We start from the raw sequence: 64,824 nt of genomic DNA on the forward strand, positions 1-64,824 counted from the left end.
GGAAAAGGAAACAATTTTGTAAAAATCAAATTAAGAAAGCTCTAGGGAGTCACTGTCACCTTAATAATTTTATATAGTTTTCTCTATTACTTATGACCTATGCATGTATATTTCGAAGGTTAGGTTTTCCTAATACATACCTACTTGGACCCCCAATATAAAGTGTATTTCAAACATGCAATTCATCTGTGGTAATCAGATCAAATCTAAACATGCATGACTCATTAAGTTTTGTGAAACTTTTTGAAAAATCATGTAACCCTTAAGACGTGGTATTCATCTTAAGTAAACTTGCACATATTATTAATCACAAGAAGTCTTCGTCAATTTCAAGGACCCCTACCAAAATTGCATCAAATTACATTTCTAAATATCCTAATGGTCGCGAATCATCAAGACACTTAGTATAAACTGGTGATTAATAATTTGAAAACCTAAATGCATATAATCATAAGAAAATTAAAAAGAAACTACATATTCTTGCTAAGGCTCGTGGCCTTACCCTAGCAAAAAGGGAATTAGTTACACATATTCATAATAAAAGTCACAAAATTCTTCATTGAAATAATAAAAGATTGAAAACACCTTGAATGTAAAAGTTTGAAAATCTCTACGCTTTTCCTCTCTCATAATCGCACGGAGAAGAAGAAGAAATAGTTAGGGCCGCCCAAGCTTATTTAATCTACTAAATAAAATCCTCCTAATAAAAGGTCTTCCAATCAAACTAGAAAACCAACCAAACTAGAATAAAATAGGAAACATAACCCGAAACTAAATAGTTAAGTTCGCCTAAAATCTGCACAGCCATGTTTTGGACCCATATCTACTCCAAAATCAACCCAAAATAATTAGTTTTAAACCTTGGAATATTCTAAACCCTTCTCTAGAATACCACGAACCCATCAGAGATCATCTTGGGCTTCAAAACTCGCAATTAAACCCAGAAATGTCACTTTCCAGTACCGCACACTGCTTCTTTATTCCATTGCCAGAAAATAACCGTTTGGTAGAAAAATCCAAAATTTTGACACGAACACGCAGAGACACACGAACAACCTCCAATTTGAATCACTCAAAAATTCATTTGTTTGATCACGTTTTGCTCCAGAGAAAGTTAAATATCCTATCTTGAAAATATAAAGTAAAATATCAAAAATATACCAATATAATTACCAAAACATACTACGAATAGAGTAAAATATATAGTATGAAATTGACTCATCAATATGTTAAACAAATTCTCATAAGATGAGTAAATGAATTTATACACATGTAAAACAACCGTAATCGAGGGATGTAACTCGCAAATCGTCCCTTATCGGTCATTTTACTCGTTTAGCTAAAAAAATATTAGGAACACGAAGAGCAAGACCAAACTTCATGTAAGAGCAATCTCCAATGGGCTCCCTAAACAAGCTCCTCGGTTAAATTAAAACAGAAAAGTTATCAGACCAAACATAAGGTTTAAGCATTAAAGAGGGTGGGGCATAATATGTATAAATATATTGCTACAAATTCCATCCATTCTCAAACAACACTACATAATAACATCAAAATGTGATTCCTCATTAACCTTTCATTTGACTGTAAAACTTCAACAACGTAAAACCCAAAAAAACTAGAAGACGAGCTTCAACAAGATTGTTACAGTGATCACCGACGAACACGTAATTGCTACCTTCTTATGTCAAAAATGGGAGCATGTTGTTACCAATGCAGCTAAACTAACCTATACATGAATATTTGGTCACATGGCAGCAACAGAAAAATTTACCACCAGAATATTTCTCAACTAGCACAACTATTGTTTCTACCTAAGCTGTGTCTTTGACAGATTTTATCATCTGCCCTACCTTCATATGTCGGAAACCCCACTGAGTTCGAGAAATTCCATAGGCTCGACAGATGGCGGAAAACAGGAAATTTAGAGGCAACTAGTCACTTGATTGGAGGCCGGCGAAAAGCATTTTCAATGTCTCGTAAGTCATGAAGACAATGCCTACACTGGGAACGACCTTGTAATATTCTGGCATTATCCCTCTATACAAGCCCCGCAGGCCTTCAGTCCGCGTTATATGGCTTAAAGTCCCAAGTAAGCCCGTATTATAGATGCGGGCTAGACCACCAGCACCCTCCAACTGCAGCCTTCGCCTTACAAGATCCAGAGGGAATGTAGCTGAAACAAGAGCAAAAGATAAATCATTCAGAAGAATAAATCTGAAATCTTATTGCTAGATTCTAGAAAACTAATTGGAAAGTCCTAACATAATTTTCCAGCTATCCACGTCAGAAATTTATATAGGTATTGAAGACATCGTACATGGAGTATTGTTCATAAACCACAATGGTATATAAAAATTCGGTACGGAATGTACTGATGCAAATAAATTCTCCACGGTCCATCATGCCATAATACTTCTAATGTAGTGTTTCATCTAATTGTGCTCCAAAATGGCGGTCACAGATCACTAACCTGTTGATGAGGCAATGCCTGAAAGACTGCCGCAAGCAAGACTGACCACGACAGTCGAATCATTCGGTCTGATGTCAAAAGAAGTAAAAACTAAAATATTACAACTCAATAAATAGAGGGACAATAAACCTGACTCAAGAAATTCAGCCTCAAATCAACCAAATGTGCAGTATTTACCTTTGGGACTGCCAAAAAGATCTCAAAGCCTCATAAACAGAGAAGCTTATTGCTATACTGGGTCCCACACCCTGTACCACAACAAAAGGACAAATAGAATTTATTGTCAACGGAATGAAGAAGTGAGCCATAAAAGATGAATAAATGAGAAAATATGGATAATAAAGCATACCAACAGCGTCGCTCCAAGTCCTTTATACAATCCCCAAAAACCTTCTTCTCTGCAAATTGTATGAAATGCATGTCCAATACCTCTGTAGTATGGTGCATTTCTCTACAAAATTAGAATACATTAATAAACTCAAACTGAAAAAACAGAAAAGGGAATGAAAGTTATAAATCAACATTATAATGAGAATCGGGTTTTTTTTTCTTAGTTTTTAAATCTTAACCCACAAAATAATATCTTAGCATTACCTGGGCTGCAAGACGTGTCCTCACAAGATCCAGTGGATATGTGGCTGAGGCAGCGGTTAACCCTGCCATCCCACCACCGAGAAAGTGCACACACATGTCAGTACTTGCATTACCCCTAAAATTTTCACCACCAAGTGAATGCAGCAACTGCAATATAAAAAGAGGTCAGATGAAACCGTAGAAAACTGCAAGTATAAAATTGATTTGTACTTAACAAGCTTAGAATTTAGTCAAGGTATGTGTTAACTCACGGTCTTGTAGCGTTCATAAGCATAGAAGCTGATGGCAGAATACGGAAGACGATGAGCAATGGTAACGAGATTGCCTCTCCAAAATGCTTTAAACCCTTCTTCATTGATAATACGTGAAGCCTCATGCCATATGCTAGCCTTACTCAATGCTGCAATGTCAGAGTGCATTCCTTGCACCTAATCGAAGAAAATGATGGAATAGTCAACTAACAACCTTCAAACAGGAACATCACTAGCACCGCTCAAGAGAAAAGTTCAATGAAAAGAAATCCCATACTCACACATAATGATATGTAGCAGTCCATCCTGTCCTATGTTTGGATGAGGGCTTTATATTTCCAAGGAACTTTATGCTCAATTGTCAAAAAATTGCACTACAAACTACTGAAATACTAAAAATGCAATACAAAGTTAGCCTCTCAAGGTGTCATTTGAAATTTCTCTCCAATGTATTGCATCTAGTGACTTTCAAGTCCCTCTCTAGTTTGTAGTGCTTCCCTAACAAATTTAGCCTTAGTCCCATGAACAAAGTCCCTCGTCCAAGTGTGCCATTAGGTAATTCATCTTTCTAAACCAAGGATGATTGCCAGCCTTAACTATAAATAGCTACAGAGTAATGAAATGAAATCAGCTTCCCACCACTAACATCATCGCAAAACATAAACCCACGAGCAATTGAATTATATGGAAACTTCTCTGCTCTTAACCATTTTCAGAAACCCCAGATTCCAACACAACTTGCACGGTTCTACTCCACACAAAATCACCAAAACAAAACTTTCGTTTTCTAGCAATGTTTATCTTAAGTTAAGCATGTCATTTCCACAAAGAAATACTCTCAAAACTTTGTCAATTTCCAATTGTATAGGAACATTTTTGAACTAACACCAATCTAACAAAAGCAATTAAACATCTTCAGGCTTCAACACACGGTGCCCTGTATTTTCTTTCACCATAATCTCAACCCTCCACATTTCTTACAGGAAACTAAAACCAACAATTCAAAAAAATAAACCCTCTATTTCATAACCTCCATTAGCAAAACAGAGGCCCAACTTGTAACACTTAAAAATCCCATTTATCAAACATCAATAATGCTTGAAAACACAAACCCAAAAAAACCCAATATCACAAAACTATAATAATACCACCAAACAATTCATTGAAATTAATAAGAACAGAACCTGAAAGAGGATGGTGAGGCGAGCAAGAGGTGCAGTGCAGGTTTTTCCAAAAGCACCGGCGATACCGCCGGCTAAGAGCTGGTTCACCGTCCCTATCTGGGACTGCTGATTCAGAGACTGCTTCGCCTGGCTCTGCTGCTGCAAGAATTTCCTGGCGCCCCCATCCACCACGCCTCCCTGCGCTAAATTGGAAGCTCTCTGCTTTCCTTCCACCACCACCCCAACTCGAGCTTCCATATCCAAAACTGTCTCTCTATCGTTCTCTTTCTGCCTCTCGAAAGCTTCAATCTTTTCCCAGTCTGCGAAACTGGGTCGGCCGAACTTGGCTGATCTCACATGGGTTTTGGCGGTTTGAAGAGAATCTTATAGAATCCGTGGAATTGGGTGAAACTATGCAGTCACGGAGTTGGAAAAATCAGGGAAGGAGTCCAGAGAGAGACCCTTTTGAGAAAAGTGGAAACCCTAACTAGGGGTTTGCGGACTTTTGGTTTGTGTTTACATAATAAATAGGTTATGTGCGGATCCTTTAACGAGAGTATTCCCATTTAAAAAAAAATAAAGACATGTTCTTGATCGTTAGATTTGATTTTAAAGAAATTGTATGGTTAGATTATGTGACTTGTGATTTAATCATAACCACACAATTTTATTAAAGTCAATCCAACGTTCAAGAAGGTATCCCTAATTTTTTTTGAAACCATTCAAAATGCAAGAAGAGTATGTGAAATTACAACGTGTGGGAATAGAAATTGCAATGTGACCAACATTCAAGTTACTTCTAGAAAGCTGAAATTCTCCCTCATGATTCATATGACCAAAGGAAATAAAAAAAATAAAAAATCATGAACAAAGAATCAATAGTAAAAAAATTTGCGATTGAAGGGCTAGCTAAAAAGTATAAAAAATATATATTAAAAAAAAAATTATATTCACACAACTCAAATTAATTCTCTCATACTTTTTTAATTTTTTAATATTTTTCTATCAAGGGTTAGTGGTGTGTAGAAAATATTAAAAAATTAAAAAGATGTGGAAGAAGTAATTTGGGGTATGTGAATATAATATCTCTTAAAAAAATGGCTCTACGATAATCTTACGAGTAATGCTAAGGAAACTTAATTTGGAGACTAAATTTTGAAAACTAAATGACATAGAAGTTGATAATTGGTTTATTACTTAAACGTTAATAATCGTGCTCATTTTTATTTGTAACACATCATTTAGTTTGCAATTTTAGTCTCTAAATTTAGTCTTCCTATCGTTACTACAATCTTATAGGCAAAACTCGTCCAATTATTCTATTTTAATCAACCTTTAACATGACAAATACATATAAAAATAAACATACAAAAAAAATTTAATACACTGTAAAAGTTTTTGAAATTAATAAAATTTATGCATAAAATAATTTAAAAATTGAAACATGCAACGAGCTGCTTATGAAAAGAATTAAAAGTACAATTAAAGTAAGTAATTATTGTCGTGGTTAACCATAAATGGATAGATATGAAGTGTAAAATAGATTTGGTTATTTAGGAAATAGATAGTAATGGTTAATGAAGTAAATAAATGAAAAAGATGCATAGGTGGAAAGGAATTGAGCTCTTGCATGACGGACTAAGTTCAAACCTCGTTGATGACTAATCAAATATCTAACAAGATCTATCATTTGACAAAAAAAAAAAAAAATAGTGAAATGCATATAAAAATAAATAAAATATCGGTGTAATTGGTTTGTATTCACAAGAGCTATCTAGACTATATTGGCTCTGCCCTTGCAAAGAATGTCCCTCGCGAGTTTTTTTCTCGTATCATTTCCCCACTATTTGCTCTAAAATTTCCATTAACTTGACAAGTTTTCAATGTAAATCGAGCTCTTTCTTTGATTGAATCAAAGTCAAAGGTTTTCCTTCACATAAATTTTCAAGTTTTCAATGAGCTCTTTCCTTCAATGTGAATTTACCATTGTTGTCGGGCAACAGTACCAAATATGTCGGGCAAACTTTCAAATTATCCCCACATTTTTCTCAAAAAATTAAATTTCCTCTGGATTAAAGGGTTTGCCCGATGAAATATTGTAAAATTGGTTGAGTAAAAACACTTTTCCAACATTTTTTTCGCTAAAAGTTAAAACTACATGGACGTTTCTATGCATATTTGCCCAACAAACGGGTTAGTTTGATTGATAAGTATATTTGGTCAAAATACACGTGTCACAATTTTAAAACCTTTGCCCGACGAATGGGTTCGTTAGGCATCTATCTGAAATTTAAAATTAGGCCTAGAACCTTCTTCCTGTTGAAAAGTCTGGTGGGTATTGAATGCCCACACAGTATATTAGCAGAAGTCTTCTGCATGGGCATAAGTTTTCAATGCCCATGCAAAGTAAAAGTGGAATATGAATTGTATTGTCAGAGGACGTGTTATAAGTTTCAACATGCAGTTAATGCATCAGTTTGGAATTGCTCTATAAATAGAGCACTCCGCATGCTTTCAAGTTACAGAAAATATAAGAAGAAGAGAACGAGAGAAAAATATCAGTAACATCATCTATTCATATGTCTTTTATTTGTTATCCTCTTGTGCTATATTTTTAGTGTGACATTTAACATCTACCTTACACCTACCGTTAAAAATGTTATCTCTCTAACTTTGACCTATTTATAACACTTCCTTGCAATGTTGTTATTCTTTGCTCTCTCTTTCTATGTGCTCTCTCTCTGCTCTCTCTCTGCCCTCTCACCCTCACCCTTAATTTGCCCTCTCGCTCACTCGCCTTCTCGCAGACTCCCCTCTCTCTGTCATGTTCAACTTCCGAAATTACCAAAGGAAGGTTTGCTCATCTCCTTGATTTATATGAGTAACATGTGGAAAATCTTGGGTTTTGATGAAGGAAATTTATGAAATTTGTAGGAGATTTATGAAATTGGCAGGAAACATTTGTGAAAAATTGTAGGAAATTTCTGAAGTTTGTGAAATTTGTAAGAAATATTAGAAATTTGTAATTTTGTAATTTTTAAATGAAATTTATGAAATATTGTCATTTAACAATGTGATTTTGTATGAATTTTGAAATAATGTAATTTTGTAAATTAGTGTTAGCTTTATTGTGATTTTATTCAACGGATGTCATCGTGATTGTTCATAGTGGTCAGCGATTTGCCTCTGGTCATAATGACTTGGCGGCAGAGATGGCTGATATTCCATTGTCAGGAACCAGCAGTACCCAGGTGGCCACGGCCGAGTCAGCGATCAAGTTCACTCCATTAGCTTTATCGGTCCGGGAACCCAGATCTGGCAGACGTATTCACCAGTCGGAAACAGCCTGGAGCTGTGCCAACCCAGCACCCGTTGGTGAAATGGTGGAGGCTAATGCCAATTCGGCGACCATGCCCCCGACAGAGACAAAGAACTCTCAACTGAGGACATCAACGAACGGACCTGAAAGCCAATAGTCTATTGACGCAAAATAGGGGCCATCATCCGCACCTATGGGCACAAGCTGGGCCGGGCTAAAATTTGGAGGAACCTGACCCTACTCGTTATAAATTGTAACAGGACGGACCAGGTAGAGAGATTTTGAATTTTGAAACTAGACCTAACCCAGCTCGTTTCAAACGGGCAGGTCAGGCTGGGTCCACGGGTCCAAATCTTTTTTTTTTCTTTCAAAAATACATTTTTATAAAACTGCATTGCAATGCACAGCAGCACAGACGTTTTCAAAAATTACAAGAGTTGTTTCAAGCTTCTGCACAGACAGATTAAGGAGCTATTCCAAATCCAAAAAAAAAACATAAACATTAAAACCGAAATAACATTCGCATTAACATCTACAATGGCATCAAACGTCCAAAATGATGAGGTGATACATGATGATCAAAGAAGTTGCATTACCGAAAGGAGAACTGCAGTCTCAATTCCTTGTACATCTTTGAAGGTAACATATGCAATCTGGGACCGCTCAGTATCACTACATGAGCATTCAATAAGACAGATTCAGACAAAGATAATGAAAGACAATAAATCCATTAAACTAAATCAATCACCCAACCTCAACATTTCGACATAAAAAAAAACATCACCAGAAAAAGAAAAGAACTCATTTATGTCTCTCTCACTTGCACCCAAGGAAAGATTGATGGCCTTGAAGGTTGTTACTTGCAACAGAATGATAACATGAATCTTTTATCCAAACATCTAACACTGAAAAACAACAAACTCGAAATGAATCAGATGGAAAAATTAACACACACGGCTAAATCTGTTTGAGAGAGCCAATCAGTTTGAGAGAGAGAGAGAGAGAGAAAGAGGAGAGTCACTAAGTCTGAGAATTGACGATCAAATTCGAAAGGGAGAACTGAGCTGTGGAGATTCAGTCTAGGAGGGAGAGATTGAGAACCGGAGAAGGTGAACTGACAGACTTGTGTGTGTGAATGGTTTGTGTATGCATGTGTGAGAATTAAACGGTGGAGACTTAATCTCCACTATTTGACGGTGGATACGGTCCGGGGCCCGTGTCCTCAGAAATTTGTACCCGCCCCTCTCCACCCCGTTTTTGTGTATAAAATATATGGAACCGCCCCGAACCCAGATCGAACCGCTAGGACCTGCCCCGCCCTATCTGTCCAGGACCCGTTTGTCCACGCCTAGCACTAGGTGTCCCATGCTTGCCTTTATATGGAGGAATCTCGCCCCTAAGGTTCAGGAGGCGATGAAGAAAGAGATCTTGATAACTTTTTTTATGTTTGTTTAGTTTATTATTTTATTACTTTAGCTTTTTTTTTTTTTTTTTTAACTATTTCAGGTCAACATAGAGATTGACAAGGAAGTGCCGGATATGTCCTGGTACATAAACTGAGTATGGTTTAAGCAGTACAAGGAGTGGAAGTATGAGCTGCACATGTACTACCAGACTTGCGCATCTCCAGTTGAAGCTCAACCGATTCACCCCAGAGTTTGCGAAAAGGATAGACGACTGGCACTGGCCTTACGGCCATTTCTAGAGCCCGAAAATTCTAGTAAGATTTTTTTTTTATTATTTATTTAATTTCATATCAATTTTCTGTTTTTTTTTTTAATCTTTTTTTTTTTTTTTAATTTAGACTGATTTATTTTATTCACAGCGAAAAGAGAAGGCAAATAAGGGTAACCAGGAAGTGAAGCAATATCTCCATTGTTCTCTATCCCTTACTTTCCGCATTGAGGAACGGTGTGAGAAGGGTTTGCTTTTCCAGGAAACCAAGACCTAAGGGAATACACGTGCCAATTAAAAAGGCAACTGTGTGGTTGAAGACATTTATGTAAGTATTCCATTCAAAATTTTAATTTCAAATTTCATTACACCTAAAAAATTTTAAATTATGATTGATAATTTTAATTGGTTTACCTTTTTTTTTTTTTTTTTTTTTTTGTAGGCTTCTATGTCACTGAAGAAGGATGAGTACCTCACCAACCTCTCTTAGCAACAATCGAACACGCTAATGGAGCAATTGACACCTGATCCAAATGTGTATCTACAGTTGCTAGTAGATGGGCTTAGGCAACGAAAAAGCCGAGAGTTTCGCATCTTAGAAGCAGGTCGAGTTCGGGAGCTTGGGAAATATTTTTCATCTATCTCTCAGCCTCCAAGCAGGACGTCTTCTAGACTCCATCAAGTAGAGATGAAGTTAGAGGCCATGCACCAGCTAGATGAAGAAGCGCACTAGCGAGAAAAAGCTTGGGAAGAAGAGGAGGAGTTTCAACGATACATTGCTGCGATGGCGCATGCAATGGCAACCTTTGGCATTTGCCTTCCTAATCCTCCGAGCTACCTTCAGTCACCCCCAAGAGTAGTTAGTTTAGGATCTTCTACATATAGCATTGATGACACACCTCGATCCAAAAATTGGGGTGTGTTGGCCGTCACGTGAGGTGACGTAGCCAAATGCTCAATGCGGAAGTAATAGAGTGAATATACGAGAAAAATAAAGTCGACGAGATAATTTACAATAAAAATATCAGTGAGTACAAGTGACAAACATTGAAGGAAAAATGCAAAGTAGAAGTTCAAGTATCCTAGGTGTAGTCCGGAATAAACAAACACTACACAAGGGATAACTAGAAAGTCCTACATAGAGGGTGCTCTGTCAGAAATGCCTCGATGCCTCCTTCATCACCCACGTCCTCGCTAACTAAAACCTGGAGGGGTGCAAAACAAAAAACGTGAGTAGGCAAAAACAAAGTTTGTTTTTCAAACCATTTCAATATCAAGTAATAACCCCTCTTTGTAAAACCCGTATACTTTCCAGAAAATATTTTACGTACTCGTATATCAAATCATGCTAAAACGATAAAGCTCAAATATGCCATGCCAGAATATGCCGCGTCAGAATATCCAAACAAATAGTATAAACATCAAGCAAGTGAGATAAAACAAATCATACTATGCCAGTAATATCAGTACGTCAGCCGAAGTCACCTAAAGTGACCTGTACGGCTAAAACTATAGCTCATCAACCACTATCCTGCACATGAGTCGGAACCACCTATAGTGGTCTGTACGACAGGCTAGTGTATATAAATACGCTCAGTGCTACGATCACGTGAAAGCTATGCAATGTATTGCGGGTCACCTACGAGTCAGAACCACCTACAGTGGTTTGTACGACAGGTTGACACCTGCCTTGGATCCAATGTGAGCGTATGGTACGGGAGGTGAACAATCACGTGAAGGCCAGGCCCTACTTTGGCGGAAGACAATCACCGAGGTGCAGGAATATAAGCTATAATTCAATCTCATCAACACCACATTTATCACTAACAACATACTCACTTGAGTTACCTAAGCGTCCGCGGCAACCAACACAATCACAATAATAATAACGATAATATTCGACATGGCATTTCAATTATAAAACCATTCAAACGTAATTTCTGGAAAGATATCAATCAATATATATATATATATATATATATATATATATATATATACTGAAAACAAAAGCCCACTCACTGATACATAGAAGGGTCGTAAGCCCCGAGCCTCGTGTGGCTGCACTCATCCTCCGGATAGTCCTCACCTATATGCGAAACAACTATAAAAACGCACATAACCAATCTTAGATAATAACTTCTCATACATTGCTCAAATGAGGTGTTTGAATATACCAACAGGCTCTACTCAACCTCACGAACATCCCTATATATTTAAAATAATTTTTCGACCTCCCACGCGTCGCCACGCGTCGGCTAAGGCACGACTAAACGCGTCGGCCATGCGTGGGCACGTGCCTGGCACGCGTGTGGAACCCTAACAGCGTTAAGGAATATTCTGTTAAAACCCTAACAGACGTTAACGGCCGTTACCTGACGCTGTTAAAATATTCCGTTAACTCTGACAGAATATTCTCCTCCTTCTCCGGTGAGCCTCGTTGATCGCCGTCATCTGCAACTCGAATTCTAGCCTGAAACTGGAAAAACTTCAAACCTTAATATCTTCTTCAATTCTTAACCAAATTCCATGAAATTTGTACCAAAATGAAGCTTACAACGAGTAGAACAAAACCTTACCACTTTGGGGAATTAAAACCAACGGAATCTCGTTGGAGAAACATCGATAATCTGGCCAAACCTGTAACTCGACGAACTCGAGCTTTCCGACATCCGAAACACTTCAAAATTACACCCCAAGCTTCGTGAAGACGTCCTAAAGCTCCCTATAACCTTAGAAACTTCTAAAAACCTCACGATCACGTGTGCATAAACAATGCACCAAAACTAGGTTCTCAGGTTTTCGAAGGTTTCAAGTCCAACCAACACCACCAATCGACTCATGAGCTTGAAAGGAGTCTAAAAACACCAACAATAAACACAATCCGTGCCAGAAATGGTTGGATAGAGGTTATCCGTACGATGAGGAAGAAAATGGAAGAAATCTGATAGAGAAGAGAAAGAGAGAAAGAGGTCCACAAGGGAAATGATGGGTGTGTGTGAGTGTCTGTGTGGTCCAAATGGCAGCTCACTAACCAAAAACAAAACAAACTAAACACCCTACAACGCTAATTAACGTCCGGGGGCAAAATCATCATTTCACACCTACGGTACAAATGATTCGGGATGGGCTGTCACAACTTACCCACCTTAAGAAAATTTCGTCCCCGAAATTACACAACAAAACAAACCACTAGTAATTATAAAACAAGCAGGGACGCAAATCTCTCATTCGATCCTCCGTCTCCCAAGTAGCCTCCTCCACTAAGTGATTCCTCCACAAAATCTTCACTAAGCGCACTGTCTTGTTCCTCAGAACCTTATCTTTCCAGTCAAGAATAGTCACCGGCTCCTCGTCGTAAGTTAAATCAGGATTAATTTCCAACGGTTGTGGTAGTACATGCGATGGATCCGAGACATAGTGACGAAGCATCGAAACGTGAAATACATCGTGCACTCGAGACAACTCTGGAGGTAACTCAAGTCTATAAGCTACTTCGCCGATTTTCTCAGTGATCACGTACGGTCTGATATATTTGGGACTCAATTTCCTTTTTTTCCCGAATCGTACAACACCCTTCCACAGTGGCAGCGTCAAGAATACCCAATCACCTGTTTTATAAGTCCGATCAGTGGCATGTCCGTCCGTTAAGCTCTTCTGATGATCCTGGGCCCCCTGCAGGTTAGACTTGATTACTTGAATATTTCAGATAGTCTCATCCACTATCTATGTGCCCTTCAAAACTCTTTCGCCTACCTCTGACCAACACAACGGTGTACGACGGGATTTACCATATAATGCCTCGAAATGAGACATAGCCAGGCTCGAATGGTAACTATTGTTGTAGACAAACTCCATCAGATCTAACCGTTTATGCCATGCATCGCCAAACTACAAAACAGAGGATCTTAATATATCCTCTAGTGTTTGAATGGTCCTCTCAGATTGCCTGTCAGTTTGAGAATGATATGCCATACTATACAGTAATCTCCAACCAATAGCTTCTTGAAATGCGATCCAGAATTTAGAAGTAAATCTTGGATCTTGATCAAAGATGATGCTGACTGGTACACATGGTATTTAACGATCTTCGACACAAAGAGCTCAGCTAACCGTTTCAGGGAAAACTTCTCTTGAACTGGAATAAAATACGTGGACTTGGTGAGTTGATCAACCACTACCCAAACACCATCATAACCATTCCGTGTACGGGGAAGCTTATGCACGAAATCCATGGTAATATTTTCCCATTTCCACTGAGGAATGGGAAGTGGCTATATTCGTCCAAGCGGCTTCTTTCTCCTGACTTTAACCTGTTAGCATACAATATATTTGCTAACATACTCGGCAATCTCTCTTTTCATACCCGGCCAATAGTAAAATGGTTGTATGGTATGATATATTTTAGTGCTCCCCGGATGCATAGCATATGCTGATACATGTACCTTATCCAAAATATCCCTCTTTAACTCTGCGTTGTTCGATACAAACATTCTACCTTCTAGCATGAGCATGCCGTCTGATTCTTGAATCCGAAGATCTCTCTTTTTCCCCTCATTTCTTAGCCGAATCAGCTCTTGAGTTTCGTCGTTATCTATATGTGCCTCGAGTATACGGTCGATCAAAATTGGCCTGACTTGAAAGTGAGCAAGTAAGGCTTCCTCTCGAGCTTCCACTTCTAACTTCACTCCAGTCGACCTCAAATCAGTAAGAAGAGGAACACAACTTGCGTAAAAAACGTCAATTTTGCCTTGAGATTTCCGACTAAGTGCATCAGCCACCACATTTGCATGTTCCGGGTGATACTCAATCGTGTAGTCGTAATCACTTAACAGCTCTATCCACCTCTGTTGGCGAAGGTTCAAATATCGCTGAGTAAACAGGTATTGGAGACTTTTGTGATCTGTGAAGATCCTACATCTCTCACCAAAAAGTTAGTGTCTCCAAATCTTCAGTGCAAACATGATTGCTGCCAACTCAACATTGTGAGCAGGATAATTTACCTCATGAGGCTTCAATTGTCTCAAAGCATAAGTGATAACCCTACCGTGTTGCATTATTACGCAGCCCAAACCATTCAACGACGCATCGCTGTAGATCTCAAAGTTACCATTATCATTTCGAAGTGCTAACATCAGTGCATGAGTGAGACAGTACTTAAATTGTTGAAAACTCTGATCGCAACTATCGTCCCACTCGAATCTAACGTTTTTCCTGGTTAAACTCGTAAGTGGTAGCGCAATAACGGAAAAATCTTGAACAAATCGTCAATAATAACCTGCCAGACCAAAGAAACTTCGTACTTCAGAGACAGTTCGTGGCTGCTCCCAATTTTCCACTGCTGCAATTTTCTAGGAACCCATCTGAATACCCTGAGCTGAGATAACATGTCCCAAGAACACTACTTGATCTAGCCAAAACTAACATTTACTGAATTTAGCGTATAACCGATGGTCCCTCAGTTTCTTCAACACTAAAGTAAGATGTCGCACATGATCTGCTTTGGATTTGGAATAAATCAAAATGTCATCGATAAAAACAATGACAAACCTGTCCAAGTACTGCTTAAACACCCGGTTCATCCATAAAAGCAGTAGGTGCATTAGTTAACCCGAATGGCATCACTAAAAACTCATAATGACCATATCGGGTTCTAAACGCCATCTTAGGGACATCCTCAGTCTTAACCTTCAGCTGATGGTAGCCAGACCTTAAATCAATCTTTGAAAACACGCAAGCTCCTCGTAGCTAATCGAACAAATTGTTGATACGTGGCAACGGATAACGGTTCTTAATTGTCACCCGGTTCAGTTGTCGGTAGTCTATACACAACCTTAAGGTACCATCCTTCTTTCGTACGAACAAGACTGGAGCTCCCTAAGGTGAAGTACTAGGCTGTATGAAACCTTTATCTAATAACTTCTGCAACTAAATTTTCAGCTCTCTCAACTCAGCAGGAGTCATTCGATAAGGAGTCAAGGATATAGGGTCTGTACCTGGCAACAAATCGATAGTGAACTCTACATCACGATCTCTGCAATCCCGGTAGATCATTTGGAAACACGTCGGGAAAATGCCTGACCACTCTAATGTCCTCCACATGGCTAGAAACGTTATCTTTCAGTACAACATGTGCCAGATATCCCTAATAACCCTTCCGTAGCAACTTTTTGGCTCTCACTGCCGAAATAATGTCGTGTCTCAAGCCGCTACGCTTACCAACAAATGTAACCATAGGTAGCCCCAGGCGATGAAACGTAACTTTCTTCACATAACAATCAATATTGGCTCGATTAAAGTGTAGCCAATCAGTGCCCAAAATGACATCAAACTGAACAATATCCAATGGAATGAGGTTAGCTGCCATAACCTCATCCTCCACTAACACTGGGCACCCAGGGTACATCCAGCCCACTTGACATGTTTCTCCTTTAGGCATCGAAAACTCTAACTCAAACCCAAGAGGTGTGGGATTAGGTTGCGTTAATTGAGCAAATGTATGAGAAATAACTGAATGAGTAGCACCATAATTAATCAACACTCTAGCAAAGTGACCAAGGATATTTAACGTACCCAAGATCAAATCTGGGTTGTTCTGAGCATCCAGTACTGTGAGGTTATGAATACGGCCCTGAGGCTGCTGCCAATCACCTCGTCCATTCGACTGACCACTACGTCTAGGTGTACCACGACCCTGACTAGTCTGACCAACCTATCTCGACGACCCTGCGCTGCTAGAGGCAACCTCTCTCTGCTGAGGTTGAACTCCCGAATACCACTATGATCCGCCGGCTGGATAAAGAGGATATGAGGCATACCCTCCATGGTATTGCTGATATCCGCTATGGTAGCCACTCGGATAATACGGATCTTAAGGATACGGGTACGGCGCTACTAAATAAGAGACAACATCTCCATGGTAATGGTAAGTACCCCCCACGACTTGTCTGACCATAACCGTTCGGCGCTGAAGCCTACTAGGAACTGGTGGTGGTAAAGAAGGCATTTGGGGCCTATGCTGACCCTGCGGACAATTTGCTGCCCGATGTCCAACCTGTCCACAAGTAAAACATCCTCAACTGCCCTGTCTACACTTGCCAAAGTGTCGTCTATTACATCTCCGACAAAACGGAGCTCCTAAACCACCAAAACCGCCAGCATCTCGTTGCATCTGAAAACGTGGACCTCCAGCAAACCTACCACCTCTACGTTAGCCCGTAGAACTCATGCCTCCACTGGACGAACTAGAGCTAGCCCCACTTCTTTTAAAACTCTGAGTCCTTCGAGGTCCCTTAAATGCTTGACCTTTACCTCTATCGTATTTCTTTTGATTACCATCCTTCTCTTCTTCTTCACTTTCACTAGGCATATTCTCAGAATCCTCAATCCTCAATAAAATCTCGTAGAACTCCTGATAAGTATCGCAAGGAGTAGTGGTTGCCATAGAACGCCACTTCTTCTTAGTACACAATCTGAAATGACGAAGCATCTCAACCGGATTAACAGCAACTTCCGAATGATAACGGGACAAATAAGTGAATCTTCTGTAGTACTCATTCGCCGTCAACTTTCCCTGCTTCAAATCAGTAAATTCTTGCTTCTTGCAATCAATATACTCAGGGGGAACAAACCTTTTCCGAAACAACCCTTTAAACACTTCCCAATCAGCAGCTTCCTCTAGGGTCAAATGACGAACCTCCTGTCCCCACTAGGATGCCGGATTCTTTACGTAAGAACCATAAAGTCGTCTTTACCTACCTTTCAGAAGGAAAATTCCCTTGACTTCGCAACACTAGAAAAGTCTTTTCAATATGCTCAAGACATCACTCAGCTCTCTCATAACCTTCATAACCTTCAAACATATCCAGCTTTAGAATATACATGGTCTCCAGAGAAGTCTTCTGAGGAGGGCAGAGCGTAGACTGAATCGCATGAGCTATAGTTTCCCCCAACTGAGCTATATCGGGAAAACTAGGCTCAGCTGAGCAACGTGGTTCCCGACGAGGCGGCATAGTTCTGATAGAAAACACCAAGAATAATTAGAATACTCACAAATAATGCAGGACTACGAAACCTAGGCTTTGATACCAAACTGACACACCCCGATCCAAAAATTGGGATGTGCTGGCCATCACGTGAGGTGATATAGCCAAGTACGCAATGCGGAAGTAATAGAATGAATATATGAGAAAAATAAAGTCGACGCGATAATTTACAATAAAAAGATCAGTGAGTACAAGTGACAAACATAGAAGGAGAAATGCAAAGTAGAAGTTCAAGTATCCTAGATGCAGTCCGGAATAAATAAACAATACACAAAGGATAACTAGAAAGTCCTACATGGAGGGTGCTCTGTCAGAAATGCCTCGATGCCTCCTTCGTCACCCACGTCCTCACTACCTAAAACCTAGAGGGGCGTAAAACAGAAAATGTGAGTGGGCAAAAACAAAGTTTGTTTTTCAAATCATTTCAATATCAAGTAATAACCCCTCTTTGTAAAACCCGTATACTTTCCAGAAAATATTATACGTACTCGTATATCAAATCATGCTAAAATGATAAAGCTCAAATATGCCATGCTAGAATATGCCGCGTCAAAATATCCAAACAAATAGTATAAACATCAAGCAGGTGAGATAAAACAAATCATACTATGCCAGTAATATCAGTACGTCAACCGGAGTTACCTAAAGTGACCTGTATGGCTGAAGCTATACCTCCTCAACCATTATCCTGCACACGAGTCGGAACCACCTATAGTGGTCTGTACAACAGGTTGGTGTATATAAATACGCTCAATGCTACGATCATGTGAAGGTTGTGCGATGTATTGCGGGTCACCTACGAGTCAAAACCACCTATAGTGGTCTGTACGACAGGCTGGTACCTGCCTTGGATCTAAGGTGGGTGTACGGTGCGAGAGGTGAACGATCACGTGAAGGTTAGGCCCTACTCTGGCGGAGGACAATCACCGAGGTGCACGAATATAAGCTATAATTCAATCTCATCAACACCACATCTATCACTAACAAAATACTCACCTGACTTACCTGAGCGTCCGCGACACCAAAGCATAACCAACACAATCACAAGAATAATAACGATGATATTCGACATGGCATTTTAATTATAAAACCATTAAAATGTAATTTCTGGAAAGATACCAATCAATATATATATATATATATATATATATATATATATATATATATATATATACTGAAAACAAAAGCCCACTCATTGATACGTAGAAGGGTCGTAAGCCCCGAGCCTTGCATGGCTGCGCTCGTCCTCCGAATAGTCCTCACATATATGTGAAACAACTATAAAAACACACATAACCAACCTTAGATAATAACTTCTCATATATTGCTTAAATGGGGTGTTTGAATATACCAACAGGCTCTACTCAACCTCATGAAAATCCCCATATTTTTAAAATAATTTTCCGACCTCCCACGCGCCGGCTAAGGCATGGCCAGATGCACCGGCCACGTGCGAGCATGTGCCTGGCACTCACGTGGAACCCTAACGGCGTTAGGGATATTCCGTGGAATATTATGTTAAAACCCTAACAGACATTAACGGCCGTTACCTGACGCTGTTAAAATAATCCGTTAATTCTGACGAAATATTCTCCTCCTTCTCCGGTGAGCCTCGCCTGTCGCCGCCGTCTGAAACTCAAATTCTCGCTGGAAACTGGAAAAACTTCAAACATCAATATCTTCTTCAATTCTCAACATAGAATTTGTACCAAAATAAAGCTTACAACGAGTAGAACAAAACCTTACCACTTTGGGGACCTAAAACCAACAGAATCTCGCCAGAGAAACCTCAATAATCCGGCCAAACCTACAACTCGACGAACTTGAGCTTCTCGACATCCAAAACACTTCAAAATTACTCCACAAGCTTCGTAAAGACGTCTTAAAGCTCCATATAACCTTAGAAACTTCTAAAAACCTCACGATCACGTGTGCATAAATAGTGCACCAAAACTGGGTTCTCGGGTTTTTGAAGGTTTCAAGTCCAACCAACACCACCAATCGACTCCTGAGTGCAAAAACACCAACAATAAACATGATCCGTGCCATAAATGGTTGGATGGAGGTTGTCTGTACGATGAGGAAGAAAATGGAAGAAATACGAGAGAGAAGAGAGAGAGAGGTCCACGGGGGAAAGGATGAGTATGTGTGAGTGTGTGTGTGGTCCAAATGGCAGCCCACCAACCAAAAACAAAACAAACCAAACACCCTACAACGCTAATTAACGTCCAGGGGTAAAATTGTCTGTTCACACCTACGATACAAATGATTTGGGACGGGGTGTCACAATTGAAGTTATTGAAGGCACCACAAATTACAAAAGAAAAGACAGAGAATCCACACTAAACAAAAAAGAAAAGAAATCCAACAAGAGAGTGAAGGTAAACTAGCCCTCCTTCCCCTTAAGTATGGACTATATGATGATTTATACGGATATTTTAGGTTAATACTAGCATATGGGCACACACAAAGTGTGTGAGAAACTTTTTTTTTTTTTGAAAGAGAAAGAGAGAGGAAGAGAGTGATAAAGAATGTGGGATTGGGAAGAATTTTTTTTTTTTTTTTAATTAGAAATATGTTAGGATTACATGTAGGTGAGGCTTTCAAAAAAAAATAGCAAAATTTGATTGTGTGAAATTACATTTATTATTCATGTTTTGTTTTAATTAGAAGGTTAAACTCGTAATTTCAAAGGATTTTGGTTGACAATGAGTGTTTTATTAATTAGTAGAGATAATTGAATAATTTATTTTAATATTATTATTTCTTTTAAGATTTGTTGATGCATAAAATCGGAGAGGACTTTGGTACAAAAGAAAGTGTCAAGTTTGTGACCTTCACTAGATTGCTTTGGTCATTAGTGTGGATAAGTATGTAAATGGATAGAGACAGGGAAGCAAACAACACAAGATGTACATGGTTCACCCAGATTGGCTACGTGCACAGAGTAGAAGAGTTCTTATTAGTTGTGAAGGGTTTACATAAATACATAGGTTCAAGCTCTCCTTTAGTGAGTTCTAGTGAATAGTTTAGTACAAATGACATTAGGGATTATTGTGGGAGAATGATCCCCTTTTATAAAAGAGAGTTTCTAGCTTTGTTCTGACATTGACACGTGTCGTGCTGTAATTGGCCTCTGATATCAACACGTGTTGCGCTGTGATTGGCCTCTGATACCTACATGTGTCGCATTGTGATTGGCTTCCTGGTTGAAGGGAAAGTCTTATGGGTCATTGACGGTATACTGTTGACCAATGCTCAGTAGTTTCGGGATTGGTCAAGTATGGTATAAACAGTGCTCCCCTAAGTTCCCGAGTGAAGGAAGCTCCTCGGTTGGGGACTTGCAAGATCCAAGCCATTGAGTAATCATGAAACTTCTAAGTACCAAAACGTGATATCATTTTCATTTAACTCTGCCCCATAGGTAGACATGGCCTCTTCTCTGGAAGTACTTTTCCTCCATCCAGGAATAGTATATTTAGCTGATGTTGATGCACAAGGTAATGTATCATTTTCATTTGAAACTTACTTATAGTTTCAAGCTTGGTCAAGTGTGATACAAACCCTATAGTAGGAGTCCTCCAAGTTTTTGAGCGAGGAGATCTGCTGAAAGAGATGACAGACAAGGTAAGCAATCAGAGTTCCAAGCAATCAGCCTTAGATCGGAAGGTTGATCTCAGGTTCTGGATGATTGTTCTTTTTCTTTTTGTCTCTCATTCATCATTAAGGATAAAGAAAAGGACATGGAGAAGAGCTGATATGAGATACTCTTGTTTTTGGAGAAGTAACGGATGAATCGACACGTGCTTTGTTGTACTTGTTGACTTTCCACAAGTGTATTCTTGAACTGGGCTGGAGGGTTTTTTGGTTTCCTCCAAAGGAATGAGCCGACTCAAAATTTGAGAGTCCAAATAAGTCTGTCAAATCTAGATTATGTTCGATCCTGATGATATGGAATACTTTTGCTATTGACGAAGTAGTGGATGTGGTATGGCGAGGCTTTGTTCTTCGACGACGGTGCTAGCAAAAGGTTGTTGAGGCTTCTCGATCTCTTCAATTAGAGCAACGATGCTGAGCTTGGATTTGACTTAGACTCCTCTGTCTGGATTGTGCAGTTCTACAAAAAAGGCGTCGTACTGTAGTGATTTGTTTCAGCTCACCGTTGAACCTTCTGCTTCAATCTTTTGTATAACAGAAATGGTGCGTAACCTTTGCATTTAAATGGTCATTCAGAGCACTACTTTCCAGCGACTCATCCATGCTTGGCAGTTTCAATGTAAATAGCTAATATCGTCCCAACTGTTCTGAGGTATTTGCCGAAAGAATTCATGACCTTGACAACAGTTGAAGATAAGTACCCGAGAGCAATGTTAGGCAAGCAACTAGGCAAAGGTTCAGAACAATCAGTCCCAAATTAAAAGTTTGATTTCCGGTTCTGACTGATTGCATTCTTTCTCCTTGTCCTCCAGGTAAGAGCAAGGGCAAAGGAAAAGACAGGGAAAAAGTATGATATAAGATACTCTTGCTTTCAACCCTGATGATATAAGATATTCTTGCTTTGATGTGGCTGGTTGGCAGAGGTATTATCGAGGAAGAAGAAAACGGAGTATTTCGAGAGGCTAGATTGGGAGTGCCCTTTCGGATGTGTGGAAAGGTTGAGCATTTTTTGGCAGGTCTACCTAGTTGTGGAGGATGAAGGTCGATATATATAAGAATTGTTCCAATAGTGAGTAGTAATGTTGTTCCTTTACCCTTCTTGGTCAGAGCAACGTAGTGGTCGTTGCAAGATTCACGTGTTTTAACTTTGTCAGAGCACTTTGAAAAAGTGGTCTATGGAATCCAAAAAGCTGATGTTGCGTGTGAAGATTGTGGACAAATTTTATCCAAGGAAATCTGGCTCTCAAAGTTCGGAGAGCGGTGCCTCTTCGATTTCTGAGCAAGCATTCTTGTCGGGAGTGCTTTCTCGGCTGTGAAGAAAGGTTGGGCATTTTTGCAAGTCTGCTTTGCCACGGGCATTTTTGCAAGTCTGATTTTCCAGTTATCAAACAATAATGATGTTCTTTTACCCTTGTGGATAATAATAGGGTAGCTAGACCTTCAAAATTTACTTGTCTTAACTTCGTCAGAGTTCTTTGGCAAAGTTATTCTTGGTATCCGAGGAACTGATGTCACATGTGAAGATTGCTAATAAATCTTACTCAGGAAAATCTGCTTCTCGAAATTCGGAGGGTGGTGCCTCTTTGATTTTTGAACAAACGACCATATGGCCCTTTCTTTTATAGGGGCACCGTACGTTCAGAGAGTTACTGCTTGTAGGAATTCCTCCCTTATTTTTATACTTATGAGATTTACTGTACTTCATTTTTTCTTCATCATTTCTGAAAATGTATGGCCCGTCCGACCGTCGTTTAGACTTGAATGTTGTGGAAGAGGTAACCATGTCTTCTCAGGATAACATATGGCACCCATCATTCTTATCTCTTACTAGTCCCCTTACCATTGGGGACTTTGAGATGAAGAATGACATGACCGTTGCGGTGGTGGCCAAGAATCTTCTCACTCCCAAAGACAACAGACTACTTTCCAAACGGTCCAATGAGTTGGCTTTTAAGGATTCTCTGGCTCTCAATGTTCAATACGCAGGTTTAGTGTCTAATATGGCCTAATGCTTATTTGCTCGAACCCGCCAAGTTGAATCGTTGGCGGCTGAAGTGATAATTCTCAAATAGGAGATCAGAGGGCTTAAACATGAGAATAAACAGTTGCACATACTCGCACATAGCTATGCTACAAACATGAAGAGAATGCTTGACCAGTTACAGGAATCCAAGGGTCAAATTTTAAGTGATCATCATAGGTTTGTGACTTTGTTCGAAAGGCATTTATTGCCTTTGTCCTCTGGGGCTGTACCACGTACTGAAGCTCCAAATGATCAACCTCCGGTGCGTCATCTTTCTGGAGTTCTACCCAGTACTGAGGCTCCAAATGACCACCCTCCGGTGCCTTCTATTTCTGAGGCTTTACCAAGTGTTGGGACTTCTCCTGAGCAATCTTTGTGAAGGCTTCCTCCTATTTGTTTGTTTTGATTCATGTGTATGCACGTATTTTTAATTTATCGAGGATATCAATAAATAAGCTTTACTTCATTCAACGTGTTGTGTTAAATACGCTAAGGCATCCTTCATTAAGTTGTTTGAATTTTTTCTTTTGTTGAAGTTTGCATGTTGAAACTTCGTGGATGGATCATGTAGGTTAAAACAGTGTTCCCCTAATTTCCCGAGTGAGGAAAGCTTCTCGGTTGGGGACTTGAAAAATCTAAGTCACTGAGTAGTCGTGAACCTTCCGAGTACCGAGGTGCAATAGCATACGGTAACAGTCCCCCAAGTCTCTGGTCGAGGGAGTTGACGAAGGAGGTGTCGTACTAGTAGCCAATTTTCCAAACAAAACTTCACCATTTTCCTTTCTAAATGGCTGCCTAAAACTCCTCCTTCATATATATTTGTTATGAAAGTTGTTATGCCCAAATAAGGGGAGGCTTAGGCCCCTTTCTTTCTTTCCTTTTTTGTTCCTCGAATTTTTGAATTTTCAAAAAAAAATAATAATAATTTAATAGGTGAAGTTTTGATATTGAAGCTTTTGTATTGAAACTTTGTAGGTAAAGCCTTTGTGTTGAAATTTTGTAGGTGAAGCTTTTGTATTGAAGCCTTGTAGGTAAAGCTTTGGTGTTGAAGCTTTCGTGTTGAAACTTTTGTATTGAAGCTTTGTAGGTGAAGCTTTTATTGGGCACCATAAATTGATTTTGCTTCATACTATCTTGATCAAGAGTGTGTGAAGCTTTTGAGAATTGTAGTTGCTCTTTATTGATGAAGCTTTGTTTGATGTTGAAGCTTTGTAGGTGAAGCTTTTGTGTTGAAGCTTTGTGTTGGTCACCATAAATTGATTTTGCTTCACACTATCTTGATCAAGAGTGTGTGAAGCTTTTGAGAATTGTAGTTGCTCTCCATTGATGAAGCTTTGTTTAATGTTAAAGCTTTGTTGTTGAAATTTTTGTGTTGAAGCTTTGTATTGGTCACCATCAATTGATTTTGCTTCACACTATCTTGATCGAGAGTGTGTGAAGCTTTTGAGAATTGTAGTTGCTCTTCATTGATGAAGCTTTGTTTGATGTTGAAGCTTTGTGGTCACCATAAATTGATTTTGCTTCACACTATCTTGATCAAGAGTGGGTGAAGTTTTTGAGAATTGTAGTTGCTCTCCATTGATGAAGCTTTGTTTGATGTTGAAGCTTTGTTGTTGAAGCTTTTGTGTTGAAGCTTTGTGTTGGTCACCATAAATTGATTTTGCTTCACACTATCTTGATCAAGAGTGTGTGAAGCTTTTGAGATTTGTTGTTGTCCTTCATTTGTTGAAGTTGCTATGTTCCCCCTCCTTTTTTTTTTTTTTTTTTTTTTTTTGGAGTGGGGGAACTGAAAATTTGAAGTTTGAAACTCCCTAGCTTGTGTGGAAGTTTGGAGACTTTCCATGTAGGGTTTTCTCATGGTTTGAATTTGAATTTTGAATTTCTTTGATCCTGTTGAACTTATATAAGAAGGATAAGTTTCCACTCTTTACCTTGCCTTCATTTACTCATTTTGTAGTAATTTTTTAAGGCAGCGTGTTCCCTAGTAGATAGCGATTCCGGCATTGCTTTGCACCATCATCAGGTTGGTAGTCTTCTCCACTAGATCGTATGCTTTCATTCTTGTTGAATTGTTTGAGTGTTCATGTATTTGGTTGAGAACATGATGAACTGGTTGAGCTTTTCTTCATGCCCTAGGAACTTCCTCATGTTTCGATCTTTCATGTAGTGATAGAGTTTGTTTCTGTTTGTTGTAGATGTCAGAGTCTGGAAGTCCTAGTGATGAGGGCTCCTATAGCTCTAGGTTTGAGCTTGCAATGTTGGAGGCTTCAGGGCCTTTGTTGGAGTCTTGTAAAAAAAAAAACATTGGATGATCTTCGTAATTGTCAAACCTTAGCCAATATTGGTTCTTCCTCTTTCATGTCAGTGGGTGAGGGGGTTATTTTTTACACCATACCCATATTTCGCCCTGAGTTCACAGCAAACTATTTAGAGAAAAACTTGTTAGATAGCGAAAAACAGCTTGAGACCCTAAGGCAGTCATGTAGTATCCCCCGCAGTGTAGGAATGCGTTTGGTACATCATGAAGAGCAAGTAAGTTGGAGTGCCAGAGATGAGCAAGTAAGTTGTATCCTTCATTTCGCCCCTTCTTTCTTTGACGAAGTTGCATTCCTTACTTTGCTTTTTTCTTGTTCAGTGGAAAAAGTGAGCAAGAAAGGGGGGACCAGCACCAAGAAAGGGAAAACACCCATGTTAGTTCCCGTAGACAACATTTGTTTCACAAGGGAGCTCATAAGCACCAAGTAAGGCCAGCCCTTAGACATAAGTCGCAAGAGGAGGTCCTCAAGATTAGTGCCTCAAAGAAGGCTGAAGCTGAGGCCATCGGGTATGCTGTTGCCATAGTTGCAGGGGATGAGAGACGACTGTTGCCTCCTCTTTCTACTATCAATCTCATCTTTCCTCCAACCACGGAAGACACTGACTAAGAAGGTGACCCTAGCTCCAACCGTAAGAGGAAGTATAGGGAAGAGGTTAGCAACATCCATTAGAAGGATTTGAAGGTTGCCATGCAGCCAAGTAGTTTTAGGTATGTCAATAATTACCTGGCAGGACACCGATCCACTGTTCACGAGCTTGGCGAGCTGTTAGATGAGAACGAATCAGATCGTGACCGGATGATGAGGTTATCTTCTTATGTAAGTGTTTCTCTGTTATTTCTTTACTTTCTCTCCTCTTTTTCCTAGTAGTGATGGTCATCTTGTCATGTAGGTCATGACCAAGTGCAATGACAGATTACGAGAGGTCAAGAGGTACAAGGCAGAGTTTAAAGAGAATAAACAGCTTGTGAATGACGCCAGAAAAACAAGCAAAGTTTTGGCTGAGGCCATCCGCCTCAAGGATCAAAACTTCGAGAGTTTGAAGAGGCGAAATGGTGAGAACGTGAGGCTTAAGAAACAATTGGAGGCGACTAAGAAACAGTTAGAGACAAATATCCTTGAAGTTTACAATGTTAAAAGGGAGTTGGATAGTGCCTTGGTTGAGGTTTTTAGGCTGAAAATGAGTATCCCAACTTAGAGGAATGCTGCCGTGCAGGAGCTTTTAGGTTCTGAGGCTTTTCATGATGCTTTCAAACCTCATTGCATCCAGGCGGCTAATTTTGAGAAAAGGAAATAGATGGCCATCCTTGAGCGTTACGATAATGGAAGCATTATTCGAAAGTACCGTGATGAGATGGATGAGTACCGACAAAGAGATGAAGCCTTCGTCCTCGCAGTTGATCCTAGTAGTGAGGATGACTCTAATAATGAGGCTAGTGTCGGTGAGCAGTCTTAGGAGAATGAGAATGGTTCTGCAGATACCGCGGATGGTGATAATGACGATACGGTTGAAACACAGAGTGATATTGTCAGGGGTTCGGCCTCAGATGAGGATGACTCATAGTGCCCTATTTTTCTGCATGTACTTTGAAGTACTAGTTTGTTGTTTGTGTGGCATGTGCCATGTACTCTGGATGTACTAGTTTGTTGTTTGTATGGCATGAGCCATGTTATAAGCCTAAGGGTTTTTTTTGTTTATGTATGTTTACAACCTTGTATTGTGCGCTTTGATGTTAATTGTTATGTATTTGTACTGTCATTGATGAATATTTGTCTATGTTTGAATAGATCCCTTGTTTGGATATAAATCATGTTGACATATACTTAGACTTTATTTCATGTTGTAAGCATTCGTGTTGAAGCTTCAAACCTGAACGTTTCAGTGATAGGGATGTAAGAGAGTTAGGACCAAGTTTTCTAAATCGTCTCTTTATTAAATTGATGCCAAATGACCTTCATTACATAGGATGCCGGATGACCGTAGCTCAACATTTGTACAGTGTGAGTTTACTTGTAATAGTACTGCAAGTGATCAGCATTCCATGGATGGCCAAGGGTCTTGCCATCGGAGCTCTCGAGCTTGTAGAAGCCAGGGCGACTGATGCCAATAACTTCAAACGGTCCATCCTAATTTGGGATGAGCATGCCTTCGCTCGGGACTCTATTGCAGAGTAGTCTTTTCTTCAATACCTAGTCCCCCACTTTGAAAGAGCGAGGTTTGACTCTTGAGTCGTAGTAGTTGGAGATGCGCTGCTTGTAGGCGACATTCCTCAAGTAAGCCTGGTTTCTGTGTTCCTTGCCTAGATCCAAGTTGAGGGTGAGTTGTTCGTCATTTTCATTTTGCATGTAGTTCTAGACTCGGAATGTTGCTTGCTTAAACTCAACTGGGACAACGGCTTCTGTACCAAAGGCAAATGAGAATAGATTTTCTCCTGTTGAAGTCCGATATGAAGTGCAGTATGACAAAAGAACTTGGGGTACAAATTCTGGCCAACAACCTTTAACCTTATCCAAGCTGGTTTTCAAAGTACGCTTGATTATTTTGTTGATGGCCTCAACTTGTCCGTTAGACTAAGGATGTGCTGGAGAGGCAAAACATAAGTTGATGTTAAACTTAGAACAGAACATCCTGAACTTCTTGTTATCGAACTGTCGCCCATTGTCCGTGACTATCGCATTGGGAATGCCAAATTTGCAAATGATGTTCTTCCATATGAAGTTTTCTATTTTTGCCTCAGTAATGGTTGCCAAGGGTTCTACTTCGGCCCACTTTGTGAAGTAGTCAACTACAACGATTGTATAGCGGACCTTACCCTTCCCTGTAGGCATTGGGACAATCAAATCCCCATTGGGCCAAAGGCCAAGGGCTGATCATAGGAGTAAGAGGCTCGGGAGGGGAATGATGGATATTTGTGTAGCGTTGACACTTATCACATGAGCAGGATATTCTGATGGCATCTTGGTGGAGTGTTAGCCAATAATATCCTTGCGAAAAGCCTTGTGTGCTAGGGATCGAGATCCAGCATGATCTCCGCATACTCCTTCATGTATTTCTCGAATGACAATTTTCGCTTCCACAGGTGTGAGACACCGTAAGTATGGTAGGTTAAAACCTCGCTTGCAAAGTTGGTCATTAATGATCAAGTAGCGGGTAGACTTGTATCGAATCTGCGTGGCTTGGACTTTATCATTTAGGAGGGTGCCATGAGCAAGGAATTTATAAACGGGGTGATCCAGCTATCCCCATGTTGCAAGTTGCACACTTCTGCGACCATGGTGCTTGGTACTGCCAACAATTCGACATGAATTTTTCTCCCAATCTAGTCTTCCATTGCTGAGGCGAGGCGAGCCAAAGCGTCTGCATAACTGTTTGCTGCTCGAGGGACTTGGGTGATTTGGTAGTGGAAGTGCTTGAGCAAAAGCTGAGTTTACGCAAGATACGCTGCCATGAAGTTATCCTTAGTCTTAAAGTTGTTCGTGACCTGGTTAACCACCAATTAGGAGTCACTGAAGATATTAATTTGTTTAACCCCAAGATGTTTGGCCAAATGTAAGCCTGCTAAAAATGCCTCATACTCGGCCTCATTATTTGACGCCTTGAATTTGAAACGAAGAACATACTCTATTGCCACTTTGTCAGGGGTAGTCAGGACTAGTCCTGCTCCACAGCCATGTTGGTTGGATGAACCATCAACATATAAAGTCCATACTGGGAGTGTTAGTTCTACCTTCAAAGCTTCCGGGGGTAATGAAGCCACTGCCTTAGGTGTAGGAGAAATGTCAAAAGGATAAGTGAATTCGGCGATGAAATCTGCAACTGCTTCGCCCTTCTCAGCTGGCTTTGGGTCGTAGGAGATGTCAAACTCACCCAATGCTATCGCCCATTTGATCATTCGCCCCGAAGTGTCAGGACTCTGAAGTATTTGTCGAAGAGGGTGATTGGTAAGCACGATGATGGAGTATGCTTGGAAGTAGGGGTGAAGTTTCCGAGCAGACATGACTAATACTATAGCTAATTTCTCAATATTAGAGTATCGTGTCTCCGCATCTTGTAGAGCTTTGCTAGCGTAGTAGACAGGTCGTTCAATACTACCATCCTTTCGAATGAGGACGAAACTAACTGCTGAAACTGAGACAGACAGATAGACAATTAGGGTGTCACCAACTTCAGGTTTGGAGAGCAGAGGGACTTTACTCATGTACTCCTTGAGGTTCTTAAATGCTTTAGCACATTCATCAGTCCACGTAATGTACTTCTTACTTCCCCTAAGTGCTTTGAAAAAGGGAGTGCATTTGTCTTTGGATGTGTTTTGAAGTTACCGGTTCTTTTATGTCAATGATTTCTTTGATCTTCTCGGGGTTAACTTCAATGCCTCATTGGCTAATCATGAAGCCCAAGAATTTTTCAGAGCCCACACCGAAGGCGTATTTGTTAGGGTTCAACCTCATTCGATACTTCTTCAGGATAGAGAAGGTTTCAAACAAGTTGGTGATATGTTGGTCATTATGTTTTCTTTTTAATAACATATCATCGACATAAACTTTCATGCTCTTCCCAATCTGTTCAGCGAACATCAAATTGACTAATCTCTGGTAAGTCGTCCCTGCATTCTTTAGGCCGAATGGCATGACTTTATAGCAATATAGTCATTTGTCAGTAATGAAAGTCGTGTGTTCTTGGTCCGAAAAGTTTATGGGGATTTGGTTGTACCCTGAGTATGCATCCATGAAGCTCAAGAGTTCACACCCTGCTGTAGAGTTTATAAATCTATCAATGAGAGGAAGGGGAAAACTATCCTTCGGGCATTCTTTGTTTAAGTCGATGTAGTCGACACACATTATCCATAAGATCTTTTGAAGAAAGAGACTTTCTTTGGTCGGATTTTTCTTAACGAGGACCACATTTGCTACCCACGTTGGATAATTGACTTCACGGACGAAGCTATGCTTTTGAGTTTTTCAACTTCTGCCTTCATTGCTTCGTATCGTTCAGCGTCATAAGATCTTCGCTTCTGTCTCACCAGCTTGGTCTTGGGATCAATACTCAAACGATGACAGATGATATTGGGAGAGATGTCTGGCATGTCCTCGTATGACCAGGCGAAGACTTCAGTGTTCTTTTGCAAAAAAAAGATCAATGCCAACCGAATGGGTGGTGACAAAGTGATGCAAATTTTCACTATGCGGTCCAGATAATCTTTTGAGATAGAGACCTTCTCCAACTCTTCAACAGGTTGTGCTTGCTGGGTGAAAAAATCATCTCGGGGATCGTCAGGTTGACTGTTACCACCGTGAAGATCCAAGTTGGCTTTGTTCAAGCTGGTCTTTATAACTTAGTCATGTATAGAAAGTGTTTCTTTAGGCACATGCAAGTGTTGTTGCTTGATTGAAGTGTTCTAACATGATCGTGCACTAAGTTGATCTCTTTTTATGTAACCATTGTCATAGGGGGTTAGAAATTTCATCAACAACGTATGTGTAGATACCATGGCCTTGAGATCATTGATGTTTATGCGCCCAAAAATGACATTGTATGTCGTCGGGCAATCAACCACCAGGAAGTTAGTAGTGATGGTGGCTGTGTACGGGCCTGTACCGATGGTGAAGGGTAAATGTATGCTCTATATAGGTTGCACGACATCATCAGAGAAACTTATCAGAGGAAAAATCGAGGGATCGAGCAAGTGTTCAGCTACATTAAGTGTTTTGAAAGCTTCAGCAAACTTGATATTGACCGACGCCCCCATGTCTACCAGGATTCGTCATACTTCAAAGTTGGCTATGTGAGCCTCCGCAATCAGTGGGTCGTTGTGAGGATAGATGATACCTTTTTTTTCCTCAGGGTAGAAACATATTGGATCCCAGTTAGGCTTTGGATACTTGCCTCCCTTGATGTCTTCCACGTGAAACACTTGGTGGCTAAGCTTCAACGTTCGTTCATTGTTTTTCATGGCCTTGTTGGAAGATTCAGATATGGGTGTGCCATCGTTTATGGAATATATCACATTAACTTGGCGTTGGTTGCAGTTATCCCTTGAAGGGTGGAGGAGGAACTGATCAATTTTTCCTTCACATGTCAAAGCTTCAATATGACCATGGAAGGTACTACACTTCTCGCCGTCATGGCCATTATACTCGTGGTAACCACAAAACATACATGTGTTCTTCGTGGACTTGTAATCTGGCTGCTTCGGCCTTAGCTTCGGTATCAAGTGAGCTATACTGGGGTAAATGGTCGTGCATGTGGCGTTTAAAGGTGTGTATGTCTCATACCTCAAGGTAAAACCTGTCTTGACAAGTGTTTGGCCCACTACGTTGACTGCCTGGGGGCGGGCATTATCGTGGCGATACCCTTGTTATCGCGATAATGCCCCTTACTCTTTTTATTAAAATGAGACTGGTGAGGATGGAAGTCTTTCCTTTTGCCCTGAGAATGATACGCATGTTGACTTGGCGAGGCATTAGGTAGGGCAGGGGGAAGCGTCGCTGCAGTTTGGAAAGTTGAGGTCTTCTCATTTGGTTGGATCTGGCTTCCATTCCCCATTTGCTGATAAGTCTTCCAAGTGTTACCCTTGATATGTCCTTGATATGTCCTTGATATGTCCTTGCCTCGGCAGAGGCATGGTTGTAAGCATGTGCCATCACTTGAGAGTAAGTCTTCCAAGTGTTGGCATTGATCATGTACTTGAAGAAACAGTCGCGTAGGCCTGCCGTGAAAGCTTTAAGGGCGGTCTTGTCATTTGCCTCTGCGTAGCGAAAATACTCATGGTTGAAGCGGCTGGCATACTTTCATAGTAACTCGTCCAACTTCTAGCTAATAGTGTACAAGTCATCTGCAAAATGCAAGCGATCTGTCTGGAAGATATGTTGAAAGACAAACAATTTCCTCAGTTCCTCAAATGAGTCTACCGTCTCAGGGGGAAGATGGCAATACCAATTCAGAGCTCCACCAAAAAAGGTAGAGGGGAAGAGAAGACATCGTTTTTCGTCAGTGTGCATACGGTATGCCATGGTGGACAAAAAGAGGTTAAGGTGTTCAATCTGGTCCTCCCTTCCAGTGTAGAGTTGTAAGCCAAGCTTCTGCTTTGTCTTTGCTTGGAGGAGGCTGTCGATGATCCTCCTTGTAAGAGGGCCAAGCTTGGGTTGGTTTCAGTTAAGTATTTCGGCCTGACATTCAGCCTTCAACTTGTTTACTTCCTGAATGAGCTGTAGGACAAGGGGGTCTTGAGTGGAGTCAGATACTGCTGGATCCTTCTTCTGTAAGTCTCCATCACCTCTTGGAAGTAGGAAAGCTTGATCAAGAGCATGAGATTTTTCTTTGAACTCACCGTACTGAGTTCTAGGGTAAGCCTATTGAAACACCCTCGAGTCCTCCATACCTTCATATTACTCTAGGACATGTCGCTCCTTCCCTACGTTGGCAGCTGGCTTGGGACATGGGACAAGACCGAATCTTCAGAAACCCTTAGGTCATTGACCTTCAAGATTATGTGGATGGGGTTCTCTCGACGTTGCCTTAGGAAGTCCCGACAGTCGCGATAAATGGCTTTCGATCCTTCCGCTCCTTTTGCAAGAATGTGCCTTCCTCCAATTCTTCTGCTTCTGGTCAAAGCAGCTGGGTCAAGAGAGGTCTCATGTTGATCAACACCTTGATGAGTAGCTCATTCCCCATTAGGGATATCCATGTTGAAGGCAGGTAATCCCCCGTGTTGGGGGGTACCCAGGTGGTGGTTGACTTCCATCGGGGCGATGAGTTCATGTGTTTGAGTATGCCTAGCTTTATGGAGCATCCCAAAGAGTTTCTCATACTGCTCCTGGAGGATCTCATTCTTTATCGCTATCTTGTTATTCTGAGCCTCTAGCTCATCGACTTTAACCTGAAAAGCAAACTTCTTTCGTTGCTTCGCACTAAGTGCGAAGGGGTGTCGTTTTACGTGTTGTGGCTCCCTTCGCTCCCCATGTTGGAGAAGGGTGCATGGTCGAAAGAAAGTGTACGAATGATGGAAACTAGCTTGACAAAGCTAAAGAAAGTAAGAATAAGTGTGATTCCCACAGACGGCGCCAAATGTTGATGCACAAAATCGGCGAGGACTTTGGTACAACAGAAAGTGTCAAGTTTGTGACCTTCACTAGATTGCTTTGATCATTAGTGTGGATAAGTATGTAAATGGATAGAGACAGGGAAGCAAACAACACAAGATGTACTTGGTTCACCCAGATTGGCTACGTCCACAGAGTAGAAGAGTTCTCATTAGTTGTGAAGGGTTTACACATACATAGATTCAAGCTCTCCTTTAGTGAGTTCTAGTGAATAGTTTAGTACAAATGACATTAGGGATTATTGTGGGAGAATGATCCCCTTTTATAGAAGAGAGTTTCTAGCTTTGTTCTGACATTGACACGTGTCGTGCTGTGATTAGCCTCTAATATCGACACGTGTTTCGCTATGATTGACCTCTGATACCGACACATGTCGCGTTGTGATTGGCTTCCTAGTTGGAGGGAAAGTCTTGTGGGTCCTTAACGATATATTGTTGACCGATGCTCAGTAGTTTCGGGATTGATCAAGTATGGTATAAACAAGATTAAAATAATTAAAAATAAATAATTTAATTTAAATTAAATATAATTTAAATTATGAATTAAAAAAATATTAAAGTATATGTCGAGCATGTATTTTTTTATATATATTTTATTTTTTTTTCTCTAAATTCCTTGCTCAACGACTGTTCCTTGCATGACGGAGTTCTATAATACGTTGGGCAAAAGTTTCAGCTACGATCTTTGCCCGACAAATTTTACCCCGATGAAATCTTGTCAGGCAAACCCTTTAACGACGAAATACTTATTTAGCCCGACAAAATTCTTTCGTTTGTAGTTTGTAGTGCCCAATTGTCCTCGGTCCCATTTCACTAATTACATACAGAAAATTCCTCCTGGAAATATTTGTTCACGGAAATAATAATCAATATGCTGCATTGTTTTGTGATTGTTGTCGATCCACAAATACTACGGACACAAAGAAATGCCATAGCTTGGCCAGCCTGCCAACACAAACTTGACCTTTCCAATCACCTGTAGGACGTACTAGTCGGTTTTTCAATATTTGTACCACAAATTATACCCTACTCACCATTATTATCTGCCATGTTTTGCAAACAAGAAAGTTAACAAGTGATGGATTACGCCCTGACAAGAAAGTAAACAAGAAAGTAAACAAGAAAGTTTCTTTCTTCAACTCACTAAGCTCCAAGTTCAAATTTACTCCCTTCTTTCTAGAATAAAAGAATCGCTTGCATTAAAAAAGAATAGGTAAGTTGTAAATACTTGGGAGACTCTTGTTTTCGACGCATAACAACCCATGACAAGCCATCACATGATGACAAACCCTAGCTATAAGCTTAGGGCAACATTTCATTATTTTTTTCCCTCAATCAACACAAAATTTACCTTCGCCACACGATTTAACAGCAAAATTACAATTACGTTACAGTAACATTTTGAGAAGATATACAATATTACATGAGGGTGTGACATAATGATACCCACCACTGCCTAAAACACCACAATAGGCTAACCATTCAACAATTCTTCAATTTCAACAGAGATTCTGGCTTGGTAAATGAACACATCTTATTGCATTTTTGTTCGTATATATTATCCAAATCAATCGAGTTCTGAGTATCACTTTTACACGTTTATCCAACAAAATCGTGCAAAAATTGCCCTCCCATGACATCCCTTCCAAAATGCCGATTTTGTGCTTCGAAACCACCCATTGCATAGTTCTCACTGCTGCCGTCAAGACCGAGGCCAAAACGTTGAGCTGCATTGATAGGAAAGGGATCTGAAAAACCATTACCATTATTTTGGTGAAGTCCCAGGGTTAGAGACACACCACTACTACTCGCCCCTGCCATGTTCATACCAACATGACCTACATGCATATGGCTTGGAAAATTATTGTAAGATACGTTTTGTTCAGTAGCCTCCATAGTGATATGATCATGAAGTTCTCTTCTGGTGCGCTTAGATGCGGTGTCTTGAACCCTATGGGTGGATGTGGAAGGATTCTCGGATCCAATTGAGTTTGACGAAGGTAAATGATCATCACTTGACCTATTGGAACTTAAATCCACCCTTTGCGAATCTTTTTGGGCTTGCCGTGTTTCTAGCATGTGTATTTCTTCCACCATTGGTTTCCATAGCCTTACTCTTGCATTAATAAACCAATTTGAAACCTGTTTCAATTTAAAATAGGTTAACGCAATTGCCTGAACGCCAAACTCAATTGTTTTGGAAATGGACAACTTTAAAAACTAATATAGTGATCGGGTTATATAGAGGATAGATGTCACATACCTGGCTTCGTGATAGACCAGTTTGTTTAGCCAACGTTAATTTATCCGAGTCGGTAGGATAACTGAAACATAAAGTATTAAGATTGAAGTAATGAAAGGCTCGTACCCATTGAAGAAAAGACTAACAAACTGTCAAGTAACTCAATAATTACTTACGGATGCAGGAAGTGTTCAAACAACCAGGCCCTAAGAACAGTAACGGCACGCTCAGGAAGACCCCTTTGTGGTCTCCACACAGGCTGGTGCTCCACAAACTCAGAGTTATGAAGGGACCTCTGGCCATATGCACTTCTGGTATGAAGCATTGGAATTCCATCTTTTTCATGTCTTAAATGAGTAGCATTCCGACTTCTAAAGTGAAGCTGCTCGGTGATAGCATTCTTCAAACACTTAAAATGTCTAGCCATGGCTTTTATTGCTAAGTTTGCATAAGGAGCTGCATTTCCAAGCCCAGCAACATACTCAAATGACCTTGCCACTGCCTGCATCTGTTGATAGTATTGCTTGTACCTCCTATAAACCTAGAGGACACGCACAAAAAGTAGCCCTTAAAAATACCCTTAGTATATAAGATAAATATTGTACACAAACTGAGACAATATAGATGTTTGGACGTCAAAGTGTGCAATTTCTTAAGCTTTTGATCTTTATGAGATGTCAAGAAGTAGAATATCATTAACCAAAAAACTTAGCAGTGCTACTACCACCCCAAAGATGTAACCAAATTCATTCCTTGAGAAGTTGCCAGGTAAAAAAAATTAATCTCGCAGTACAAAGCCAGAAATTTTGAATTGCCAACCTACCCAATAATATAGTGTAATGAGCTCCTAGATGCATAAAATAGGAATCTTCATTGAATAACATTTAGGTTTGGATATAATTCTACATATCTTCTACTGCATTTTCCGTACTCTCTTTGCAACATAAACTAATAACGTCTCCTATGTGATACAGTGTGATATGCTTCCATCAAATTGTGCCTATATTTTCACCCCCACGCCTTTGATTGATTAATTGGTTTGGAAATTATTGTAAGATTGACCTTAGTATATAACCTCGTTTAGTAACAAGTTCAATGGACCCTTCATTGATAAAACAGTACCAGTACTGAGTTTGACAATGATTTTGTTATGCCATCACGTTCACGCATAACAGCATATGCCTTGATAATGTAATAGGACGTTCAAAACATAAAGACCTAACAACCTTACCAATATTATGTAAACTTTGATGATTATAGTGTAACCTTACATTTATTGTAATTCCGATGTTGAATGTTAACGCTATACATGTTGTAATTGTTGAACATGTTAGGAAACCCAAAAGTGAATGACGTTACGGATAATTTTCCCTCGTATAAAATGAATCAAGAATCAAGATCCATATATGCATCTGACTTGCCACATAATTGTAATGAATTCACTTTGATTTGTTCACTAAGCTCTCCAAAAGGTAATAGATCCACAACTAAACAAGGGAATGTGAGGTTAACTTCCTTAGGTTTCATACAGATTCTATTAACGACCAAAATTTTCAACCATGCATCACATATGTATACATTCAAGTTATGGTTAAATACACCATATCATACTGTCTCACTGCTATCCAGCCTTGACGAACACCACAAATAATCACAGCAGACCGAAAACCTACCTGGTCAGTTAGATATTAAATGGGCATTCACTCTACATATGCATGAAACCATTGAACCCATGTAGCATGAGACTGAACCTTCATCATCGCCCTCCACGGCTAAGCCAGTAAATGCAACCCCGACAGCAGGTTTAATTCCGACTCAGTTATTATCATGAAGACAAAGCTACATGCACTAAATAAATATCACATATGCACGTGAACGAATTATCACATTTTGAAAACAAAAATAAGTCATGTTTGAGTCTTTTTGTTATATTAATTAGAAGATTTCAAATCTCGTCGCAGCCTACTATTATCCATCATTCTGCATAAGATCTGAAATTATCATATTTCATTATTCAATTTGGTGGAAGAAATACACATGTCAGAATCTCAGTGCATATATCCCTCCCTACTCCAATCACCTTTTCTGTAAAGACGATATTTTGTTTTTACACTCACCAATCTCTCCTTCCTTTAATGCAAGAATCTCATAATCCACTATTAATTCTATAAACACAAATTAGTTGTAAATTAACCCTAATTAGTTCATGTTAATTAACAGTACCAAGTTAAGAACCGCATGTTTGTAATTTGACCAAAAACCAATGAACAATCAAATCATATAATGCACAACATACAGTAACAAACGTCTGTCCAAAATTATATCATAAAACAAATGTTGGGCAAAACAAAAACTGAAACGTGAAATAATTAAAATGTGAGTGGCAGTATGCTCTTCTCTGAGGTCGAATCTCTTTACGTAGTTTAAATAAATTTAATGAAAATCGCTTATAAAAAGTAAATTAAAAATGTAGTTAAAACTAATTGGATACCTCGTCGAGCATGGAAATTAGTCTGGAATTTTGCCTTCTACTCTCACCGCCGTCTCCCCCAGCCATCTGTGAGTCGTCGTCACCAAAGCTCTCAATAGGAGGGTCAAAAAAGGAGGAATCCTCCAGCGTCAAGACTTTCGCGCTGTAAATTTCACGACTGCCCACATCGCAAAACTCCTCCAGCAAATGCTGCGACGGCTTTAAAAACCTAGATCCCTTCAGAATCGAAGCGTAACCCGTGAAAGGTCCAAAAGGGACAAAAGCAACACTAACGCCAGAATTTAGTGAATCATAATTAATCCCAGGCGAAGAAAATCTCTGGAGATTGTTGTTGTTTGTGTTGTTCTGGGTTTGCTGGGTGTGCTGGGAGTGGTGGTTGGTGGGTTGGGAAGACGAGAGGGACAAAGAGAGAGGCTCTGGTTTGAAGACGACTACTTGATTGTCGTAGGGAGGTTGCTGGTGGTCGAAATCTCTGAGGGGGTGGAGGTTTTGAGGGGGGTACAGAAATGGGTTGATTGTGGATCCATGTAGGGATGGTGGGTTGATTGTGGATCCATGTACAGAAATGGTTTTGAGGGGGTGGAGGTCTTGAACGGCGGCGGTGGGAGTGAGAGGGAATTGTGGATCCATGTAGGGATGGTGGTGGTTGTTGTGGCGAAAAGTAGAAGAGGAGGTGGAATTGGAAGCAAAACCCATCAAGTGGTCGATCACGTGATGATGACTACCCTCTCCTTTCACGGCGGGGTCGGCGCACGTGAGCAAACCTGAGGAAGAGGAGATGAAGGTGGTGGTCGGATCGTATGAAAGAGGGAGCAAAGCATGGTGGAGATGTGGAGGTGGAGGAGATGGTGATCCGGGTTGGAGGCAACCCGGGTGGGTTTGACCCGCCAGGACCCTGAGCTTGTCCCTTCTGCTCTGTTGAGGCACATGGTAGGGTTCGAAACCCTCAGCCATGAGTGGAAAAAGCTCTTTAGAGAGAGAGAGAGAGAGAGAGAGAGAGAGTTGGGTGTGGCTAATATTTTTTTTTTTTTTTTTTTTTTTTTGATCTATGTGGCTATTAATCTTGTGGGTGGAGAGAAAATAGTGGAAAACGAGAGGCTAGGCTATCTTATCATGATGATGGAAGATGATGATCTTCATCTACTGAGCAGCAACAACATCAAAGCATGGCTTGCAGAAGAGGGAGAGAGAGAGTGAGACGCGGATTTGGGTTTTTGCTTCACTTCACGCATCCTCATATAAACGCAGAGATAGTTTACGTACAGCAGTCACTCACTCACACACAGATTTTGCACAATAACAAAATCGTGTTACAGTCCGTTTCTATTTCTCTCTAAAACTCTGCATTTTTGAGCACATAGAACGAGAGAGGGGGGAAGGGGGAGTGGAGGTCCTGCAGGAGCTGGAAGCATAGGGTTTCGAGAACCACCGGCTACTTCCGGTAATAATTGAACTAACTGTGGTGGCAGATATTTCTGACAGGTTTTTGGCTCTAGTCGTTTTCACTGATCTTATAATTTCCTCTTTCTTTTTGAAATTATTTGTGTTTAGAATCGAATATATTTCTTAAATATTTTGTATTCCGTAATTGGGTCGTGATGACGCACGTAAGAACGCGGGAACAGAGGACTATGTCACTGTGTGTGTGATGAAGGAAAGGTTTTCTGAATTTATTTTGTTTTTGTTTTTGGCATTTTCCAGTCCATCCTCATCTTTTTCCTACTTCACTTCTCGCTTTACGAGGTTTTCCTCCTTTATTCATTTTTCTATAATTATTATAACAGCCAATTGAAAGTATGAGTACATAAACGAGAAAGAATCTTGTACTGTAATTTTTTTTTTTTTTTTTCTGTTGAGTAACACGGTATTGTAGATCAAATTTAATAATTAAACGATGTATCATTAATAAGAAATAAGAATGTTCTTCAACATTTAATTATTAATTTAATCATCAACTTTCATGTCATTAATAAAATTTAGTGTCCCTACCCTTCTTCTATTACCAAAAAGTAAAACATGTTCAATATAAAAATGTTACCAATGCGTGATTTTAATCCACAAATAACAAATCCTTTAAAAGAATGGATTCCCATTTTTTTTAAATGGGGATTAGTTGTGAAACACACTCTACATCTAGTTTTAATGATTTGAACCGTCTATTTTTTATCTCTCCATTCATAAATCATCATTGCAAAAATTGAATTTAATATGAGCCTATTTATCTATTTAATTATCAAATTTCATTGTCTCTTATAGAACAAAATGTTTGTCAATTTCTTTAAACTTAATTAGATATCTCAAACATTTAGACTAATATTTTGTAAAGATAATCTAAGATGTGTAACTTGAAAAATAGAAGTTTAGATCGTTAAAGTTCAATGAAATGTAGGCCCAACTAATTTCCCCCTTTTTTTTTTTTAATAAAAAAGGCCTCCCCACGAATAACATGTAACATATACGTAAAGTTCGTAACCCTAAACGCTATATCATTATATTTGAATGTACAATTATGATTTTACAAAAGTTTCTACTGCTTACTTTCAATTTCTTCGATCGCTTAAAATTGGAACTTGACTTATTTTATATGTTTATCAAACACCTTGTTGTAAAGAAAAAAAAAAAAGTTCGGAATAATGTTAGGATAAAATTTGCTCCAATTAATTGTCAGATGAGGTAGGAAAAGAGGCAGATATGAATATAAATGAGAGGGTTTTGAGTGTAGATAAAATATCATCACGTAGTGTTATAATTTTATTTAAACTATAATATGTTATTGTGTATTTTGTCAATGGTGTGACTGTTTATGAATATGTGATATCTAATAATTTAGTTCTTTAACAATGTAAACAAGGAAACCTGCGTTTTGTTTTCAAGTAAACCCTAAGTTTAATGAGAATAATAGACATCTAATTTCTCCTCTAATTTTCTCATCTCTTTATTTGTATAATTTTATTTCCAACACATGTATTTGTTTTTTTACTACTGTACTCTAAAAATTTGACACATCAACTATGTCGTTTGCCAATTTAATAAGGCGTGAAGAAGTACAAAATCCGATAAGAATTGAAGATACACATTCAAATTTCCCGATTTTAAAGAGCATAAAATGGCCCGACAAAAAAAATCGCATAAAATGGTTGGTGGTTAGCATATCACAAGTGTCAATGTCATTAGCTACCGTTCGTTTGCATGCTTGGTATACAGTATTCCCACTGAGCATTGATGATATAAGGTGAATCCATTCTCACTATCGAGCTTTAAACCAGATCAATTGGTTCTGAATTAGATCATTACCAACTGAATGATCTCCTTAGTTACCTAACATATTATTCTTTTTATTACACAAGGTGATTTACTACCCGTTTATTAGAGGCGAGACATACCTTATTAACATGAAAGTTTAAGGTATTTAATTTGACCTCAATATAGAGTAACAATAATCACATACCCACTTTGACTCATCTAACTCTTATCTTTTTCTTTATTATGGGGTACGTTTTTCACCAATTGCTGATGTGGAGGGTAATTTTCAAACAAAAGCAAGCTCCTTTAACTCTACTTTTAGATGGTTAATCAAAGGCAAGAAATATATAATCCTTACGTGCTTGATTTAAAGGGAAAAAGGTGTAACTAGGGATTCCAAAAGCATAATTAATCCAAAAGGAGGGTAGGCAATTATTTAAAGTTGTTCTGCTGTGCATGTCGATTAGGGTAAGATTACTGCTACATAACCAAACCAAACCATATGAGCAGCAAATGCCAATTTGGGCAAGGTGACATTTACGACAACCAGGAGGCAGGAGCCAACTTCCCTATATATTCGACATTGAAGTATTCCTTTTAGTTTTCAATAAAAATCCCATTGACCCCATTTTTTTGTTTAATAAGGAATTTTATTAGGTATTAGAGGTCTCATGATCTCCAAGTTAATGATGCATTCATAAAGCATTTTATACTGCTTGTATAATCCTTATTTACAACGGGGAATTACATTCCTATTAGAAGTATAATAATTAATTAACTATAATTTGATGTGTGGTTTTGACTTTCAAGTCAAATAATACGTCAAAACAGAGTTGGCAACCTAAAAGAATGCATTCATAAAAGTTTGAAGTTGAATTGAGAATTTCAAACATTTTCTCACTTTTCACTTGAGGCATTTACACCGTTACTTTTAAAAGACAAAGCACCATTTTGAATTTTTTTGGGTTTATTAACAAAAGTGTAAATTCGATTTTTCTTTCGTAAAAGTGTTTATTCTGATTGACATCTCTTATTGAGCTTGGTTTAAGAAAAAACACTGTTGAAAAGTAAGCATATATGTCTCTCTGTCATTTCACTACACAGGCCCCTGACAGTATCCATGTATTGAGTCTTAATTTGACAGGGCATATGGCGTGCAAGCTTGAGAGTACCCAAATTCTCCAATAATCTGTCGGACCACCAACGATTTCTCTAAATTGATAGGGATTTTCCAAAATAATATTTACTCCATAAGAATAATTCAGGTGGAGAACAAATGTGGTGGTAAAAACTAAAAAGTAAGAGGCCCAGCTGCACACAGATGTGACCAAACCTCCCTCGAGCTTCAGCAGCAGTATGCACCACCATATATAGCTACAATCCAACAGGCTCACATTTCTTCCTATTGACTAAAATACTGGAGGAATATATATCAATACCAATAATGTAGAGTTCATAAATAACAGCCAATACTAGTCTAATTAATTTAATTTACAAATTACTAGTAAATTTAGAGTTTCGTCTTAAAATTATACATGAAATTTGACTAATAATAACAAACCCAACTACAGAGGTTGAGAGGTAATTCAACAAAGCAAGCCCCTAATTCTTTGTCAATATACTTCATAGAAGTAGGGTTATTTGATCATCATGATCATATCGAAACTGGAATTTGTAGATGTACGGGGCCTTGGGTCAGATTTATGTAAAGGAGATGTTTTCACCACTAATAATAAAAAAATTATGTGTATAGGACTCTACTTGATATTGTGATATTTGGTAAGTAGATATGATATTTTCTTGCATAATCTGCAGTTAATATGATACAAAAATAAGAAATTTTGATTCAACTTGTTACCGAGTTGAGTCGTTATTAAGTCATTTGTTACTAAGTCGGATTGTTATCAGGTGACATGTCAAAAACCCGTTAAAATAATGGATATAACACTAATACGATCCGTTTTCTAGGTCTGTAATATTAAGCATGATAATTTTGCATAACCCGTTAATTCGAACAAAACGACACGAAAATAATAGATTCCGAATCAACTCGTTAATAAGTCAGGTCATTATCAAATCACATGTTAAAAAGCCATTAAAATAATCAATTTGACACAACACAATCTATTAAGATAACGAATTAGATACAAAAACAACTAATACAACGAACACAATTCGTTTACCAAATTCTAAATATATGACAGAAGCGGTTTCATAGAAGTGCCTCTACGGAGGTACGTAAGATTATAATTTATAATGAAGCTGCTCCCTAGCTAGCTAAGCTACTGCTCCCTAGCTCATACAGGAATCAAACATGGGTATATAAATTCGTAGAAAGGGATCTCAGCAGATACCTTCCACCAAATTCACCATTGAATTTTAGCCATTGGATCAAATTTCAAATATTCGAATTAGTAAATTTGGTGAATTTGATGGAAGAGATCCGGATCCCTTTTCTAAATTCATCAGTCGACATCGTCATGCCAACGTTTTCTGTCCTTCCACAGCTCTCAATGCCAAATCTTTTGCTTGGTCGAGAGACTAAACACACAGGTAATACACAAGCACGTAATACAGACCTAGCGACGGATTCTGCTATACTCGATCTTCCTCGACGGAACGGAGTTTGAAGTAAAAAAAACCATGGCCTTTTGCTTCACACAGTGACAGAGTCTCCTCAGTCCGTATGTTACACTGTACAGTGCTTTATTTCTCTCATTCTATTACCATCCCCTCCTCTCACACTCTTCTTTTTGTCTTATTATCCTTATATACTTACCCACTCTCGCGTAATGCACAATGCCTAGTTAATAATGTCATAATGTTAACCCTACTAGTACATTAGCATTTATTAATTTATTTTCCTAGTCTCACTCTCCAAGTTTACATTTTATTTTTCGTAAATAATAATGCTATTTTTATTATCTAAATATATCGTAATTTCATGTTATTTTACGTGGCAAGTGTGGTGGATAAAAATGTTAATTAAAAAGAATCTTGTGGCAGTTGACTAGACAATCACACAAAAATATCAGTTTATTTTCAAAGTAAGATATCAACCAAACCCTAGTTATCGGTGTTCCTTATGAAAAAAAATTGAGGTTTTACTATAAAATCAATTGACAATATGAGAAGTAGCTCAACCTCTTATAAATCATTGCAATGTTTCTCATTTTACCAATATGTGAGACTCTTTTTACCTTCACGTCCTCACATGCCCCCTCACGTGTGACTAATTTTCAAACTAAACACGTAGATAACACAAATTGGGTGATGAGGAGCACGTGTGGCTTGGGTTTCACACGTGGGCCTGCTCTGGTACTATGAACAAAGTTGATGTTCTACCATAAAACCAATTGGCAATATAAAGAGTAGTTCAACCTCTTATATGCATTTGCAAGATTTCCCATTTCATCAATGTGAAACTTTTTTACTTTCACATCTTCACACCTCATTCTATCCTTCCTTCCGCTCCTCTTTCCATCGTCATTTTGCTTCTCAATATCTTTTTCTTCCATCCACATTATCTTGGGTAAAATTGTATATTCCCCTTTGTTAATTACTTTGATTTGTTTGGAAAAAAAAAAAGAAAGAAAACTAATAAAAAGGATTTGAAAACTATGAGTTTGAATCAAAATGACAAAATAAATGTATAAATAAATAGTACCAGGAGTGACTTTTTAAGTTCAAAATATTCTTAACGTTAAAAATAAACAGTATAAAAAAATGTTTCGTTAAGATCCTCGGATAAAAAAAAGGGAAGAACTGAGAATGGCGCCAGCGATTGCCTGGAAGGCGAAATCATCACCATGCACTGTACTGTCATCGTAGAAAAAAGGAAAGCTACTCGATAATATATATAAGCATAAAAAAAAAAAAACTCAGTAATGAATTAGTAACCTTGTTTTCTTCTTTTTCTTGTTGGTCAATAAAAAAATTTTGTTTGCTCCAATTGTATATGCGAGAAGGAAATGATACACACTCTATTTTTTTTTTTCACTTGTCAAAGTCGTTCTAGTTATATATGAAATTCTTGATTAATACCAAGATCAGCAAATTTTGGGGGGAATTTCTATGAAATTCCACTCCACAAAAGTAGTTACAGCCTTACATTTTGAAGCTTTGTGATAACAAAAAAGCAGAAGAAGGAAAGGAAGCCAGAGAGAAATCTTAGCTCTAAATAAAGAAATGAATCGATAGTTTTCGTCATTACACAACGAATACGAAGTTAAATTTATAGCACCACCACACTTACACTAATAACTGTTTCTAACAAATCTTGTTGATGTGGCATTTTCTTCAGTATACACATGGCACCTGAATATATTGGTAAAAAAAGTCCACAACAACGGATACACTTATATTTAATTATATTTGTTGTTTTTGTTAATATTATAATTAGAAATCATAAAAAAAATGCATAGAAGGCTAAAATGAGCATGTGAAAATGAAGTCATGAAAAACTCAAGTAAAAACTAATGAGTGTTTGAAAATCGACTACATTAAAAGACTAAAAAAAATTAGAAAAAAAAAAATCCAATGTGTTATTCATAAAGCACATTTCACAAAAACATAAAATTCCTCCCTGTAATTTAACTCCTTGGGATGGACTTCTTACAGGCACAAGTAAAGATCAAGGATTTTTAGCAAAAAGGATAATGCTGCTATTAGAGCAATTCCACTTTTAAAGACTTTGCATCAGCACCCAGCCCATTTATTCACTTAGTGAACAGTGATAGACCCCAATAAACAGTAATAGGCCAAATACATCTCCACCCTAACAAAAAATAGCCTAGTCCATTTTATTAAAATATGATTAAATAAAATGAATCTCCAATTGGACATTTAAAATAATAATTTTAATAAGTTTTAAAAACCTATTTCCTTACCTAATCATTTGACCGATTCACTCTCTTTTCTCTCTCTCTCTCTCACTTTTCCAGCTCACTCTCATGAGCTCTCCTTCTCCTTCCTCTTCAAAACCTTCAACAAATCAAACACAAAATATTATTTTTGTAATCCCTGGAGCTTAAGGAACCCAACCATGGCCTTGCATGCGGCATCGGTGCATGGTGCCAGGTCCTACCATTGAAGCCGAGAGCTTAAGCTGACACGCCCCCATCCTGATGTCCTATTCCCAGAAACAAAACCGTGAGGGAGTGGTCGAGGCCCAAAGCGGACGATATCGTCCTACGGTAGAGTGGGGCCTAGGGCAGGATGTGACATTAGCTCTCCTCGGATCTCTCTCCCTTTGTTCGCTTTTGCAGGTCCAAGGGTTTCGGTTCTGCTAAATCTCTCTCAGCGATTCGAATCCCTCTCTGGGTTCGAACACTTTCTCTCTCTGCGGTGGACTTACACTTCATGGCTACATCGTATCCGTAGATCCAAGTCGTCGATTCTATCCCTGACGTCAACATGGCGTTATACGAGCTGGTCCTAAGGTCTGTCAATTTTGGGCTGGCCTGGAGACCAGCATAGACTGGGTGCCAGGCAATCCAGTGGGCTGGAGAGACTTCTTTAGGTGCCAGGCCATTTTTTTGGCTGTGTGCCGGTCTATCTCACCCCTGGTGGAAGTGCTCTTAGATGTCAGGCTTCTAGGGAAGGCCTCTACAAAATTATTTTGATGGGTCTGTGGTGGGTGGTTCGGCTGTAGTTGGTTTCATCATTAGAAATCATCTCTCGTTTAACTTATTGTCGCTGAAACTAGTAAGCTTGGCCTAAACGCTATTACCTATGAAGCATGGATACTTCTGTTTAGTTCCGTATCTCGTATTTGATTCTTATCGGATACGATATTTGCCTGATACTCATCTGACACATATTCTGGTTGATGGACATGAATTTGACATGAGGGATACGTGTATCCTACATTTAAGATACGTGTATCCGGCTTTTAAGATACATTTACACTTTCAAAAAAAGTAATGAGAAGGAGAAAATTAATAGGAGACATCTATAATTGAAAGTTGATTAATACAAAGAGCTTCTCTCTAATTAAAACCATGAATACAACTCTCACACTTCTTCTATTGTATAAAGAGGATTAGATTTCAAACTTTTCTTATCTAACAACTCAAATGTACTTGAATTTGGATGATGAATTATGTTTTAAAATTTATATTTTTGTTACTATATACATTTTTATTTTCCGTATCCATAGCGTATCGTATCTTACTTTTTAGAAATTTTCCGTATCGTCATGTCATGTCATATTGTATCGTCGTATCTGTATCCGTATCCATGCTTCATAGGCTATTACATTGGCAGAGGCTTTGGCTTTGCATAATGCCTTTCTCTTTGCAAGTAGAAAAATCTTCAAAATATCGTAGTACAAGGAGACTCGAAGATTGTCATTAACTCTATTAAAGGAAGATGTGCATCACCATGGAGATTCAGAATGATTATACAAGATATCAAATGGCTGACTACTTTTTTTGACTTCGTTGTTTAGTAGCATGTATTTCGTGAAGCAAACTTTATAGTTGATGATATCACTTATATAGGTCACAATGTTAGTAGTATGTGCACTTAGGATAATGTGCTTCCTAGTGAAGCAAAACATGCATTTGTTTTTTACTGCCTACGCCTTGGGTGTACCTCGAGATTTTTCTTTTAATTAAGAGATGCTAAAGAAACTCTCTAAAAGTAAGACTTTCCATGAACTCTTTGTTACCTCACAGTTTAGTGTTAATTCTCATGCTAACATTATAAAATATTGCGCTAAAAATATGAGGTAACAGAAAGTTTATGGAGAGTCTCACTTTTGATAGTCTCTTTAGCAGTTCTTTAGAATTAATGTAGTTCTTTCTCAAAAAAAAAAAAAAAAAAAAAAAAGAAAAAAAAGAGATAAAATTTTAACCCATACACCAGCCCTAGCTTCATATGGGGTTGGTTGATGTGTCATCTTTTCCTTCTTATCCTTTTCTTCTCCTTCCATCTACTATTGATTCTCCTAATTTTTCAATCCGGCCTGTCCAATTCCTCAACCCATGTGGGTATTCCTCTTCCCATCTCTTCTTTGCTCCGATCTTCAGCCATGTTCTCTGTCGAGTTTGTGTGTAGAGTTCCGGCGCTTTCACCAGCTCGGGTGTTTCCAACACTACCACATTCTCCTTGGTGTCTGCCATTTTCGACAGTGTCGTTCGGGGATTTCCCTGAGCTTCACACATGTGGTTGGATTATTTTGCTTGGGTGCCAACTATCTCTTGCTTATGCTGTGCACAGGAGGTGTCTAAAGAGGAGACGATCGGCGGTGGTTGGAGAATAGGATGGCTGGATGCTCCTCGGAGTGGCAATGGAGAAAGTAGTGGATGCTTCTCAAAAGTTTTGTTGTTTTTGGTCTCACTTTCTGTTTCTGTTTTTTTTTTTTCCTTTGTTTTTAGGCCTTTTTTTGTTTGTTTATATGTGTAAGTTGGACCTTTGTTTGTTTGTAAGTGTGTGTTTGGTGTTTAACAAATCACTCCCTTGACCAAAAAAGAGCTAACCTAATAAACCAGTCTTAGTGAAGTTTTTCTAATCGTATATATTTTCAGTTAGGGTAATGCTAGGGAAACTAAATTTTAAAATTAAATTTCTAAATTCAAATGATGTGTTATCAATAGGAAATAACCACGTTAATAAATACTTAAGTAATAATCTAATCATTAACAACTATATCTTTTAATTTACAAAATTTAATTTTCCAATATTACTTTTTAAAATTTAAACTCTCTAATATTTACCTTTTATCTAACTAGCACTTTGATTTTCAAACGTAGGGACCGTTCCCATGTTCATCGAACTTTACGTTCAACCTTGATTAGCTCTCTAATTGCTGGGCGGCCCCACGGTATATGCAGGATCTAGGCAAGCACCTGTATCTCACTAGGCACATGTCAGCAAGGGAAGAAAGTGTTGGGTTACAATTACAATAATATTGAAGCCATCGAAATTAATTCTCTCCCGATTATTTTGATTATTAAATGATGCATAGCCAAATGTGTACTGACCACTCAATTCCATGCATGAAGTATTCTACACTATAGTTACAAAAATTGATGTTGCATGATGGCTATTAGCAAAACTAATGGTCCAGACGTAATAGAGATGAACACAAAAGAATTTACAGTCGGGATGAACGATAATAGCTAAAAGAATTTATTATACAAGAGAGACTTCAAATTCAATATGGTTGTTTTATAGTGATAGTTTTTCAATTGGTTTTATATTTTTGTGATAAATGCCTTAAAAACACATGTTATTAGACAATCGTATCTATGCGTTTCTTGTACGATACTACTTAATATTTGGTATAGGCTCAGAGGTGATATTAATCATTTTACTTTCAACTGTAAGTCTGTAACTAGTTTTAAATTTGGATATATAGTGACATATAAAGTTCCATTGATATTTGATGTTGTATGATGACACTGTTCCTTGAAACTTACTTGATATATGACGACAGATCACACGTACATGACAGTCACTGGAGATATTGACCAAAACTGGCAGCATGAACACTTATGAAGCCCCGGCTTTCCTCTTCGGTTATTATCTTATTTGGGAAAATCTTTCCGTAATTCCATACATGTTTTGGGTAATGATTTATTATCTTCTTAGATGTCTAGTTTAAGGATATGGCTTTGGAAATCGTAATTTGATTCATAATTGCCGAGATTTTTTTGTGGGTGCATGCAGCTGTGCAAGAAGAATCATATGGCTTGCCCTAATTTACAAAAAAATAAATAAATAAATAATAATAATAATAATAATTCTGTTCAGTCACTGGAGTATTCTTTCTTGCAAGATTTTGTTTTGTTGAATAAGTAAAATACTTCATGAATTCTGTATTACTTCATGTTTTTTAATAATATTTTATAATGTTAGTACATAAAGTAAGATGACAAAGAATCTATAAAGAATATCACTTTAAGAGAGTCCCGTTAACTTTTCTCTAACATTACAAAGAAAATTCTCCAGGAATCCTTTGGACAAGGTTTTATTGTTTTTTTCCTAAATTTTCTGTTTTAGCATTATATCAGCTAATCAAAGAAGACAAGGACACGGATAACGTTAAACAATCATGCATGCATGACTGATGACTTTGTTTCATGATCGAGCCAATTATCTCAAGGGAAAGCGATTGGTCTTCTGCCCTTCTTGCTAGTTGCTACCACTAACTAACGAGCCAATAATATCATTCCATATATCATAGCCTAGGCCTAGCTAGAGACTACTCCATAACGCGTTCAACGACTTTGAATGAAATAATTAGCTACATGTTTGGGTTATACGAGTTTGTGTTGAGAATAAATCGCATAAATCAAATGTGCTTATAAGTAAGTTAAATTACTTTTTATATTATCAATTGATTTTGTGGTGAAACTTTAACTTTCTTCATGATATTAGAACATGTTGTCCAACGTGTGAAGTACAACAGCACAAAATCAATAAATTCATGTTACAGTAATGCTCACTTAAGGTCCTCTTTCATTTAAATCTTTGAATTAATCTGATGATGGACTTACCAATAAGTTTATATTATTCATGTTACACCCTAACAAAATAATAATCTCGACTGAAGAAAAATTTTCACGCATGATAGCCTTCCGTATTCTTCCCCTACTTGTCTCTCTCCCCCTCCCCCTCCCTCTCCGTATGAACTTTTTGCGCGAGCAACAGTGCAGATTATTGATTGCAGATTTTATTGAAGAAGAATTTGAAACAGAACATGTAGCCATAATGACCCAGGGAAAGCACATAACCTTTAAGCCAGATTGTTTCTGCGTTTGTAGTTGAGCACATCGTGTGTTTTATTTTCATCGAAGTTGACAAGCAATCTGATATTAATGAGGTGATATTTCCCTTGGATGTTATACAAAGTTGATCTTTTTATTAGTCAACACAGGAAAAGTTTCTTGTTTTCTTAATCTTAATATACTAATACTGCACTTTTTACTCGTCGAAAATCTCAGACCAAACGGAGGTCGAGGTGAGCATAGGTTAATTAGAACCCACAAATCTTTGACGGAGAAAGATCTCTACGTCGAGGGAGGTCTAGAAACTATCTCGACGAATCCGACTAGATTCCAACTGGAAACTCGTTGGTTGTCGTCAGAGACGACTAGGTTCATTGAAGAAAGACGACTGTAAGTCGTCAGCGGTGATCGTCATTCGGCTCTGCCAGACGGCAGCCCAGTGAGGTTTGGGAAGACTCTGGGAGATCGGTTCCGTGGCTTCTCGGTGCGACTCATGGCTTCAAGCCGGGGCCTAAACAGCTCAGCGGCTCGGCACGAGCTCACGTCTTTTAGCCGTGGCCGAGTGTGATTTAGGTTTTACTAGAAATTGGTACCCGCGCATTGCTGCGGGATTGAAATATGTATGAAAAATTATGTTGAAAGATATAAGAGATTGTGTCACAAAGATTAACACTATTTACATTGAAAATGTTAGATGAATTGTTATGTACAAAAAAATTTGATCCACACAGTCCACATAGGTAGTTCATGTTGCCTTGGATTGATAGTAATACTTGCTCAAAAGATATTAGAACTTTGTCCTACCTACATGCAAAAAAGATTACATTGACACATTCTACCTGGGTAGTTTTTGTGGTTTTGGATCGATAGTAATATTTACAGACAAAAGATTATGAAACATTATCCTATTTACATGCAAAAAGGATGACAAACTATTGTTCTATTTACATTAAAAAAAGATCATAAAAGTTGTTGACTGGAAGATGGTTTCCGTTGTGAATGCAGGTTTATTGGCTTCATTGAAACTGTGAATCAAGAGACTGAATTTATATTGTATATGAGATCCATGACATCCGATTTATAATGTAAAGAGAATAAGTGTATTATTTACATATGACAATAGCGTAAAGTCAATAGATTGATTTAAATTTCGAAGCAGCCTAATGGGCATTCTTATCATTAAAATCAACTTACATGAAGGTAAGCCATTAAAATCAAGCGTGTTGAGGAATTCAGTAGAATACATTATATTAAAAATTCTCAAAATTTCCAGAAGATGGGCATAAAGAATCTGAACTTAATTTGACCATATAACAAATTTATTGCATAATCATTTATTTCCGTTACAATATTATTTTTTGACGTAACAATAGCTCGCTCTCGTAAATATTCAACATTGGCAAAATGGTTTCCAAAATTTGGATAAGTTGCTAAAAGAAATAGAATGAATAAGATGAGTGTGTAAATGAATGAGTACGCCATACTGGTTCTTAGAGAGATGCCAGACTCAAATGTAATATCAATGAGAAAAAAGGAACACCTACTTTAATTGTGAAATCATGACCTTTAGCATGATTATTTTAGCAACAGCACCTCCATATGTGCCACGATATATATAACCATACTGCAAAAGTTATTTCAAACACACTATTGTTTATATCTGCACAACTAATAGAGCCATTAAAAGAAAAAAGAAGCTATCTTATTTGATGCTAATTACAAAACCTTGGCATATGTAGGCTTTGATTAAAAGGTTAAGTACTTACCAAATCATTCCAGTTGCAAAAATGCATGGAATATCTACAAAGTTCCCGATAAATCCAGAATTTTATTCTCTCTTCCTCCGTTTTCCCTGCACCCAAGAACAGAAAAACAATTTAGTGCCTAGTCATACCGACTAACCTAGCAAGCAAGTACATTTTAGACCATAGAATATAGAAGCAGTAGTCATAAAGTGTGAAATATAGATATTTTCAGACTAGTATCTAAATTCTTTTTTTTAATCAAATACAATTTCTTATTCGAATTGCAATATTCTACATGTATCTGACAACCTATAAGTCACATTAGAATCATAGCTATCATGCAAACCATTTGATAACACATATTTGTAGAATTAGTCAGTTGTGTGCATTTGAATGAATGGTATCATATTTGATCTCAGGTGCAAAATTATATTCTACTGAAAGAAGTATACTGTGCAATTTTGTTAAATAAAATAAAATAGTTTAATATTGGAACAATGCCTTTAAACCATGAACATTTAATGTGGAGAAATTGGAAGTTGAAATCAGTGGAAAACGACGTAGGATAGAGGAAAAATTTCAAATAATGTTGTGATCAAAGTTGGAACTCCGTTTAGAGTTCAACAAAAAGATCAGTTGAAAATGCACTCACATACCAACTTCAAAGAAAATATAGTGTCAAATGATTTTGCCAGGAATAGAAAAAAGCAAACTTTATATGGAAAGTGAAAATTTACCTGCAGACCAACAGCAGCAAAAGCAAACGAAATACGTCGTGAGTTACTGCAAAAATGAGAGAGGGAAAGAGATAAAAGATGAGTGATTAGTTAAAGCTATAATTTTTTAAGCATGTTCTACAAATTGAATCCTTTAGCTATCACATTGACATGCTTGGAATGAACAGTATGCATAAACGTGGTTAAAAAACAAACAGAGATGCAATATCACCAAAATTATCTCTCTGTTATTTTGTATTGTGATAAGATTTATGCTAAACAATGTTTTCACCAAAATTTAATAATAAAAAGACCGCAGTAACATGAGAGAAAGAGTTGATTTCTACCCCAAAATCATAAAGTTAGAAAAAAAAAAAAAAGGATTTTGATAACATTGTTATCTTAAGAAACCCCCAAATTTCGAGGGATAATTGCTTAATGAAATGATCTTAGTAAAATGTTCAGTTTATTGGTTCTTCTGCTTTATGTTACAACCATTTGACAATATAGTTGCAATGCAATATGCATCCAAGACCAAACCCATCACATTCGGAAAATTGTAAAATGAGAGAAGAAGAATAACTACTTTAACGTCTTTTTTCATTATGATGGCTTTATCAGACTTTACCATCCTAATTTCTACTCTATCTTTCCAAATTTCATTATCCAGAGAAGTCCATTTAAACTATTCCAATTGATTCCTTCCAATCTCTTTATTTTATGATCTCATTAGAAATCATATAAAGACAACTCCTATTTTTGTAAGCTATTTCTACAAGTATTTTACGATTAAGAAACTACTGTAAACACATAAAAACACAAAACAAAAAAACTAGACGCTGTGTCAGTGTGTGTGGGCGTGCATGTTTCTCCCGTACCTTTTATCAAATAGGTGGTGTTTGGTGCTACTACGCATGATTGAAGATTGAGTACCTGAAAATCATAGGACTCAAAAGTCATCTTTAAGAAGAAAGAAGAAGAATAAAATATGACATGAATACTCAGGGATAGGCAATCAAACTGAGTCCAGTGAACCCCCGCCTAAAATTGAGCCACCAAGAAACTCAAATGAAAAATAGAAAGAAGACCCAACTTTAATCTTAAGTAATGTATATGTTGGATTCTTCCATATTTTATGAAAATAGAAAATATGATATGAAACAAACTTTCTTGCCTGTAGTTTTGAGGATGTCTGGGGTTAATTCATGTTCTTGTGCCAAGGAAATAATCTGTCAAATTCAAGCACAAATAAGGTTAAGATTATTGTCAATAGCTAATACAACATACATTAAGAAGGTTCTTGACAATGAATAAATAATCTCAAAAATCATACTCAACCTGCATTGTAGAAACGAACACCGTAGCTTATATACATTCTCAATGTCCTCAGCAAGTCCTCTCTCCAATGGCTCGGCAATCTACAAAAGGTTTTTAGGAGATTATAATATAAAAACTGAATCACATAAAATTTCTGAAATTAGGTTGCTTCTTACCGGCCTACTAACGCTCCGGTTCGAAGATACGACTACAGAACAGAGGTCTAAGGCCGAAGGGGTAGAGAAAGACCTAGGAAGACTTTGGAAGAGACTTTAAGAAAAGACTTAGAGTACTTAGATCTAACGGAAGATATGATACAGAACCGAGCCCAATGGCATTCTAGGATTCGTATAGTCGACCCCACTTAGTAGGAAAAGACTTTGTTGTTGTTGTTGTAGTAGGTTGCTTCTTACCATAGTTCTTTTATTCTTCTTATTGGGTGTTTCAGCAAAACATTTCATTGACAAAGACTACCATTGTTTCACAAAATGAAACAACAGGATCAACCTACAAACAAAAGCATATCCATCAAGAAAAGAAGAAAATAAAATTTTACGTTCTTAAGGGGTGGAAAAGTTACTTTAAAAAGAAAAAACGTGAACAGAGGATGAGGATTGGGAACAAACAATTACCTTGACTTCTAATTCCAAATAAAGTTCTCTTAGGTCCTTCATTATTGAATCCAAGTAGAGTTCTCCTGTCCCTAATATCGTGTGCTCCCCAAACTCCTCAACTTTAGTGATTGCAGAGTATAACTCTTGCTTATCTTTCTTAGTCCTTCCACCATCGTTGGCAGCACACATGGATTTAGTGGCTGGGTTGCTTCCTAATGATCTCTTTGATTATTTATTTTTTTGTTCTTTCTTGTTCTTTATCCCGTTTTAAACCTCATTTATAGATTTTATTTTTAATTTTTATAATCAATCTATATCACAGGTTAATTATATTTATCTACCTATATAACATTTTTTTTTTATAATCAAATAAGATTGATGTGTCTTGCTTGTAGATATATTATGTTTTTTCTACCTTTTAGTTAAGTTTCATATCTTACTTATAGGTATGATATACATTCATATATTTGTTACTTGAGTTAGGGTAGAATGATTTGCAGATAGATTTATGTCAATATATTATTTTTTTTGTTATAAGATATTAATTATATTTTTTGGGGTTGAAAATTAATAATATTAGAAGATTTTAATTGATTTTTAATATTTTTAGAAAATATAAAATGAGCATTAAAAAAATAAATACATATAATTAGGTAATTGAACTCACTCCTAAAAACCATCAACAATCCCAAATCACATCAACAATCCCAAATCACAAATTCTGATGCATTAATACACATCAACAATCCCAAATCACATCAACAATCCCAAATCCCAACTCCCAAATAAATACATTAATGTTTTTGGACCTGGATCTAAAAGCCCCAAAAAAGAACACATCAACAATCCCAAATCACAAATTCTGATGCAATCAAATTAATCCCCTACTACCCTACTCATTTCTCAAAATTAAAACCCTAATAAAAAATTAATCTCCAAATCCCCAATTTGTAAATCCATAATTTGAACCCTAATTCAAAAGCTCTACATCGTAATCCCTCATTCGTTTTATAAATATGAAATTGCTTACCCTAAATGGCTTGAACGCCGGAGATAAAGCAAAGAGGATTGTGGTGGACAGCGCGGTACATGGTGAGCCGGTGTTGGTACAGAAACAGCTTGGCGGAAGAAGAAATAACCCAAGTTTAAACATCATAGAAAAGAAATTGATATTTACCATAGAGTTTGATTTGGGGGTGTCTTTTTGTTGGAGATATGCCCTGAAAGTCAATCTTTGGAAGAAACCTTTCAGGACAATGTCTGTATGTATAGATAACTCTAATACAGCAAAGGGCAAAGTCACTCATTAAGACTATCTCAATAAACGATATACGTCCAAAATAGTGAATCCATGGACAATGGATCGATGGAAGAAGTAATCTAATGATGTTAGACTGCAGAGACCTTCTTCACATAACCATAATGTCTAAAAGGTTCCTGGTCATAGGATTGTCAGAGGGACACTAACAATACATAGACCAGTACATACTATGTCCCATTCAAATGTGAAGGATGGAAAATCTCAAGCCATTCGTGTAGTGACACTAAGACAAGTATGTAGGTGCTCATTAAATGAATGAGTTCACTGAACACAATTAAACGAGAGTACATGCATGGAGGTCTACTCACATGTCAAGCAAGTAACTCAACTGGTTGGAATAATGTAAATAATCCTTTGACCTGAGACATCATAGTTGTCTTGGGGATACGTTGCTGATTATTTGATAATGAGACGTGACCGCATCTCATCTTTGATGCATTGTTGAGGTCAGTGATTTATTCTCAGAGGCATGTGAATGATCAACAAGGAATCTTTAATCCTCAGTACGAGAGAAAGAATACTCTAAGATATAATTCGGGAATCTTCGGTCGAAGTATCGAGCGTAATGATGGAAGGCATTCCTATACGACTCAATTGAATCATATGACATAGTTTAATCACGTTAAGGGTTTCACATAAAGTATCTGTACCCTAGTAATGTGATTAAGAGTATTGATTTAGAGAATGATCGAATTACATTGTAATTCCAACTGAATAGGTTCTCTGACCAAATTCTACATTAGCTTGGGTAGCCATGATATATGGTTAGATGTCACTCATGGCTTGTGGGTCCTTCTTGATGATTGAATAAGTAGTCATCAAAGAAGAAGGAGAATTAAAAGTAAGTTTTAATTCACTAAGTGATTGGATAAATACTAATCAATTGGATTGGTATCAATCATTTCACTGCCTCGCTAATTAGAACCTAAAACGATTGTACACCAATACACTCTTATGGTGAGACAACTAAAGGATGATGGAATTAATTAATTGGATTAATTAAGTGTTATGATTAATTAGGAAGTCTAAATAAACCATATAAGCGATGAAAGATTGTTTCGGGCTTAAAGAAAGTTTAGGGTTCATTCGGGCTCATTGGGCCGAAATCCATTGGGTCCTTTATTCAAGCATAGGATGACTTGAAATGATAAAAACCTAAAGTCCAAACCAACACTAAATGGCCAGCCAAAGATGAGGAAAGAAGAGAGAGAGAGAAATAGTCAATTAGTTGACTTACTTCTTTTACCTTTATAAAAGGAGTTTAATGAGAAAGTTTCATTAGGGCTTTTGTGTGTTCTTTTCAACAAGAGAAAAACAAGTCTCTCTCTCTCTCTCTCTACAGACACATAGCTGGCCACCAAGAGGAGAAAATAGCTAATCATATATTCTCCTTTTGGTTATTCCAACATCCATCTCACTACACTAGTGGGTGTGGATCTTTAGAGGTCTTCTACCTTGGAGACTATAGGAGAATCAAAGGAGTTCCAAACCTATCAAGGTGGAGGAAGCAAGGAGGGAGGCTAGGCTTAAGAACTTCCAAGAGGAGAGGTCTTGGAGGTGGTCACTTATTGGACTCAAGTCAAGGTCCAAAGGTAAAACACATTTCTCCTTAAACTTGTTTTTCAATAAGTTTCTTAGATGCAAGCAATATGAATCTATGCTTCTTGAAGGGGATTTGCATGACTATAGCTTTGATAATATGCTTCCGTTGCTTATGTATGTTAATTTTGAATTGAATATGCATGCTAGTCACCTAAAATCCCACTTAAATCTCAATTTTTCCCTTCACTTTTCTTGTTAGACTAAACATATAAACCAAGAACGTGTAACATGAATCACAACCATCCAAACACAAACTGTAGTTCATAACTATTGTACAGAGTAGAACTTGTACCTGCAAATCCAGCTTTACACAAATACACAACCTCCCCAAAACCAAAAATAAGGAACGTAGGATTTTAGAACAAAGAATAAAACTTTGGAGGCCAATTTCGTGAATATTTTGCGAAATAAAGTACGAAGGATTTGAGAGGACCGCAATGAGTCAAATGAATCCAACTCTACAAAGTCTGTGCAATGAGTCAAATGCACTGCACCATATGATACGATCAAATCCACAATCTGGTTTTGAAATTGCTCATAGATGACCAAGTCAGTTTTCTCTTCACATATTCCCATTTGTTGTCACGCAGGAATTACTACTCCCATGACTCACAGCTCCATCAGTAGATTGCCCGTTTTGTTGTGGCTTCGGCGTTTTCTTTCTACCAAATTTGGCATCATAAAACAATTTAAAATCTTAAAAATATAAATAATTTTAGATGAGATAAATCCATGAATTCTTTATACAATCCTATCCATCATATCAAGATTCGCAACTGCACAATCTGTTCAACCAAAATTCAATCCAAATCTACTAAACTCTAAGCATGTAATCAACCCCAAAACAAAAATTATATTAAAATAAATTTGAAAACAGAAGCAAGCAAGAAAAAATAAAAAAAATAAAAAAACAAACGCAAATAGAAGGTTTGATTTTGTTTGCATATAAAATTAAAAAGATGCATGCATTCAACATCCACGTTAAGAAGCTAAGAATTGGATTGAGTTCATATCAGCCACATCGTACCCTTATCTCAATCATTACTCTATCTAAATCCTAAATTTGTAGAAAATGCATCGAAATAACATAGTGGTACATTGTGTTGGTGCAATTCTATAGACACATTATCATTGACATCCCAAAGTTTTCGTGTATACATTTTAAAAAATGAAAGGAGAAAAAAGTGTACAACAAATACCTATCAGGAGCGATATCAGAGATTTCTATGGGAGCCCAAGACATCAACATACTTCTAATACAAGGCAAGCTTCCTTCATAGTACACACCATTCTTTGCACCTTCACCAGCAAAAATGGAAGAATTGTAATAATTAGTGCTTAAAGTGAAATTAATAAAAAATTAATTAAGGAGTAGGCAAGTACCCCCAAATTGGGCTGGAAATCAACCAAAATTTCGGACAGAAATTGAAAATCCCAGGTGGAGGAAAAAAAAAAGAAAAAAAAAAAAAGACAAACACAACAAATTGTTTTCCCAAAATCCACCTAGCCTTCGCTCGAAAGAAACAACGATCAGCAAAGGGAAACACAAAGACTCTAATTCAAGTAAAATAAAACATTCAAACAACTCAAATCAAACGTTCAAAACAAAGTATACTATCGAGATAAAACTCACCAGGAAACCCTAGCTTTTCTGGGTAACATTTTCTTCGAATTAAACTGAAAATTTGAAGAAGGTGAGAATCATGACAGAGAGTGAGAGAGAGAAATCAAAGGAAAAGAAAAACGGAAAAGAACTGGAAGCAGGAGCTCCAATGATGAGGGTTCCAGGCTTGAGAGAAAGCTCGAGAAATCTATGGAAGCAAATGGAAGAGCTCTGGTTTTCCACCTTTCTTCTTTTCCCAGATGACTAAAATGCGTAAATTCAGCCTCCTTCCCTTACCAACACGCGTCTACCATGGGCAAAATCAGCAATTTACTGCAAGATCTAAAAGAATGCTAAAAGTTGTGAAGAAAGTGAGGGGGCAAATCCGTCCCCACACTATAGATCAATAATGCCATCCTAAAACTCAGTTTTAGTATATATAAATTTTCCTTTTTTATTCCTGTTGTTTTCTTTATTCACACATATACAATTCATCACAATTATAATAGTAATAATAAATATAATTGCAAATAATAATTAAGTTTAATATATAATTTGGTAATTGAAAATTAGTGGTCATGCTCAATGATGAACGTTCATACAATCAGGTTGAGAAAATATCGACCATTAAGACCATATTTTAGTATAATCTAGATTATGATGATGAATCTTCTGAAATGGTTTGTAATCGAATTTTATCAGTGCAACGTTAGAAGCATTTTGATAACGTATTATGGCTTATAGGTCTAAGGGGTGCGGCAAAGAGAGAAACAACAACAACAACAACAAAACAGTTTCCCACTAAGTGAGGTCGGCTATATAAATCCTAGAACGTCATTGCGCTCGGTTCAGTGTCGCTTCTTCTGTTAGATCCAAGTGTTCTAAGTCTTTTCTTAGAGTTTCTTCCAAAGTCTTCATAAGTCTTCCTCTACCCCTTCGACCCTAAACCTCTATCCCGTAATCGCATCTTCTATCCGAAGTGTCAGTAGGCCTTCGTTTCACATGTCCAAATCTCCGTAACCAATTTTCTTTCATATTTCCTTCAATTGCGGCAAAGAGAGAAAGAGAATTGAAAATTTTGTAGGATGTTTATTTCTCATTGTTTATGTCTTTATTTATAGTAAACCATGAGGAAAGAGAATTGAAAATTTGTTTTAATATCTTATAATGTTAATTGTTACATTCCAAAATCATAGCCCAAAATCCATGTTCCATAATATAGAAAATACAATCAAATACAAATGCTCAGCTTCTGGGGGGGGGGGGCAAACTATGATTCGTTAAGTTCATTTTTCAGGATCTAGATGGGTAGATACCCACCCTCGCCATACCATAGATCTGCCCCTACTCCTAGAAATTATGCCACATCCCGACCCGGGGGGGGATCACTTCCCGGGCCCGCTCCACCACCGTAACACGATATTGTCCGCTTTGGGCTTACCATTCCCTCATGGTTTTTTTTTTGGGAATTCACAAGCAACTTCCCAGGGGGTCACCCATCATGGGATTGCTCTAGCCTCCTACTCGCTTAACTTCGGAGTTCCTACGGAACCCGAAGCCAGTGAGCTCCCAAAAGGCCTCATACTAGGTAGGGATGGGAATAAACATATAAGGATCACACCCTTGGACGATGTGGGATGTCACAATCCACCCCCCTTAGGAGCCTGACGTCCTCGTCGGCACACACGCGACTAGGGTTAGGCTCTGATACCAAATTGTCACATCCCGGCCTTGGAGGGGGATCACTTCCCGGGTCCGATCCACCACCGTAGCACGATTTTGTCCACTTTGGGCTTACCATTCCCTCACGGTTTTGTTTTTGGGAACTTACGAGCAACTTCCCAGGGGGTCACCCATCATGGAATTGCTCTAGCCTCCTTCTCGCTTAACTTCGGAGTTCCTACGGAACCCGAAATCAGTGAGCTCCCAAAAGGCCTCGTGCTAGGTAGGGATGAGAATATACATATAAGGATCACACCCCTGGGTGATGTGGGATGTCACAAATTAGTTGCCCCCATCATTTCCTTTGTTAGTCCACTCCAATATCTCAATAGCACGAGAATGATATAATAACACAGTAACATGTAATTAGTTGTATTGGGAACAACAAATTGTTAAGGAAACACTTTATAAATAGGACAATGCTTAGGTACTGAACAATCAGTACCTAATTTCACTGACCATCTATGTGGCCCAATAAGAGCAACTCCACCGTTGCAAAGGCCCCCTAGGGCAAGTCACTATTGAATAGTCTCCAATGAACAGTAACTGCTTTTTGCATTTCCACCTTTACACCGAATAGCCCTGACAATAGGCAACAAAATATTAGTATTTTTTATTTTATAAAATAATACAAAATAATTTTATTTGTAATTTCATATATGATTTTTAATCGGTCTCGTTGTACCACATGTCATTAAATAATAAATTACAACCTAAAGTATTTGAGAAAATATAAAATTATGTTGTAAGTTGGAAGATAATGATAATATATTTATAGAAAAATTAAATCATTTTTAAATTTTTTTTTTTCGGATTTTTTTATTAATTTAAAAAAAAATTAAAATTTTTACTTTTTTTTTAAACTAAATTTTTACATTTTTTAACAATATTTTATATTTTTATTAATTTTATATTATGGTTGACGCCATCCTAACGTCAGCCTTCGTCACCTAACCTTCGGGCTCTCAGGCCAGCTACTCATGCTGGACCTCTCCCTCAGGCCTGCTCGGGCTCAATCGCCAGCAAACGCTGGACCTCCTTGCTTGGGTGTTTTGGCCCTATTTCATAGGCAGTCCATCAGGCTACAAGCCCCGCTAGAGCTGCTCTAAGTTTGAACAATCTGTCAATCCAAGGACCTTGCCATCTCTGTAACCAAACAAAAATCCATGATTTAAACCCGTGACCAAACAATGGTCCTCCTCATCTCCAACAAGTCTGCAAGATCTTCACAACCGGCCACCGTGAACTCCTCGACTTCGCCATTTCAAGACTTCACCAATCTTGTCCTCCACAGCCACGTCGAGCTCAATAATCGGCCATTCGTAATCCTTGTCCTCGTAAGTTGGCGGCATCCACGTCAAACCCGCATAGCTGCGTCGCCGTCAATCTCATTGCAACAGTGGAATCAACGGTTAGATGAGGGATTGGGACGGGCGGGGGAGAAGATGGAGGAAAGAAGATGGGCTGAAGAAGAAACCATAGCCATGGCATGGAGATTAGCAGACATCGGAGAAGAAGAGTCCTGTTTGGTATTGGGTTTAAAGGGGTTGGTTTGCGTTTGGTTACGAGAATAGCAAAATTGAAATTAACATGTCTTAAATTTATTGGGCCACGTAGATGGTCAGTGAAATTGGCTACTGACTGTTCAGTACCCAAGTAGTATCCTTACAAATAAGTGAAAATCAAGCATACATTATGGGTTGCAACTTCAGTCAAAGCTCTCCACGGTCAGCTTGTAAATCAATACAAATGCTATGACTTATGCAGCACGCAAGATAGATGAGGCGAAATTAGAGCATGTTCATAATGTGTTGGCTACCTAGCTAGGCGATCATGTTGGGATCTTTTTTTTTTTTTTTTCCCTCTCTTGTTAATTCATTTTGAATTCTTTTTCTATTATCTCCCGTCTCTTCACATTCTTTTCCGATCTTTTCATTGTTAAATTATAAGTCGTTGCAAGGTTTTAGATTCTTTTATTTTCACATTCTCACACATTTCTTTACATGTGAAAACTTTTTACGTCAAACGCATAAACAACACAACACATGGAGCACGTGTGAGTGATGCGGAGCCCATGTGGCACTTGGAATTTAGACATGGGCCAACCTAATCTAGTACTATAAAAAAAGTAAAGGTTCCAATCCATAATAAACAAATTACCATTATAAAAGAAACACCCTTACAAGCCCTTGTAAGGTTATTTCTTTCTCAGATATGACACTCTTTTATCTTTATATTCTCACAACAGAGACTAATTATATTTCAACACGTACTATATATCTACAATTTTATCAAAACACAATGGGTCAGTTTACCATATGAGCTGCAAGTGCAAGGATTTGAAGAAAGTTGAGATTCCACATAAAACCAAATGGCAATATGTGGAGTAGCTCAATTTACTTATAAACACATGCAAGGTCTCTCCTCCCATCAATGTGAGATTCATTTTCAACACGCCTCCTCATGTGTGACTACTAGTTCCAAACCTAACAAGTGGACGATATAACAGGATGACGTGGAGTGCGTGTAGCCACTTGGCTTCACACGTGAGACAACCTACTCTGATACCATGAAAAAAATTGAGATTTCACCATAAAATCAATTGACAATATATGGAGTAGTTCAACTTATACACATAAAATTCTTCCTTCCATCAATATGAGATTCATTTTTAACATGATTAACCAAGGACGCAGTTAATCCGATAGAAGGTTTTGCATTAATATGATTTTCTTTTTCTTTTTCTCTGGGGCTCAGACCAAGAATTTTAATATATAAAGCACCAACTTTCGACAGAAGTTGCCCCATTCACGAAGCACCATATAGAACATGATTCCCAGCGAAACTACCTTGGTGCAGCT

The 64,824-nt window shown here is 38.1% G+C and overlaps 2 protein-coding genes and 1 long non-coding RNA gene across 4 annotated transcripts; all 3 read right to left on the reverse strand.

Annotated features, from left to right (window-relative positions):
* Positions 1-1,493: 1,493 nt before the first annotated feature.
* Positions 1,494-4,973, reverse strand: LOC137723028 (uncharacterized). The gene is made up of 7 exons (XM_068462182.1): positions 4,503-4,973; positions 3,319-3,495; positions 3,068-3,214; positions 2,823-2,924; positions 2,651-2,721; positions 2,474-2,541; positions 1,494-2,176 (listed from the first exon to the last, which is right to left on the reverse strand). The coding sequence occupies exons 1-7, from the start codon at positions 4,737-4,739 to the stop codon at positions 1,935-1,937; spliced, it is 1,044 nt and encodes a 347-aa protein (XP_068318283.1). The 5' UTR covers positions 4,740-4,973; the 3' UTR covers positions 1,494-1,934.
* A 30,153-nt stretch (positions 4,974-35,126) lies between these two features.
* LOC137723587 (BEL1-like homeodomain protein 9) lies at positions 35,127-39,945 on the reverse strand. The gene is made up of 4 exons (XM_068462784.1): positions 38,344-39,945; positions 36,029-36,393; positions 35,874-35,934; positions 35,127-35,752 (listed from the first exon to the last, which is right to left on the reverse strand). The coding sequence occupies exons 1-4, from the start codon at positions 39,295-39,297 to the stop codon at positions 35,210-35,212; spliced, it is 1,923 nt and encodes a 640-aa protein (XP_068318885.1). The 5' UTR covers positions 39,298-39,945; the 3' UTR covers positions 35,127-35,209.
* A 15,012-nt stretch (positions 39,946-54,957) lies between these two features.
* Positions 54,958-60,411, reverse strand: LOC137721792 (uncharacterized). 2 transcript variants are annotated; one of them, XR_011066721.1, is made up of 4 exons: positions 60,272-60,411; positions 59,838-59,937; positions 55,123-55,202; positions 54,958-55,013 (listed from the first exon to the last, which is right to left on the reverse strand). It is a non-coding gene; the product is annotated as an uncharacterized lncRNA (long non-coding RNA). The 2 variants fall into 2 exon arrangements; XR_011066720.1 differs by lacking the exon at positions 54,958-55,013 and having other exon boundaries at positions 55,074-55,202.
* Between the last annotated feature and the right edge of the window lie 4,413 nt (positions 60,412-64,824).

The sequence above is a fragment of the Pyrus communis genome, chromosome 17 (genome assembly GCF_963583255.1).
Source record: "Pyrus communis chromosome 17, drPyrComm1.1, whole genome shotgun sequence".
NCBI classification, from domain to species: Eukaryota; Viridiplantae; Streptophyta; class Magnoliopsida; order Rosales; family Rosaceae; genus Pyrus; species Pyrus communis.

Bases quoted from the DNA above. Each gene is read 5' to 3' on its own strand.
- LOC137723028 (XM_068462182.1), bottom strand. From the start codon at position 4,739: ATGGAAGCTCGAGTTGGGGTGGTGGTGGAAGGAAAGCAGAGAGCTTCC. The intron at 3,215-3,318 runs GTGAGTTAACAC...TTTATATTGCAG, and splicing joins CTTATGAACGCTACAAGACC to TTGCTGCATTCACTTGGTGG. The intron at 2,925-3,067 runs GTAATGCTAAGA...CTAATTTTGTAG, and splicing joins GGACACGTCTTGCAGCCCAG to AGAAATGCACCATACTACAG.
- LOC137723587 (XM_068462784.1), bottom strand. From the start codon at position 39,297: ATGGCTGAGGGTTTCGAACCCTACCATGTGCCTCAACAGAGCAGAAGG. The intron at 35,935-36,028 runs GTAAGTAATTAT...TTTATGTTTCAG, and splicing joins TTTGAACACTTCCTGCATCC to TTATCCTACCGACTCGGATA. The intron at 35,753-35,873 runs GTATGTGACATC...AAATTGAAACAG, and splicing joins CTGGTCTATCACGAAGCCAG to GTTTCAAATTGGTTTATTAA.